The 72,089-nt window shown below is 36.1% G+C and overlaps 3 protein-coding genes and 1 non-coding gene across 4 annotated transcripts; 3 read left to right on the forward strand and 1 right to left on the reverse strand.

Moving 5' to 3' along the window:
- The first annotated feature begins 21,331 nt into the window (after positions 1–21,331).
- Positions 21,332–32,504, forward strand: LOC141677663 (protein TIC110, chloroplastic). The gene is made up of 15 exons (XM_074483674.1): positions 21,332–22,035; positions 24,489–24,548; positions 24,726–24,849; positions 24,948–25,016; positions 25,098–25,196; positions 25,621–25,687; positions 26,280–26,344; positions 26,421–26,515; positions 26,715–26,839; positions 26,936–27,036; positions 27,836–28,052; positions 29,370–29,524; positions 30,703–30,828; positions 31,016–31,981; positions 32,088–32,504. The coding sequence occupies exons 1-15, from the start codon at positions 21,467–21,469 to the stop codon at positions 32,331–32,333; spliced, it is 3,084 nt and encodes a 1,027-aa protein (XP_074339775.1). The 5' UTR covers positions 21,332–21,466; the 3' UTR covers positions 32,334–32,504.
- A 9,777-nt stretch (positions 32,505–42,281) lies between these two features.
- Positions 42,282–47,423, forward strand: LOC141678696 (importin subunit alpha-1a-like). The gene is made up of 13 exons (XM_074485056.1): positions 42,282–42,365; positions 43,310–43,380; positions 43,806–43,952; positions 44,248–44,387; positions 44,854–44,980; positions 45,262–45,391; positions 45,474–45,559; positions 45,655–45,777; positions 45,883–46,074; positions 46,167–46,330; positions 46,422–46,503; positions 46,850–46,981; positions 47,087–47,423. Exons 2-13 carry the CDS (start codon positions 43,324–43,326, stop codon positions 47,192–47,194), a joined length of 1,488 nt encoding a protein of 495 aa, XP_074341157.1. The 5' UTR covers positions 42,282–42,365; positions 43,310–43,323; the 3' UTR covers positions 47,195–47,423.
- A 4,210-nt stretch (positions 47,424–51,633) lies between these two features.
- Positions 51,634–51,740, reverse strand: LOC141681479 (small nucleolar RNA R71). Its single transcript, XR_012558910.1, has one exon. It is a non-coding gene; the product is annotated as a small nucleolar RNA R71 (small nucleolar RNA).
- A 12,943-nt stretch (positions 51,741–64,683) lies between these two features.
- On the forward strand, positions 64,684–65,160 carry LOC141677649 (uncharacterized). Its single transcript, XM_074483656.1, has one exon. It carries the CDS (start codon positions 64,684–64,686, stop codon positions 65,158–65,160), a length of 477 nt encoding a protein of 158 aa, XP_074339757.1.
- Positions 65,161–72,089: the final 6,929 nt, after the last annotated feature.

The following is a 72,089-nucleotide window of genomic DNA, read 5'->3' on the forward strand; positions in this document are numbered from 1 at the left end:
CACATCCATCAAAAGAATCTTTATTCAAAGTTCATTAATATTCATGATTGAAATATTAATATCCATTTTTATAACCCATTACATGTATACTTGAAGTAATTTTCCTCCCATTTCGTAAAATTGACATTTTTTGGATAAAATTATTCAAAAATACTCAAAAAAAAATTCCTACCATCCAAATATATTTTATATATTAGGAAATATATTTTAAGTATTTACTCAATTCAAAACTTTGGTCAAAAGATCCATATATTTATTTTGAAGGCCAATGATATTTTTACTCGGAAGAAAATGATGAGAGAACTGTTTTAAATCTAGATAAAATACTTCCACTCACTAGAATGACTTGAAATTAGGTACGGATTACTTAAATGGTATTTTCTATGCATGGTAAAAATTTCGTTAAATTTAGAAAACTTTTGTCCTTCCACAATTTTCGAGGCAGTTGGTCCCCCAGTTTACCACGTTTGACCTAGTTACCATTGACCAATATTGACCAAAACTTGCAGGAGATCATTTTATGATATTTAGGTAATTATCATATTTTTTATGATATTTGTTTAGGAGTTTTTAAGATAGTCATAATTATTGGTGTTTAATGCTTAATTAAGTGATTAAACAATGATTAAAAGAAAAGGAAAATATATTAATATATCAGCTGAGTTTTTAAATCCATACACTTGTTTGTCTCATATGACAAGTTGCAAAGAAACACAACTAACACACTTTTTTTTCCATGTCATCATTCCATGTGACTTACATTATCCACCATCCATTTTCCTTAAATCTCCACCATTCAATCCACCCAACTTCTCCTATAAATAAACCCCCACCCTAACCCATTTCAACTAAGCTAAAGAGCCATAAAATTTCTGGGATTTTTCCAAGAAGTATCTCTTCTCATCTCTTTCAAATTTGAACGCATACTTCTTCTCAAAAACCTTTTCTCTTATATATATATATACATATATACAAGATTTTTGATATACAAGCTTAACTTCACCCAACCAAGCTTGTTGCCACCAAGTGAGCTCATCCACTACCACTCTCCGGCCTTCCGAAGGGCTTCCCATGTTCTACCAAAGTGCCAAAATCCGGCTGAACCTCCGGTAAATTTTTCCGACGAACTTTTCCGACCGTTTTCCAAAAATGGTAATTTTTTAGCTTCTTATTTGAGTTTCTTTTATTTGAGATTTGTACTTAATTTCTCTACTTCATCCTACGCTATAATACAAGGTCTCCTATGAAGAAAGTTCTCAAAAGAAAATTGAACAAAGATTCGAACTCGAAATTCGAATAACTACTTGATCTTTAAAAAGAAACATATAAAGAAGAAGATCTACAAATTACAAGTTCTTACATCTCTAGAATTCCACACGAGTGAGATTTCATAAATCTCTATAACTCCTCACGAGTGAGATTTCATATTTGAAAAACCTCACGATTTGGCCAATTACTTGCGTTTTATTTATCTCGATCTTGGCCAACATATTTCGTGAATATAGAAATAATTATGAAAGGTATCGTATAATCATCACTAACATCTTTAGTGTTCTGCGGGATTATAAATCGATCAAAAGTAAGGTTCGTAATTTTTTCAAATATCAAAGACGGATTAAATCACACGAGTTGGCCAATTACTTGCACTTTATTTATCTCGATCTTGGTCAACGCATAGTTCGTGTATATAGAATCATTACGAAAAGTATCGTATAATCCCCACCAACATCTTCAGTATTCCGTGGGATTATAAATCGATAAATAGTAAACTTCGTAATCATTCGTCTAAACTTCAAAAGCACAAATCCAAAGCCAATTACTTGCATTTCCTTTATCTCGATCTTGGCTTATCTAGAACCTATAAATTGTGCACGAAGTTAAAAGTATACTTTGGCTCTATATTTGTTAAAACATAAGTATACTAAAATACTTAAGCCTACAAGCTTAAAGGATAGTTACAATTTCGAGACTGTAACTAAAGTATTCTTTGATCTATAAATACATAAGAAGAAGAATACTAAAGAAGTCATAAGTTATGTTGCATATATATATATATATAAGACTTCTTATATTACTTCGATAAACATATATTCTATAAAGACGGAGTAATCGAAAGTATACTTGATATATTATTTTATATCTCAAGTCAAGTATACATAGTTGACATTTAATATTCTTATTTGAATTTTATATTATCTTTTGGGCTAGTACCGTAACATACTAGTTCAACCCATCTTTTCTCTATATGTTTTGTTTTGTGGATTGTCTTATTAGTTTTGTAGTGAGGTGAAGTGACGTGAGGTGATTCTCGTTCTAAGACCCAAGTCTTATACGTACTAACAGGGAGTTAGTAGTATTTGCACCATGAAGAAGAGAAAAGACCCAAGACCGGATCACTAAGATCCAAGACTGACAAAAGCTAAGGAAGTCAAGTCTACACAAGGGTTCTACATCAACTTTGAAGAAATAGTGGGGAGTTATTTTCTAAGATAATTTGTGTAAGTATTACATTTATTTTAAGGTGGTAACTCGTGTGTTACGCACCAAGACAAATATTTTTAAGGGTATAAAGGTTTCTCCACCTACTAAAGGAGCGAGTTTATTATAAGGGAAAATCCCGTGGGGACTGGACGTATGGATGAACGAATCTATTAGATGTTGCGTCATCGCGAACCAGGATAAAATTACCGTGTGGTAGTTTATTTCTTTGCACTTTATTTTCCGCACATATAAACTGCATAACTACTCGGTTAAGTTTGAAAAGGGGATAAATTATTTTAAAACACTGATATGGAATAAAATAAACCCTGATTGCATAATTAATATCGCATTAATTGTAATAGTATTGGGCTGACAGTTAAGCCCATTAGAAGAGGCCCAAGACCCTTGATAGGGGCCAAAAATAGCCTAGGAATATAATTTGTGTTAAAATTAGACCAAATACAGTCCAATAACAAAGCTCAATTAGAAAGGGCCCAAAACCCTGAATATTAATTAATTTCGTAATTAATTAATAAGGGATAAATCAGCTGTCAAGATGAGTCCCAATGAGGATATAAATCCTTGAAGATTAGCCCCCAAGGGACCTGATAGGATAAGGAATTAGTTTCCTACTTCCTAGGACTCCAAAGTCCATTCTAATTCTGAGACTTGCCCACCAAGTCTCCTAACCCAAGTCCAATTCAAGGACTCCAACATCTATATAAGGGGCCTCACCCCATAAACCAGAGATACGTTTTAGACTTAGTCCTTGAAGGACATGAAAGTCACTACGTCCTTGGTGAGCCCTCGCCGCCATAGCCCCGAGGGCAAGTATCACCAAGAACTACATTTTTTGACTTGATCCTTGGCAATCAGCAAAGTACATAGGCATCTTGTTAAGGCAGATTGAGTCGTGAAACATAATAGCAGTCAAATCAAGCCTCGAAGCTCATGTTCCTTAGTAATAAATACAACAATCATATACCCTAGTTTTTAATCCATAACATTTGGCACCGTCTGTGGGAAAGCACAACAACAACCATGGCGAGAACACGGAGAACAATTAGAGCCCTTGAAGGAGGAACACCAGCGGGGACAACCCAAGTAATCTCGTCAACCGTGGAGGTACCTCCTCATTCAACATATGCAGCCACCCAAGGAGAAGCCCAGATAGGGGCAACTAAACCTCAGCCACATGAGACGATTCCCTCGGCTACTCAAGGATGCCCCTTTACCCCGAGGTTGGAGGAAGTGGACATGCTGGGCGAAGTGAAACACAAGGGCGATTGCCCCCCCTATATACAAGGTTTGGCTCATATCCCCGAGGATCAGGAATTTTCTGGTCCTTACACTGAGAGAGACTCTGAATCTTCGGATGATGAACTGGCCCCAAGAAGGAGGCGTACTGGAAAAGAGCCGATGGCTGATGGTCGCCAATGTCCTAGGAGCACCCAAAGGATGAATTCCCAAGAAGTGCAGGAAAGTATCATGGCTCATGAGGCTAAGATTCAAAGGCTGAAGCGCGACTTGGAGGCGCAACAAAATACTAGACCCCCACTACCTCTAAGGGGGAGGAATCCTCCTCCAATCATAGACCTGGATGGTCCGACACAAAGAAGGGTTGTAGCCCCAAGATCTGATCCAAGCAATCTTCTTCCCCTTGGAGATCCTGATGATCCTACTCCACCATTCACTGAAGAGATAATGAATGCCCATATCTCAAGGAAGTTTAAGATGCCCACTATCAAAGCTTATGATGGCACGGGAGATCCCACTAATCATGTCAGGACATTCTCTAATGCACTATTGCTGCAGCCCGTGAATGACACTATTAAGTGTCGGGCCTTTCTTTAAACCCTATCGGGTATGGCTGAAAGATGGTATAGTCGGTTGCCCCTGAACTCTATTGGGTCCTTCAGAGAATTAAGTCAGGCTTTTATTAAGTAGTTCATCAGCGGGAGGGTGCATGAGAAAAGTTCAGCATCCCTCATGAGCATTGTACAGGGAGCGAAGGAATCCTTGAGAGAATACCTGAATCGTGTCACAAAGGAGGCTTTAAAAGTCCCGGACCTTGATGACAAGGTAGCCATGATAGCACTGCAACAAGGAACTAGGGATGAGTTCTTCAAGATGTCCTTGGCCAAGCGCCCCCCTGAAAGCTTGTTGCAACTCCAAGCTAGGGCCGAGAAGTACATCAAGGTGGAGGAGAGCATGAGGAAGACAGTAGTAAGTAACGAGCCCACTGGAGGCAAGAAGCGGAAAACTGATCTGGAATATATCGCTAAGGACAAGTATCTTAGAACTGAGCAAAACCCTGATTCAACCCCTAAGAAGGGAGGACCTGGGCAAAAGTTCACTGAATATGCTAAGTTGAATGCTCCTAGAAGCAATATCTTGATGGAAATCGAGAAAGATCGAGATATTCGTTGGCCTAAACCCTTGAAGGCTGATCCTGCCAAGCTAGATAAGAGCAAGTATTGCAGATTTCATAAAGATGTTGGTCATGACACCGATGAATGTAGACAACTGAAAGATGAAATTGAGTTCCTCATTCGAAAAGGAAGATTGAACAAATACACTGGAGAAGGAGGGGATAAGAATAACAATGGGAGAAAGAACTTTGAAGATCGCTGAAGGGACCAAGACGATCAGGGGCGGAATCCCCAGCCTAGAGGACCGGTTATAAATGCAATTTTTGGAGGGCCGCGGCCTCGAGGGCCTGTGATAAACACGATTTTTGGAGGACCAACTGCTGCTGGATTATCCAGGAACTCCAGGAAAGCATATACTAGAGAGGTTATGCATATTGTTGGAGAAGCCCCGAAGAGGGCCAGGACAGGAGTAACAATGGCTTTTGATGATTCTAACCTAGAGGGTGTAAAATTTCCTCATGATGACCCGCTGGTCATAACACCGATAATAGGAAACAGCCCGGTGAAGAGGGTCCTCGTAGATAATGGTGCTTCAGTGGATATCTTGCTCCATGATACCTTTTTAAGGATGGGTTATAATGATTCTCAATTAACCCCGACCGATATGCCGATATATGGATTTGCTGGATTAGAGTGCCCCGTGGAAGGGATAATCAAGTTGCCAACAACCATAGGTCAGGAACCAAGGCAAGCAACACAGATGTTGGACTTTGTGGTGGTAAATGCTAGTTCAACTTATAATGCAATCATGGGAAGAACAGGGATGCATGCCTTCAAGGCAGTCCCTTCTTCCTATCATTCAGTTATGAAGTTTCCCACCTGAAATGGGATTGGAGAAGAGAGAGGAGATCATAAAATGGCTAGAAGTGATCAAAAAATGGCTAGAAGTTGATATGTGGCCTCACTTAGGGCAGATGGAGTTGGGGGCAGGTTCTACCTATTGAAGATCTGGATATTCGAGAGAATGATGAGAAAAGAGAGAAGCCAGCAGAAGACTTGGTTTCGATTCCTTTAGCTCCCTTGATAGGGGCCAAAAATAGCCTAGGAATATAATTGGTGTTAAAATTAGACCAGATACGGTCCAATAACGAAGCCCAATTAGAAAGGGCCCAAAACCCTGAATATTAATTAATTTCATAATTAATTAATAAGGGATAAATCAGCTGTCAAGATGAGTCCCAGTGAGGATATAAATCCTTGAAGATTAGCCCCCAAGAGACCTAATAGGATAAGGAATTAGTTTCCTACTTCCTAGGACTCCAAAATCTATTCTAATTCTGAGACTTGCCCACCAAGTCTCCTAACCCAAGTCCAATTCAAGGACTCCCAGCATCTATATAAGGGGCCTCACCTCACAAATCAGAGGTACGTTTTAGACTTAGTCCTTGAAGGACTTGAAAGTCACTACGTCCTTGGTGAGCCCTCGCCGCCATAGCCCCGAGGGCAAGTATCACCAAGAACTATGTTTTTTGACTTGATCCTTGGCAATCAGCAAGGTACGTAGGCATCTTGTTAAGGCAGATTGAGTCGCGAAACACAAGAGCAGTCAAATCGAGCCTCGAATCTCATGTTTCTTGATAATAAATACAACAATCATATACCCTAGTTTTTAATCCATAACAAATACCATAATAATTTTTAAATTGATAATTAAGCTATTAAACCCCCCTCTAGCTTAATATAGTCCTCATACGGGACCTTAAACGTAAATAACATATGTTATTTTGATCTTTTAAACCCACTAAATACAAATCCATTGCATAAATTATAAGTTCAAGTTTAGTCTACTTGTAAAAAACAGAGAAAAAGACAGGCCGATTGTTTTACATATATGTGCAAATACAACGGTAAATTTTACATATTTTTATATTTTATTTTAAATATAAAAATATACATCTTAAAATTAAAATGTTCACTTTGATGCAAAGAAATGTTGATGAATTTTAATACAGAGAAATTTAATAAGAAATTTGATTTCATCTGATTATGACCACTTATTATCATGGCTAAGTGCTACAAATCAGAAAGTTAAGTACTTTATATATAGTCCTGAGTTTGTAGATGTCATTTCTAAACTTTTAACAGTTTGAAAAACTTGCTAATAAGAGGATTAAATAGATAATTTTTTTTAGAACTTTGTTCACTCATATTTCTTGTAATGTGAAAAATGGAAAATTAAGTTAAATTGTTGGTTAAATATCTAGGTACGTGGTGGTTTCAGCAGAACTAGAGAATGACATTAAAATTTGTAAGATCTCACAATAATTTTTTTTTTGGATGTGAGAAACAACTAAGTAGGAATATGTCAATTTATCAGGTCATCCAGAAATTTTTATTTGACGAAATTTTAAGTGACATAAATAATATGGTCTTAATTGAAAGAAATGCTTCAAGTATATCTTGACAAGACTATGGTAGTACATATACCATTACACACCAAAGTGCAAACATCACAATCAATAGGGTCTTAATTGAAAGAACATGTTCCAGGTATCCATGTGAATAAAGAGAAATGGTATCTCCTGCTGATTTATTAAAACAACAAATCTCACTTTTGAAATGTATTCTATATAGGGAATTTCCATGTGATCTAGAAAATTTTGATTCAACTTATAATATTCTTGTACTGTTATATTTGTTAGAGGGGTTGAATAAGTCATCTTTAAAGTTACACGGAGAGGTAATTGTAGACCCTTTTATAAAGGAAATAAGTTGAGTCTAAATGATTATACTGAAATTGATGACATTTTCCCTGAAGATATATTTATCAATAATCAGCTTACTTGAAATTAGTTGGACAGTTCGATGATGCACTTACACTTCGTAATAAAAAACTTTCGTCATGTTGCAGTCAATTGACAAAAACATGTCAATTCTTGTTTTCATTTGAGATGCGGCGTCAGTAATTGTACTGAATTATTTTTCAATTTCCTCGCGTTTTATATCATTATCGTCAGCAGAGTGGTGTTAATGGTCATGACACAAAGAATAAGAAGGGGTGTAGGTTGAATCTATTGCATAAGTCGTGGAAATATATAATAATCAGAGAAAACATGTTATTAAAGTATATTCTTTTGGGAAAGTTGACACAGAATTGGAACCAACTCTAGAGTTCTACACCTTTTCAGTTCTCGAGTTATAGAAGGTTGGACTTGAAATTTGAAGATTAAATAATGCATATGTCAATTCCATGATAGAAGTCAAAGAGATAGGTGGCAAGGATAATATTGCTATGGCTTTTGATATTTTAATCCATGCACCTCGTGGGCTGTTTACAAGTTCTTGGCCTCCGGATGCAGATTTGTCGGATGATATCACATTTGAAAAAGTTGTTGATTACTTTAAATTGCTTTGTCGTGTTTTGGCAACTGCTCTTCAAGATAAAAGGCCTTTAAACATGTCCCTATCATCACCATTTTTTAAGCTTTTGCTTAGTCAAGTAAGCTGATTTTTGGTTCAAAAAATACTTGAGCTGTTTTGTTCCGTCCATGTCAAGTCAATATTTTTAACTCCACTTTATGTCTTAATTTTTTTATTGATGCAGGACCTCCGTTTACATGACATTATTCTTTTGATCTTGAATTGGATAACCGCAACTCTAAGTTTCCGGTTTCATCCTACTTAGCTTTCACATTCAACTTGCATAATTAATAATATACAAATTTCATTACAAAATAATTTTTTTTATTTAACATCTTACATCCAGATCAATATATATCAATGAGTGCTAGAGAATGGTTTGTGCCTCACACGAGTTATTGTGCCAGTTTCCCATAATAATGTGAAATATAACGGTAATCATTCATGATAAGACTAAAGTGGAATATTAGAAAATATTGCTGGCCACTTTTCTTAATTAAAAATATAAAATTATAAACTAAGATAAATATTGTTACTCATTGTTTCATAAGACATTAAATAGTCATAAAGAAATTGACACATGTTATGCTATATTTTGGCATAGCTAATATTTTCTAATAATCATGTAATTTGTCTAAATATTAATATTAATTAACAATTGTTGCTTAATATCTTAAAAATATTCTTTATCTGAAACGGGAAAATTAGCAATCTCAATAAATCAGTAACAGATTCAAATTAGGAAGATATCATGTTAATTCATATAAAATGGGTAATTACCCATATTCACGAAATTTGTTCCTAAAGTCAATCTGAGATACATACACTCAATTTCACAGAAAAACGTAGGCTTCTCATAATGTAAATTGGTAATATTATATAACTAGAGAAAGGAATCTAAGTTGAAAAAAGAGAACAGGGTATCTAGGCGATGAAATGTGTTCCGAGTTACATTTGGATCATCACACACACATGCGTATATATCGAAAATGTTTATATTTGAATTTGAGTTGGGTCAAATTCTTATATGAAATATCCTTTACATCATGCCTATTATACAGACACGATAGTGAGTTTTTGTGCCTACCGATCCTCTAACGGCGGAAAAATAAAAATTTGTAAAGGTTCAATCCTGAAGTAAAGAAAAATCATAAAAGAAAAAAAAATCAAAATCAGTATAGTAATGTTCATTAATACTCTTATGATGGACCATCAAGTTTCTTTTCAGAACTTTGATTATAGTTTATTCTAGTGATTAGTCAATAATATGATAACGATGATTGGGGAGGGGATATTCTGAATATAAATATAAATTAACCTATGTAGTTTTTTATTAAAAAAATTATTTCTCACTGTAAATAGTTGATTTTGAAGCTCAAATTAAGTTCTCAAAGTTCATAACATGACAGAGAAAAAAGTATGCATGCATGCTTATCATATAATAGTTATAACAAATTATTAATTTTTTCATTTAGTTCTAATTTATGTAACTTTATTTTACAAGATGCTACTCCCATTTTATACCTAAAGGCGGTGGAGGATCTATGAAGTTCTATTTTGGTGGGCACAAAAAATTTTCAACATAAATGTTAATACCAGGAGATGAAATCAAATATAATAGTCCATTAATAAACAAGTTGTTCATATCTTAAATTGTTATGAATATGTTGTGTATTTGATGATAAGTTAAACAAAACACTTAGTAGATTTAATTTAGAAATTTTGTAACTTTCAACGGATGATCACTTTCAACATCTTTTGAAAGGATAACTTATATATTAATAAGTATAGTAGCACATTTCTGCATATTGTAATGCCTTAGAGAACTAGATGTTGTAGAATGTTTTAAGTCATGTTGACTACTAGATTGATATGCAAAATAGGTTGGCTAATTATAAATATTAGATGCCTTGTAATCTTGTATAAATAAAATATAGTTATAAAAATAGTTTCAACGGATGTTCTACAAGGCTTCACCGGATGATCAACTAAAGCTTCAACGGATGTTCCACAATGCCTCAACGGATGATCAACCAGAGTTTCAACGGATGATCAACCACGGTTTCAACGGATGATCCAATGAAGTTTCAACGGATGTTCAAATTTAAAAGCCGTTGATAGTGACTTGACAGTCACATGCGTTGATTGTATGCAAACGGAATGTGGCAGCCTATTTACAGGTTTTGGAGAACAAAGAAGCATTTCCATTTCCATGCTAACTTGAAGATATTCAAAGATGTCGGATAGAGAAATGAAGAAGCATGGAATTAGACTAGAAACATTTTGTCTTATTTGTTTGTCTTTTTTATCATGTAACTTGGTGATATATAAACCAAGGGTAGCAAGTAGAATAAAAAAAAAGTTAGTAAGCAATTACCAGAGAAATAGATAAAGCTACATATGTAAAGAATTTCTCTGTTCTTTGTAAGTTCAACTTGTAAGTAGTTGTGTGCAAATCTTGCATCACAGAGTTCTCAAATTAATATATATCTCTGGTGGAAAAGTTCAATCCACCCGAAAGTTTTTAAATACTTGTATTTGATTACTCTATGTTTGATCTCTTCAATACTTTCATTCCGCACCTTAGCTAAATCAAACACAGTTATATATTCTAAGTAAAATAGTTCTTAAAATTCAAAAAGTAGCCAGAATTATATTCAACCCCCCTTCTGTAATTTTTTGTTAGAATGTTTGGGAATAACAATTGGTATCAGAGCCAACTCTTGAAGTACAAAGAGTTTAAAGATCACAACAACTAACAAGACGAGCAGAAAAGATGTTGAAGTAAAAATTCCATTTATGGACAAAGACAACTATCACCATTGGAAGGTGATGATGCACCTGCATCTTCTCTCTCAAGATGAAGAATATATGGACTGCATTGAGAAATGTCCTCATGTCCCTATGAGAGCTGCTACAGGAAATGATTCATCCATCCCAAAACCTAGAGCAAAATGGTCTGATCCAGATATTGAACAAGTTTATAAGTATAAGAAGGCCATGAACATTTTAATTAATGGTGTTGATGGTGATATGTTTGACAATATCATAAACTGCAAAACTGCTAAAGATGTTTGGGATACAATTCAGGTTATATGTGATGGAACTGAGCAAGTAAGGGAAAATAAAATGCATCTCTTCATTCAGCAATATGAGCATTTTCACAGTAAAAAAAGTGAGTCAATCACTGACATTTTCAGTAGATTTCAAAAGCTGTTGAATGCTCTAAAGTTGCATGGAAAAGTCTATCAGACAAAAGACTCAAACCTCAAATTCCTTAGATCTCTGCCAAAGGAATGGAATCCTATGACAGTCTCACTAAGAAACTCTCAAGATTACAAGGAATTTACCTCGGACAGACTGTATGGGATTCTAAAGACATATGAGCTTGAAATAGAGGAAGATGAGAAGCTAGAGAAAGGAAGAAATAAAGGAGGATCCATTGCATTAGTTGTTGAGCAAGAGAAAGAGAAGGAGATAAAGGTTGAAGCTGTTGAATCTGCACCAAATCCTAGAGTTTGTGAAGGCAAGGGAAAAGGGCTAGTAGCTGAACATGAAGACCATATTAGTCAAGATGACATGGAAGACATAGATGAGAATCTGGCTTTTCTATCCAGGAGGCTTTTCAAGCTCAAATTCAAGAAAAAATTTGGAGCATCCAAGTCAAACAGAAACATGGTTGACAAGTCAAAATTTAATTGTTTCAAGTATGGTTTGATGGGTCATTTTGCAAATGAATGCAGAAAGTCTGATTCTGACAGAAAGAAGTTTGAGTCTGTGGATTACAAAAAGAAATACTTTGAGATGCTGAAACAGAAGGAAAGGGCTTTTCTAACTCAAGAAAATGATTGGGTCGCTGATGGACTAGAAGAGGATGAGGATACAGGCTATTTCAATCTAGGACTTATGGCCAAATCAGATGAAACATAATTCAGTTCATCCAGTAATCAGGGAAACAGAAAGAATCTTTGGTATCTGGATAGTGGGTGCTCAAGGCACATGGCTGGAGATTCTACCCTCCTCACTGAGTTCAAGGAGATATCTGGCCGAAGTATCACTTTTGGAGATGACAGCAAGAGTTATATTGTGGAATATGGCTTCATTTCAAAGGATAATGTCATCATGGAGGAAGTTGCCCTAGTGGATGGACTCAAGCACAATTTGTTGAATATCAGCCAACTTTGTGATAAGGGCAACTCAGTAACATTTAATTCTGAAGCCTGTGTTGTGACCAATAAGAAAAACAACAAAGTGGTTCTCACTGGAGTGAGAAAAGGAAATGTGTATCTAGCTGACTTTAACTCATCAAATTCAGAATCTGTCACTTGTCTCTTCAGCAAGGCAAGTCAAGATGAAAGTTGGATATGGCACAATAAGTTGTCCCACCTTAACTTCAAGACTATGAATGAACAAGTCAGGAAAGATTTGGTAAGAGACATTTCATTTAGTTCTAGTTTATGTAACTTTATTTTACAAGATGCTACTCCCATTTTATACCTAAAGGCGGTGGAGGATCCATGAAGTTCTATTTTGGTGGGCACAAAAAATTTCAACATAAATGTTAATACTATGAGATGAAATCAAATATAATAGTCCATTAACAAACAAGTTGTTCATATCTTAAATTGTTATGAATATGTTGTTTATTTGATGATAAGTTAAATAAAACACTTAGTAGATTTAATTTAGTAATTTTGTAGCTTTCAACGGATGATCACTTTCAACATCCTTTGAAAGGGTAGCTTATATATTAATAAGTATAGTAGCACATTTCTGCATATTATAATGCCTTAGAGAACTAGATGTTGTAGAATGTTTTAAGTCATGTTGACTACTAGATTGATATGCAAAATAGGTTGGCTAATTGTAAATATTAGATGTCTTGTAATCTTATATAAATAAAATATAGTTAACCGCTATAAAGATAGTCTCAACGGATTTTCTACAAGGCTTCAACAGATGATCAACTAAAGCTTCAACGGATGTTCCACAAGGCCTCAACGGATGATCAACCAGAGTTTCAACGGATGATCAACCACGGTCTCAACGGATGATCCAATGAAGTTTCAACGGATGTTCAAATTTAAAAGCAGTTGATAGTGACTTGACAGTCACATGCGTTGACTGTATGCAAACGGAATGTGGCAGCCTATTTACAGGTTTTGGAGAACAAAGAAACATTTCCATTTCCATGTTAACTTGAAGATATTCAAATATGCTGGATAGAAAAATGAAGAAGCATGAAATTAGACTAGAAACATTTTGTCTTATTTGTTTGTCTTCTTATCATGTAACTTGGTGATATATAAACCAAGGGAAGCAAATAAAACAAAAAAAAAGTTAGTAAGCAATTACCAGAGAAATAGATAAAGCTACATCTGTAAAGAATTCCTCTGTTCTCTGTAAGTTCAACTTGTAAGCAGTTGTGTGCAAATCTTGTATCACAAAGTTCTCAAAATAATATATATCTCTGGTGGAAAAGTTCAATCCACCAGAAAGTTTTTAAATACTTGTATTTGATTACTTTGTGTTTGATTTCTTCAATACTTTCATTCCGCACATTAGCTAAATCAAACACAGTTATATATTCTAAGTAGAACAGTTCTTAAAATTCAAAAAGTAGTCAGAATTACATTCAACCCCCTTCTGTAATTCTTTGTTAGATTGTTTGGGAATAACAAAAATATACAATTATCACAATCATAATTTTCTAATATGATACCCGTGCACACTAACCTATCCTGCCATTCTCATTTTTAATAATATTTTATGAGGGTATATACACATATATTTATATTAAAAAGGTAGAAGAAAAAAATAAAAAAAAAATATTATGGGGTCATGTGCCCTACGGGGCTCTTCTTTAAATTTGTCTCTAGCTAAATGAGACAATAACAAATTCGGAGTTCAAAAGCTACTTTGAAGAATTGAGGCATTGTTTTACAGATGTAAAAGTAATGAAAGATATGAGACATGGAGTGGTGAAAAAATGTCAGGCCTTTAGGTAACCGTAGATGAGGGGGGTGAATACAGTTATAAAAATCAAATCAAATTAAGTACTCAACAATGAAGAATAATTTTTATATTAATGAATAAAAACTTGTTAGAAGAAATTGATGATATCAGAGTTTAACTATAAGAGTTGCCAATCAGCATTTGATATCAGAGTTTGACATATAAACACATAATAGGTTACCACTATTGGTGAATTACTCGAGTATCATTGAACCTAACAGCTCCTAAGAGTATTGTTTTCTTGAGAGAATTTTGTAACAGTTTATAAGAGATTAAATAAACTGTTATTTGATTATATTACTTGTACTTTACTTCTTGATAATCGAATTGTTTTAATAATTGTATCCAACACCCTTAAACAATTATTTTTTACTGGGAAACAAGTGGTATCAGAGCAGGCTAATCGACTGATAATTAAAAAAGATCAAGATGTCTGGAAGTAAGTATGAAAGCATGAAGATTCCAATTCTGAAAAAGGCTGATTAATCTAAATGGAAAGTTAAAATGCTCAAGTTTCTTGAAGCTATTGATGATGCTTATACTGATATAATCCATCATGCACCTCTTTATCCCCAAAAGGTTATGGATATGACAACCACAGTTCCTGAGCACTACATCATGAAAGAAAAATCTGAATGGTCAGATCCTGAAAAGGCTACAATGCTCAAGGATGCAAAGGTTAATTTTTTTTTCATAAAATTTATGTTATGCTTTGAAAACCCAATGTCAAGGAATAATGGCAATCAAAAAGAATAGAAGGGTTGTTCTTGTGCAAGAGTATGAACAGTTTAATGCTAAGACTGATAAAACCATAACTGACATCTATAACAAATTTCTGACACTGTTAAATAATTTATCATTGGTTGGAAAGGAGTATGACAAGGAGGACTCAAACACCAAGTTTCTGAAAGCCCTTCCTGAAGAATGAGATACATATGCATCCATTATCAGGAATCAGTATGATCATGATTTACTGCCACTGGATGAAGTATATGGGATGTTGAAAACCCGTGATTTGGAGATACAAGAAGAACATAAAAGGTCTGAAAATAAAAGTTGTTGCTCTTAATGTTGAGGCTCACAAAGGCAATGAAAGGGCTAGTGAAATTTCAAGAAGAAGAAACATGGTTGAAGGGTCAGATACTGATGAATCATTAGATCCTGACACAGATACTGATGAAGATTCTGAGATTGAACTGGATGATCCTCAAGTAGTTCAAAAGGCAACCATGCTGGTGAAAGGCTTCAAGAAGATGAGGTTTGGAAAGCCACAAAGAAAATGTGGTTTTAATAAAAAGTACTCTGGTGATGTCAAAGGGAAATTCCGGAAGAATGAAGGTCAGTATTCAAAAGGAATGGAGTTTGATAAGACCAAGGTGACTTGCTACAACTGCAATGAAAGGGGACAGTTGGCTACTGAATGTCCTAATTCAACTGGAAAAACATTATTCAACACAAGCTCAAATAAGGACTGGATGGACATATCAGGACCTGACAGTGATGATGAATGTTATGCACTAATGGCAACTCATGGAGAGGATGCGTCTTCCACTTATAAGGTACAAATGATTGTCTTTCTTATAGATACTGACAACTTCTCTGAGTTAAAAATATTCTTACATTCTCTGCATGTGAACTTTGAAAGTAAAATAACTGAAAATGATAGTTTAATTGCTGAGAATAAAGAACTAGAAAGGAGAAATGATCACTTACAAGCTGAGCTCATATGTTTGCATGAAAATGAAAAAGCATGTAAAAAGGATGTATGTTAGGAATATGTTGTAGTCTTGATAATAACTCACCAAAACACCTTAAATAGAATTATTTAGTGTCCTTTAGAAGCCTTCAACGAATAACCAGTTTATCTATCCGTTGAAGGGGTAGCTTATGTTAATAAGTAAGTAGCACATTTTGTACACTATGATAAGTGAGGGATTTAGTTGTTATAATAGTTTCTAAGTCACGTTGACTATTAGCAAGATATACAAAATAGGTGGGCTAAGTGTAAATATAAAATGCCTTGTAATTTTATATAAGTGAAAAAGTATCAACTGCTAAGGAAACATCTTCAACTGCTAAGGAAACAACTTCAACTGCTAAACTACAAGTTTCAATGAATGCCTCTATAAGTTTCAGCGGATAACTCAATTTGCCTTCAACAGATAAGCTAGTCAAGAGGTCTTCAACTAATATCAGATAAAGATTCAATGGATGTTAACAAGAAAGCTTCAACGGATGACACTAGTATAATCTCAACAAATGACTACAATAAAGCTTCAACAGATTACACCAATAAAGCTTCAATGGATGATCAACAAGATAGCAGCTGATAGTGACTTGACAGGGGTTGACAGAGTCATATGAGTTGATAATGCACAAAATGAATGTGGCAGTATGTTTACAGGTTTTAGAAGAAAATGAAGCATTTTCATTTCCATGCAAAACAAGCTCGTTCAACGATGCTATATCTTTCTTGGATTGTATTGGACAGAGGAATGAAGAAGCATGTGCATGGACCTAGCTAATGGGAATATTATTCTTGTTTTATTGCACATGTAAACTTGGTTCATATAAAAACCAGGTATAACAAGTATTTTAGAAAAACAAGTACAATAAGTAGAACAAGTAAGAACTAGAGAGTTTAGCAAGATGTATCTTTAGAATGTACTCTCAAGTTCTAAGTTGTACTAAATTACTCGTAAGCAGCCGTGTGCATTTTGCATCGCAGAGATTTCTTCAAATATACATCTATGGTGGAAAGACAAATCCATCAGAAAGTTTTTAAAATGTGTGTTTATTTACTTTGTGTCTCATGCAATATGTTTATGATATTATGAGATTATTATATTTTGTTACCGATTTGGTGTTTTTTCGAATAAACTTATTTGATATTTGATTATCATGTTCTTTATATTTTATTTTAGGTTGATAATGGGCGATTTTCGAGTTCAAGTATTATGACCTCATCAATAGAATGAGTAAGCATGATTCATTCTTATATATCTTACTGTTTTAAATTCTCGCAGTGCAAGTGTTTGATTAAGATCTAAGAGAGGGTTTCAATATTTTTTTTGGTGATGATATGAAGAATCTTATTTATGTGAGATTTGGTACGAGGATTTAGATAATGAGAATCATGATAAAATTGTGTTTATGGTATCTAATTATATCTTAATCGTATTCAGATGCTCTTTTTATCTATTATTTACGACTTACTGCACTAATTTAGAGGTTTGTATAATCTTTTATTTGTTGCCTTTATTTAAATAATGTAGTCCAAATCATCATTTTTGTGTGGTAGTGCTTTTATATTGTTATTGCTTGCATATTGAGACAGTGATTAATGGTTAGTTCACATGCACTTATTTATCGATTTTTTTTTACATTAAAATTATAATTGTATTTTAGTTCGGGTTTATCATACAGTGATTTCAAATTCTCATATTGCACCGATGTTTTTATATTTACCCGCATGAAATGATCTGTGAAAGGGCTTCCAAATTTTTGATCATAATAATAGTTAAGTAACTCACTGTCATATGTAATTATATTGAGTATTTCATGGACAGTACCTGTATCCTGTATATTATTAGTATCTCAATAATATTGTTCTTTTCTTTATCTCTTGCTTATGTTTTAATGTTTTTTAATAACTTGGACGATATAGTTAGAGACGATTTTTAGTAATATCCTATAAGGTTGTACATTTTCATTTCATTTTTCTTTATATTAACAAATGAATATTGTAAAGTATTATACTATTTGTTAATTATTTAAGACTCTGAAATTCTTTTGTTATAAAAGACCACATGTTCATCATGCGATTTCATTATTCCTCTCAAATAAGCCTTAGTTGTAAAATAGCTAATGATCGGTGTAACTTGATAATTGATCGTGGTGGTCATGTAACCACATGTAGTCCTTTGTTAATAAATACCTTTATGCAAGAATAATATGTATATGGCTTTGTGACATCTAAATTACCATTGATGTTATACATGTCAGGTTGGTTTGTGAAGCAGGAGCACTAAATACTAAAAAGGCAAATGAAAAGATATTGCAGCTTGATTCTCAAATTATATACATGCCTTACATCTTACTTTATGATCAAGTTCTCTCGCAAAATAATCACTTCTTAGTTTCGTTATATCATTTTCATATCAATGAACCATACAATAATTTGATAAACATCCAGCGGGTTATATTAAGCTCCATATTCAAAAATTCGCAAAACGTGCTTCATCCACTGCTGATTTTTCCTACAGGGGTCCAAACAACATTACACCAAATATACTTAAGGTTATGATAAATATATACATCAAATAAACATGAAAATGTTGTTCATAGTCCACGCGGGGTTCTGGTCTTGTTTGTTACTTTATGTTTCAGAATCAATTGATCCCTTGATCAAGTTTTATTTATAAATGATGCTTGCTTCTTTTAGTATGATGGTAATGTAATTAGATAACCATTTATACATTTTATTATATGATTTTCATACCAGGAGCGCATATTATAGTAGCATTCTCTCAAATAACATGCTTTAACATTTGTATCATACATTTACTTCTCTTACTTCTAAGTGTTTTTTAAAAGTTTTTAGACACATTTTTTTCTTTTTAAAGATTTTGTGTTTTGAGCAAGAGGTTTTTAAAGATTCTGCTAATGATTTTGTTAGGAAATATCACATGTCCAATTTTGTTTAAATAAGATATGATGTACAAGCCACAACCACAAATGAATTTTTGTTGTGAGCAAGACACTTCTGGTATTAATGATATTCATCATATGACTCTCCCGTATCAAGATCTAGTTGTTTAGTTTGGGTTTATTGTGATTGTGCTTTCTTTTTTTGTTTTATGGAACATCAAGGTGAGCTTGCTGGCCGTAATCTTCCACTCCCAGAACCTTGTAAATGCATTGTCCATTCATTTTATAAAATGCTTACGACCTCAACACAAGCAACCATGATGGAACAACTGTTCTTCAGAGGCAAGCAGATGAATATTTTGCCTCATGGGTAAACTTTAATATTAAATTATCAACTATATAAAAGTAATGCATTCAAACTGCCACAAGAAAATTTAATTCATGCATGTGCTTTTTAGTACTAAATCATATATTGAGTGTTTGAATATAAGTGTGAAGTTTTAATATGTAAATGGTGGCCTTTTGGAATATATATCATCGGTAAATTTTTCGGTCGATGGTAATCCAAAATTTTGATGCATTGTTTAAGTGTTGATCATTGTTTATAGTTATATGAGTTTAGTTCGTATTCTTAATTTTCATAATACATGTTACTCAAGTATAATATTTTCATGGTGTCAAAAATGGTATCATGGTGATATGCTATCATAGTTATAATGTTGTTTTATATTTTGCAATTTTCATATTTTATGTACGTAATATCAAATATTTCAAAAATAACCTGTAACTCAAAATTTTTATTATTTTTTAATACGCTTTTCATATGCCTTTATTTGGGGTTTTATAATTTGAGCTTCTGCTACAATTCTTTTTATATTCGTATAATAAACTTGACATCTAATATTATAAATGAGTATTGTATTTGCAGGTTTTTCGTGAAAGAAAGTTTATTCCAGATATAAACATGGGACTTTTTAGTGAATATACGTGTAGACTCTAAAACTTTTATATTCTAAAATTTAACCTCACATTTTGGAGGTGAAGTTAGACACCAATAATGAATGTAAAGTACATGATTTTCTAACTATATTGTATGATACAGAAAAAATATAATGTGATCTCCTAGGAGATGACATTGGCTCAGACTCTTAAGAAAATCAAGTTGATGGATTCGAATGAGTTGATTTCTCTTTGGAGTGCTCGGTCAAAAAAAGTAACAAACACTTATGTTACAAATGTTCCGTAGGAAATTCAAGCATGTAAGACATGTCATTAGTCTACCTTAGGTTTTAGTATGGCTTACAAAAAACACATTACAAGGTGGTGTCTTAGTTAATTATTTTTGTGTAGTAGATTATAACAAAACTTTATTATTAATACATTATATTATTTATTATTCAATTTTATAATTTACTTATTTTTTTTTTAAAAAATCATAAAAAATACCATGCGCCATGGGAAAAAATCCTAGTATACATAAATCTAACTACATATAATATTCCTTGTATCAATAAAATTCAGGGAATTTGTACAAAATGCAACATTCTATCATTTTAGTTTCAAAAATACGGTGTATCAGTTTTTCCTTCATTTTGTTGAATAAAAATTAGGGGTTTCGTTGGTATTTAATGCTAGGGGTTGTGAGTTTCGAGCTTTAATGACTGTTATCGCGTTCGTGGACTAACTGTCCTCGCAAGATGCCAACGTATCTCTGTGGTGTAGAGAATCAAGACAAAAACGTAGTTCTAGGTTGAGGGGTAGAGACCTTTACATAGAGATGAATCTAAGGTTAGACATGTGTAGGGAGACTTGGTGGACAAGTCTCCAACTTGTATGGTAATTAGGACTCATGTAATGAAAGGGAATCTAGATCCTTCCTTGAAGGAGTTAGTATCCATGTTGGACATCATGTCTCTGGTTTTTCAGCCGTATTGGGCCTAACACACGAACAACTTATGTTCGTGGACCGTGACGACTTCTGCTCGTGGGCCTTCTTTCTTTTTAATTGACCTAACAATTTATTCGCGTTGTATACTTTGATGCGGTGTATTTTTGTGTTTCGTGTACTTGAAGGTCAAATACAAAATTGACATGTTTAAGTTTCGTGTATTTTCGTGTTCGTATACTTTCGTTTCGTGTCATTTTGTATCGTATTTTGTAAAATTAAATATTTATATTAATTAAAATAAATAAATTAATAAATAAAAATATAAGAGTTTTAGATAATTTTTTTACGAAATATATTAAAAATATATATTTAGATCACATTTATATACATATTATAAAACTAAGTAATTTTTTTGAATAAAAATTAAGTAATTATTTTAAAAACAAGTACCTGTTCTCAGCACAGTCAAAAAGGCAAATTAAGCCGCCCCAAAACAACAAATCATTCATTTTATCTCTTTCTCCGCCCCCTTCTCCATCTTCCCCAACACCCCTATCTCTCTCTCTCTCTCTCTCTCTCTCTCTCTCTCTCTCTCTCTCTCTCTCTCTCAATCTCTCTCGCAATCTTTCTCGCCAACACAATGAACTCATCAATTCTACTAACACACACTTCACCTCACCCTCTCTTCTCTCCGTTTCTAAACCCTAGACTCCCACTCCGTTTCAAACCCCCACTTTCTCTCTCCACAAAGCCCTCCTCACTTTCTCTCTATAAAAAATACCTCAATTACAAGCTCAAACTCAAACTCATCTCCACCGTCCGATGCTCCGCCTCATCACCATCTCCCCAATTTGCACAATCTCCACCACCTCCACCTCCACTCACCGCCAATGTTTTCGGAGACAAGAGAGAGCTCACAGGACTCCAATCGGTTGTCGATTCGATGTCGTCTTCGGTTCGGTTATTCGCTTCGGTTATTGTTTTTGCTGGCGCGGTTGTTGCTGGTTATGGATTAGGTTTACGGTTTGGCGGAAGTAGAAATGCTAGTATTGCTGGCGCTGTTGCGGTTGGAGCTGCGGGTGCGGGGGTTGTGTATGCGTTGAATTCCGCTGTTCCGGAAGTTGCTGCTGTGAATTTGCATAACTATGCTGCGGAGTGTCGTGATCCGTTGGCGTTGAGGAAGGAGGATGTTCAAGCTATTGCGGATAAGTGAGTATTCACTTATAGTTAATTTACTGTGTTTAATTAGCTGCTAATCAACTTGTTTCGTATTTTGTATTTAGTATTATGTGTACTTTTTTGTTTAGCTTGTTATATTTAATTAAATGCTAATGACTGTGTTTCGAGTTATAATGAAGTTTTATCGTCTAGAGCTATATGTATTGTGTCACTGTGGAGGATTATTCGCGTGGTGCATTTGAGGATGAAATGGATCACTTGCTTTCAAAATTTGTTTTCGGTCATAGTATGAATTGGGAATATATTTTATGTTTGAAATTGGTGTAAGTCCATAATTGGATTATTATTACTTCCACTTCAAGCTATGGAATGGAACACTTGTCTACACTGACTGTCTACTTTTCTGTAAGAGTATGTGGTATGCACACTTTTGTTGTGCCATGAATCTCTATGAGCGCCACATGATTGCAGTATTTGGTATGGCTAGACTAGATCCATGTTAAGACCTAATATTATACCTAAATTAGTGCCTTTTGAAAGTTGGGATACATGGCCAACAAATACTTGTAATGGAACAGTTACATTCACAAATTGATGTATAAGGAAAATCAATGATTAAGGACTTGTTGAGACACTTCTAGAGACTAGACTAGCCAAATATTCCAGTCACCATCTCATATCATGCATGCAATAGTTACATGTGCAGGCGTAACACTGTACAACTCTGTGTTTTAATTACTTTAGGAACGAAAACAGATGGAAGTAAATCTTGCTTGTATGAGCTGTGAATTGAGAGGGACTGTAAAGTTTGAAAAAAATGGAGAAAGATGATAGATTTTCTGAAATTAAGCATACTTATAGTCAGCTTTCACTTTCTTTCCTTTAATTACGTTTATCTTACATGAGTGAAAGAGGAGGTGATTTTACCTGTGTCTTACTTCCCTTTTATTTCTACGGGAAACCAGGTAGCATGCACTGGTGCGAAAACTGATAGACTTCGCATCTTCTGCTGAAGGGTCCACAGCATCAAAGACAAGTCACACACTACAATTCCCCTCAACATAAAAGTTAGAGCCACCATAGCCTGCTAAGTATGTTTGAGTATCAAATAGCTTTACCTCAACTCCTGAAACCAGTACCCTAAACAGTTTACCCTGGGCATACTAAACCTCTGTAATAACACTTCTTCTGTTTTAATGCAGTTTTTGTAGGTACAAGTTGCCATGAAAGCAGAAACCTATTATTGTACATCTTTTGATTTTATGTAACTAGAAAGTTCAAGGGTCGGTAAAACATTGCAAGTTGCTTGCCTACCCTCCCTTGACAAATCTTTATTACAGTGACTATTATAATGAGTGATCTCTTTCTATTACGTCGTACTTAACAGGATACTATTATATTCATAGCAAGTTCAACTATTCTACATGATACATTGTGGGAAAAAATGAAGCCTAAATCATGAACAGTATAAACAATCTCTATACTATCATGAGACTGTAGATATAGAAAAAGAACCTGTTGAAGGCTAGGTACGGTGCACCCGGCCTTGGATCATTTAATAAGGGTTCAGAAGATGAGAATAGCTAGAGTCTACCACAAAAAGTGAAACCTCAGTCTTTTAAGTTAAGGAAGGATCATGGAGATGTAAAAATATCCTACCTCTTGATACAAAGGATTGTAAAAGGGGCGCCACCCCATCTTTTTAACTGTGCCTGACCACCGCTCTCGGTTTACGTCTTTGATTTCGATGCCTTAAGTTCTTACTCGCACTCTGGAGTGGCATTTGCTTTCTTTGCTGTCTAGTTTTATCTTGACAACTGAAATACAGATTTAGCTTCCAGCGATGTTGCCGTATTCCCAATACAACTCTACTAGAACTACCCTGAATATCAGCATCGCTGTGCTACATTAACTTATTAACTTTCACCTCTAAACATCAGGGGTATAACAATGGATTTTCCATTTTAAACCCCTGGCTAGCCAAATTAACAGCAATGTAAGAGAGGGAGGACCAAAAGCTTTTGTCAATCTGAAATACATTTTGTATTATCGTCCTAGTTTTTCTGCTTTGCCAACATGATCCTGCATTAATCGTGGATGTCACTTGCCACCATGATACATGTTTTTAAACATCACAAAGTTCTTCTTCAGTCCTTCACTACTATGTCAGTCCATTCATGAATCCTGCATAGTAACCGTAGATGTCACTTTCAAACATGATTCATGAAAGATTTTAGTAGTCTTGTTAGTTTAAGCAAGGAACCTTTTGCATGTACAGTCAGTCCATTCCACTCGTCAGTGGGAAAATACTGATATAATACATGTTTGATGCATGCACTCTTTAGCTTATATCCGAGTTTCTCTTTTGTCTGTTTATGTTTAATATTTTATTTGTGTTCTCGCACTAACCCCCCCTCTCTCTCACGCGCCACACACACATTACTTATGCTTATTCCTTCTATTTTTCCTGGCCAATATTCCAGATATGGTGTTAGCAAACAAGATGAGGCATTTACTGCAGAGCTATCCGACATATATTGCGGGTAAGTTGATGATGTGGAGTATTTTATTTTGACATACAAGTACACTATTTTTTTTACATGTCTTGTTACATATGTTTGTTACTGAATCACTAATTTTTAATTTTTGGGCTCTATTGTAATTTGTACATTTATATATTTCAAGTTGATATTTATAATTGGTAACCATTGATATGCAAGGTATGTTTCTTCTGTGATTCCTCCTGGAAGTGAAGAACTTAGAGGGGACGAAGCAGAAACTATTATTAAATTTAAAAATGCTTTGGGCATTGATGACCCAGATGCTGCTTCCATGCACATGGAGGTATTTTTCCAGAACTTGTGCCATAATACCGAACAAACACGTTGTAGTGCTCTAAGACTAACGATTACCTTAAACTCTCCTGCTTGTTTTCTGCTCAGATCGGCAGGCGAATTTTCAGACAAAGGCTAGAAACTGGTGACCGTGATGGTGATTTGGAGCAGCGCAGGGTAAGGTTTTCAACTTTTCTTTTTCAATCTGGTGACAATTTCTGTATATGTTGTGTGGGGCCTGAACCTTGTTTCATACAGGCATTTCAAAAGCTAATCTACGTCTCAACTCTAGTATTTGGAGAAGCATCAAGCTTCCTTCTACCTTGGAAGCGTGTATTTAAGGTCACTGACGCTCAGGTATTTGAATGTCATCATACAATTCACATTAAGTTGGTTTTTAAATCTATAGCTGTCCATGCATCATCTGAGGTTATAGAATGTTGACAATTATCATCTGCTGTTATTAAATAAATGATTATAGTTTTTTAAATTGACACTGAACGAAGTGACAATCTTTATAATAGCGAAGCAAGTTCTAGTTCATATTGATTAGCCACAACCACAAACAATAGGTTTGTTGATTTCCTATTGAGAATGTAATGGGCCTATTTTTCTATTAGAATAATTCCAATCTTTTATTTATGACTTTTATCGCACAAAAAAACTTTTTGAGTTTTCAGTATCACTTCCCTTTCCAAATATTTTTACGAATACGCTTTACATCATTATGCTTTTGTTATGTCATTGTATTATTGTGTGTAAAATTCTCTGCATCTTTCAGGTGGAGGTTGCTGTTCGTGATAATGCACAGCGCTTATATGCTTTCAGTCTTAGATCAGTTGGGAGAGGTAAATGCATGAAAAGTCTTTGCCTTATCTGGTTCAGTATTATCGTTATTTGTGCTTTGAAGTATGTTCAACCGTCTCCTGGTTGATTATTGAAGAATGTGTTATATAGGATTGGGAGAAAGAGATAGAGTACAATTTATGCCGAAAGTAAAAAAGATAACAAGGACCTTTGTAAACAATGGAGTCATGTAAATACATGTTTAGTTTGCTTGCATAATATTGAGTCTTTAAGTAGGAATTCTAGTGCTACGTATAGAGTGTCACTTCATTGTAATAATATGTTCTCAGTGATATTTTATATCTGTAGTTACGTGGTTGAATGAGAGTAAAAGGATGTGGTGTTGTCCTCTTTAGAAGTTTAGGGTAGTGGCTTACATTATTATCTAATAAAAAATTTGAAGCGGGGGGTTTTATGGATTCTTTAACTCCAGAGGCCCTGCTCTTGAGTGGGATATACAAGGCTTTCTTGGTAAGTTTCGGTATATTATAATGGTCCTTGATGTACATTTCTTTTTGGCAAAATTCATTTTTCCGTCACCCAAGTTTTTGATTCCCTGGTTCTTTCCTAACAAAGAAGTTGATTTATGGCTAGATGTTGATGTGGACACGCTTATTAGCCTGAGAGAGAAGCAAAAGCTCTATAAACTTTCTGATGAGGTAATACTTGAAGCTATATGATACTGTCCTACTGATGTTCTTTAGTTGTCTAAAATGATTTGTTCAATTTTTGCAGCTTGCTGAAGAACTATTTAGGAATCATACACGAAAGCTTGTCGAGGAAAACATATCAGCCGCCCTAAGTACACTCAAGTCTAGGACACGAGCAGTGTATGAATATCTATATACCCCCAAAACAAAACCCCTAAACCGCTAGAAAAAAGTATCTATTGACTAAAGTTTATCATCACTTTATTGAGCTCATTTTTGAGTGACTTTCCAGAATAACCAGTCACACAGTCCAAATTAGTCTCCTCATTATCGCCATATGATGTTTTGAGAAGCTAAAATGTTGACTTCTTAATATCAGGCAAACCAGACAACCCATTGAGGAGCTTGATAAGATATTGGAGTTCAATTCTCTATTAATCTCATTGAAGAAACATCCTGATGTCAGCAGCTTTGCACGAGGTCTTGGCACAGTTTCTCTTCTAGGTTAGAATGCCGACGTGGTGTTATACCTATCTTCATGCACTCTAGTTAAAAATTGCAAATCAACCTTGATTAGAATTAATCTTAAATTCTGATCAGGTGGTGAATATGATGGTGACAGAAAGATGGATGACTTGAAGCTTCTGTACAGAACATATATAACAGATTCCTTGTCAAGTGGTCGAATGGAAGAAGATAAGGTTATGAAGTCGTTCGTCTTTAGTTGAATGAATTTAATTTTTATTGATTGTGTTAAATAGTGCCTGATCTTATTTTGTCAACATATTTTCATCTTTTTGCGTGATCTTATTTATTGAACATTTTTTCTTATTTACTTCTTTAATCTGTTTTTCTTGATATCTCCCTATGCTTGAATTTTTCCTTCTGTAAGAATGCGGCCTACTAAATTAAAGAAATGTATCACAAATTGCAAGACATTCTAATCATAAATCTATGGTTGCATCTTTTTCTTAAATTTACATTATCTTCTTTGTTTGTTTGATTAATCAAGGATAGCAAATCCTCTCTCATTTTTTCGTTATCCCATATTTGCTAGTGGAGAAAGACTCTTTAACGTTTAACCTATCAACTGACTTTAAAATGACCGAATAACTTTATCTGTATGGTAAGCCGGCTAATTTTGGGGACTCTATTATGCTTGTAAATGATTAACCAACAATAGATATACATTACATGTGAAGTCCTAGACTCTCCCTCGCCCCCCCCTCCCGCACACAGAAAAAAGAGAAATGTAGAAAGTGCCATCTATCCAGTATCCGTAAATCTCTGCAGAAGGTATATTGTGTTTCTATAATCCTGTTTTGCAAAGTGATAAAATATGGTGTGATATCTGTATCTAACAGTATTCACTTTTTCGGGTTACTACAAATAAACTCCTGTAAATTCATCATTGAATGGAGTACTAATATTACTTATTGTGAGTTATAGCTTTTGGACTATCCTTTAATTTTATTTATTTTTTTGTTTTTTTAATTGTAGATGGCTGCATTGAATCAACTGAGAAACATATTTGGTTTAGGTAAAAGAGAGGCTGAATCCATCACATTGGACGTTACCTCAAAAGTATATCGTAAACGACTTGCTCAGTCTGTAACTGCTGGTCATTTAGAAGCTGCTGAAAGCAAAGCAGCCTTCCTTCAAAATCTCTGCGAAGAATTGTACTTTGATGCCCAGAAGGCTGTCGAAATCCATGAAGGTATCTATGCTTAAAAGTGTCAGAGCTATAAATTTTAAATAAGGTTACTGCTTCCCCTCCCTCCTCCAGAAATTGGGCTCCCAATATTTTTCCAAGGAGGTTTTTTAGGGCCTCCGATTTTCTTAAACAAAATAAAAATTAATACATTTATTAATTGTTTTTAGGGGGAAAGTGTGTAAAACAAAAGATGTTTTAACAAAATTTCGTAACATGTGGGATTTGTTGTATACTTGTATTATGTATAGATCACCATCATATGTATATCTGACAAAGAAAATAGATCATCTCTTTTGTAATGAGTGAAATATATATGGGTGACAAGCTTTTAAATTTGTGAACTACAATGACCATCTGCAAAAAAAGACGGGGAACCTTGGTACCCTTTCTTCACTTTCCTACGTCCATGTCAAGGTCTAGTATACATGCCATCTCTGCTGTTTTGTTTGTTTTATTGAAAATTGTACAAATAGATCAAAATTTGCCACAAGTTTTCAGAATTTGCAATATGTTTTGTTTGTTCCTTTGAGAAATGTACATATAGATTAAAATTTCCCGTAGCTCTTAAGATTATGCCATCTGTATGGAAATTACAATTTCAATTTAGAGTGTCATCACATCACTGACATTTTAAAACAGGTCCCTTGGAGAAATGTGTGTGTGTATATATATATAGGACCAAAAATGTAATTTTGAAACGTTAATGTACTATAGATGTCATGAAATGTGGACATATTAGTGTGTTGTTAGAGTGTGTGATACATATATAAATGTATATATATAGGACCAAAAATGTAAATTATATATATATATGACCAAAAATGTAAATTTGAAACGTAAATGTACTATAAATGTCATGAATTGTGGATATATTAGTGTGTTGTTAGAGTGTCTGATACTTACTCACCCGAGTTAAATGTCTCGAGTCATGATAACTAAATCTAGGTCAAGGCAAACCCATATACAAAGTAAGAATAAAGTCATAACCAGGAAAGTTAGTTAAGAGGTGGCAAGTTAGTTAGCCTGCTGTAGGCAGCAAGTCTAGTCATTCAGGGTAGTGGTAATTCAGCTGTATATTCAAGTCACTAGAATCATTTGGGTTAACAAATTTCATTTTATTTCCAGATTATTATATACAGTCTATAGATACAATTCATATTCATAGCTCCATCTTCTGCTTGGAGCTTGATACAAACGTATGGAAGAAAAAACCAAATTATATTTTAGCTTGATATCTTTTTGAAACTTTCTCGTGATTATGCCTTGTTTTTTTAGTAATATTTAGATGAGTCTGACTGTGTCATGCTTCAATATTTTTAGAAATATACAGACAAAAACTAAAGCAGTCCGTATCTAATGGAGAGCTCTCTGATGAGGATGTCAAGTCATTGGAGCGGACTCAGATTATGCTCTGTATTCCTAAACAAACAGTGGAATCAGCTCATGCAGATATATGCGGCAGTTTATTTGAAAAGGTAACTATTAGTCTACACAGCACCTTTTTTGGGTAAATTTTTCATGAGCACTTGAATGTTATCATATATCTATGTAAGCACTGAAATATCGAATACACAATAATAACCATGGATTTCAAATACTAGGAACCCGAGTTTTAAACAGCCACCCTCAACTACTTGTGGTTTCATCTTTTTTCCGTATATGGTTCAAAACCTCATTTATCCCTAATGTGACTATGAAGGTTGATTGTTGCCTGGAGCTGGTTCCGGACTAGAGTGGAGATAATAAATATACTTATTTATATATAAAATAAGTAAAATATACCTGTAATTTTAGTAACAGTAAGAGGTTCTACGTTTTATTTACAAATTTAGTCATTAGTAATTTATTGCTATATTATTTTCAAAGAAAATGTAGGATATATGATTGAACAGTTATTTGATTATCTATCCCCTACTGCATCACAAAATATAACTTTGTTAATGTATTGGATGATTAGATGAAATATCTTTTCCAGCTTATTTTCGATGCCACAATCTGTTAAGATGCGGCCTGTGATTTTTGAGTGAGATTGATAGTATATAGTTGTATTATGAATGAAATATCAGGCAGGGTCCTCCGTCCTTGGTTGTCTGGCATAGCTCTGCCACTGTCTTGTAGATCTGTGAAACATTTGGGATTTAATTGTTTATTTTAAAGTTAAGGTTAATGCAAGAAATCGATGATATTTGTGGTGACTAAAGTATACAAGTATCATTTATGTGATTGTAAGTGATATTGTCAAGTGATTTAGTGAGAAATTCCTGCTCGGTATTTGCTATTTTTTTTCATTAAGTTCTCTTTATCCTTTAGTATGATGTAAGACAGAAGAAGGTAGCCTTGTGCTTCTTGTGGATAGAAAGAACAGTTGGTAAATTAATGAAAAGGTTATTACATGGATTTGTTTTTAATAACTGTGTCCGTGTACTACTATATTTTGTGATAGAATCTACCTTGTATTGTATGTGCTATATTTACAAGAAGAGATGATGGTCTGTGGTCCCCCAATTTAGGTGGAAGTGGAACTGGTCCAACTAGACAACTGTTCTGCAGTAATTTTATTCAGTTAGGATTATTAGTTGTACATTTTTGTCTGTTTACTTTGACCTGCACACCTTCTGGCAATATGAACTAATTTTTTTTTTCTTTTTTTCAGGTTGTGAAGGATGCAATTGCTTCAGGAGTGGATGGATATGATGCTGATGTCAAGCAAGCTGTGAGGAAGGCTGCTTATGGTTTACGTTTAACTAGGGATGTTGCTATGTCTATCGCCAGTAAGGCGGTAAGTACCTGGGTCTAACTTGATTATTTTTCTACGTTCCATTACATTATATTATTGCATTGTGATTGGTCGAAATCTCACTAGCCACCTTGCAACCAATTTAAAATATTTGGTTGCTTGATATTCCATTTATGTTTCTGAAATTAAAACTCGCTTTGTTCCATGTGTTTCTTTTCTGTGGATGCAGGTCCGCAAAATATTTATTAGCTACATACAACGATCACGAGCCACTGGGAGTCGTATTGAGGCTGCCAAAGAACTTAAGAAAATGATAGCATTCAATAATTTGGTTGTGACTTCGTTAGTAGCAGATATTAAAGGAGAGTCGACCGATTCAGATACTACGTTGGAAGATCCTGTAACAGAGGTAGTAGAAAGTGAAGAAGAAGAAGAATGGGAGTCCATACAGTCACTTAGAAAAGTAAGACCTAACAAGGAAAAGTTGGGAAAACAAAGTCAAACTGACATTACTCTTGAACATGACCTCCCGGAAAGAGATAGAACTGACCTTTACAAAACATACTTGCTCTATTGTCTTACTGGAGAAGTGGTCAGAATTCCTTTTGGTGCACAAATCACCACGAAGAAAGACGATTCAGAATATGTTTTCCTAAACCAGCTTGGAGGGATCCTAGGTTTGACAGACAAGGAGATTGTGGAAGTTCATAGAAGCTTAGCCGAGCAGGCTTTTAGGCAAGAAGCTGAGGTGATCTTAGCAGACGGACAACTGACAAAAAATAAGATTGAGCAGCTCAATGAGTTGCAGACCAAAGTGGGTTTGCCTTCCGAGTATTCCCAAAAGATAATAAAGAGCATAACAACTACCAAAATGTCAGCTGCACTGGAGACTGCTGTCAGTCGTGGAAGGCTTAGTATAAAGGAGATACGAGAACTTAAGGAAGCTGGAGTTGAATTAGATACCATGATATCCTTGAGCCTGAGAGAGAACCTTTTCAAGAAAACTGTAGATGATATATTTTCATCTGGAACTGGGGAGTTTGATGAAGAAGAAGTCTTTAACAAGATACCGCAAGATCTCAGCATCAATTCTGTGAAGGCAAGAAGTGTTGTTCATGAACTTGCACGAAGTAGGTTGTCAAACTCACTAATTCAGGCTGTTTCTCTACTTAGACAGAGAAACCATTCGGGGGTGGTATGACCTTAACTTTAGCATCTTGTGAAATTTGCTTATTTATTTTCTAAATGAAACATTGCAATACATTATGTAGTACTAAGCTTTTTCATTCTTGTATGAACAGGTCTCCTCTCTCAATGATATGTTAGCCTGTGACAAGGCTGTACCATCTAAACCACTGTCATGGGAGGTGCCGGAGGAACTTGCTGATCTCTTCCTCGTTTACTTGAAGAGTGATGCGGTGTCTGAAAAATTATCGCGGTTACAATATCTGCTGGACATAAGTGATTCAACTGCAGAAGCTTTGCGAGGGATGAGGGATAGAGCACTTCCAGATGGAGTAGCAGGGGAAGAAGAATTTGTATTTTAAATTGTGGTGCTAGATAGGTATATTAATATTTAGAACTTCAAAATCTATTCCGAATAATAATGCATTAAAATCCTATGTATTGGCTTTTTCTCTTTGAGAAAGGAGGGCAAAACCATTGAAAATTTTGATAGAGGTATAATTTGAGGGAATACATCCCTGTTTTTATATTTATTTGGAACATCGTGTGGATATAGATAAGCGTCGGCAGGTTTTGGAGGGCTGAACCACTGGCTTATATGTGAAACAAGCCTGCTCAAGTCGTCTAACCAAGTGTCATCAAAGACTGCCAGATTGATGTGAGAGTAGTAGGTAGATGTTCAAGTTCTTGTAATATGTACCTTCGTATTTGTAAGGCATGAATTGAAGATCTGCGATCTTTAGAAAAGACATTCATGGTATATCCATACGGCAATAGTGGCATACTAGAGAAGAAAAAAGAACATAAACTCAATGTTCATTTTAGTTTTTTTAATTAACAAAACAAAGCATCCAAACAAATATTCCTATAGACAATCATCTTGCTTCTGTTTTAAACAATTTTAGTCTTGTCGGAGATGTCTGAATACGCTGCCATATTTTTTGGCAAATCACACATGCTGTTGGATTCAATAGAACAGGGAGACTGGGAGATGAGACTGGGAGATGTTTCTACACATTATCTATTGAAATCTTGTTATGTAGTCTCTCATCTTACCCTTGACAGCCAAAATTGATGAAGAAGATATTAGTAATAGCCTAACAGTTTATGATCTTACCCTTTTAGTATTAAAATAGTTTCAAGGCTACCTGTACTTCCATCATAGCAATGCAACGATGTAGTTGAACTTCGCAATTGCGAAGAATTTGCATTAACTTCTTCAGTGGGTTGAGAAATGGAAAGGTAAAATTATATATGACATGTTCTGACAAATTTAATAATCTGAATTGCAAAATTCTGTATGTAATTGGTCTCTCCAACATTAAAACGAATGTGAACCTATTGGTTGCTGGCTGATGAATGAAAGAGGGAGAAGAACATTTCATGTCATGCGACGAAGGAAGATATACTCGGGGCCGTTTGAAATTACTTAAAAAAATGTAACTTATTACTTAAAATTGAAAAATATGATATGAATATTTTATGAATTATTTAAATATTTGAATAATTTTATGTATAAATTATTTATAAGTTAGATAATGTGTTTGTTAAATCTCAACTTAAAAAAATATAAAAATAAAATATAAATTACAAATTAAACAAGTTAATAATTTTTATATGAGTAACAAATTTGAATATATAAATTCTTGGATTCAATAATTAAATTTTATGGATTGTTATTTAAATTCTTTTTTTTTGCCAATATTTAATTTCTAAATGACTTGTAAATGAGACAATTACTCAATAATAAAAACAAAATCAATGAACTTAGCATAATTGAATAATCCAAGTGTTTAGGCTTATTCCCGAACATGATCTTATACTCTTTACTCTTTAACATTCCCTCTCAATCATATGATACTTTTCGCTACGATTGACAACGACAAATATAACAAAAAACAATATCAACAACAAATATTTAAATTAAATAAATAGGGGTAGGAGGACTCGAACTCCTTAAACCGAGCTCTGATACCATGTTAATTAACCAATCCGTCTAAAACCTTAAGGTGGTAGAGGAAGACCCGAATAAGATCTTATACTGTTTAACAAATAAAATCTTTAAAAAGCAAAGTTCAAATTTAAATCATTAAAATGGGGAGTTTTTCTTGCCAATTCTCAAAAAAATTTAAATTAAAAAATATTCAGGAAATAACAAAATATTGGATACAAAATTTTAAGATAAATAGTAAGAAATTGAACAGTTTTTATTAATTTATTACTAGTTTAAATTATTTTTTCTTAGTAATTTATTTATATAACAGGTTAACAGTTGGGATGATATGTCTTGTTTTATTAATTTATTACTAGTTTATTATTTTATCAAAAATAAATATATATTATATCTATTATATTAAAATCGGAGAAAAAAATTATTATATCGAGATTATTGTCCGAGGTTCAACCGTAAATTATTAAAAATTTGTAAAATGTAAGTTGATTAATTTATACTATATAAATATATAATACAAAATACCAATGTAAAAAAAAAATTAGTTAATGTCAATATATATCATACCAAATATTTACTTTTTCAAGACTCAAGCATACCAAATATGTGTATTATAAACAACATATATTGTTGAGTGGGTTAATGATATGATATTTGGTAGAGTAAGTGCAAAACTCGTATAAATTAGTCATTTTAACTCATGAATAAATTGTCTCCCACTCACTTCTCCAATGTTGATATAAGATGGGGTCACTTGTGATGACTTTTTGACTATATGTTGGAGCCTGCAGGCCGGGGATGATGGTTTGTTTGAAAAAAATGATCAATTTTAGTTGGGCGTTTCAATTTATGTAAGATACTTTACTGGTTAGTATTTTATATTAAGTACTGACAGTTGGTATTGGTATTCCATTAGCTAAAATTGATCAACTTTTCAAAAATTGATTATTTTTAATTATTTTTTATATAAAAATAGACTAAATTTATCGATCATTCCAAATAAAATAAGTTCAAAAGCATTAAAAAGCAATTCTAGTTCAAAAAGCATAGGAAAATAATTAAAAATTTGTAAAAAGTCAAAGACGGAAAATATAAATGTTACATGTTGGTTAATAGCCAACAAGCAGGAGCACACTTAGGGTGTGTTTTATATTATTGTTATTGACAGCAACAATTTTTAAATTTTTTTTGGTAAATTTAAAAGCTGATTTTCAAAAAAATATTTTTGGCTTAAAATCTGCTGTTAGAGAAAATAAGTCTCCTCGTATTTTTAAAAAAAGTTGTTTTTTCAGTTTTTGCGGGAAACATATGATAATTTCACCATTAAATCTTACAAAAAACATTTTATTCTTAATTTTTTGCATCAAAACATATACATATTAAAAAAATTTACTAAACATTCATCTCATTTTTATAACATCACTTTTTTCAACGACACTTATTCTATTAACACAACAATTTTTAATAGAAATTCTAAACAGAGCCTTAATTGAGCGAAAACACACACCTAGTGTCCTTAAGCTCCATAAATAAATACAACGCGATGCTCGTCCTTGTCAGATTCTCCATCCGAAGCATATATATCTTCATCCGAATTAAAAACATTACAAATCTTGAATATCCACCTTCTTATAAATCCATGAACGTTTCTACCACAAGATCGATCATTACATCGGTAGGTAATTTTCATCTGCACGTATTCTACAGAGTTGAATTTAACTGTCACCTTGACGAGTATCGGATTCACAGTCATGTATTTACCCGATAGTAAACATGTGTGCCGTGTAGCATCTTGTCGGACAACTTCACTCCCCTGAAAAGCAACATATATATAGATTGAGGTTTATGTCACTACTTTGCATATATATAGCATCTTATGGAAGTTTTTTTTTGAACAAGGAAGAAACAACACGTTCTGATACCTCGCAAGAATGCATGCCGAAAATATTGGTTACACCCTTCATGAAGCTGGATAAGTTGTTGTATGGACTTGAGCTCAAGAAAGTATACATGTCTATGCGCTCATACTTTTGGCTTATCTCTTTCCACTCTTCCCCGAATCTAATGTGAAACTTCTGAATGAAATCAGTTGCATGAAACTCCAGATCTTTTAGCTTGTATTCAACATTCTTCTCGGCAACAGTGTCATCCTAGCAATTAGATTAGGCACAAAAATAACTACATTAGAGCATCTGGTATTGGCTATATATAATTTTTTTGCTAAGAAGTATTGTGCATCGGAGTGGTACAAATTTGCATTTTATCTATGACATGGGATTTTAGCTCAGGATGATAGTTAAAAAAATTCCTATTTTTGGGATGAAATTATTCAAAATACCCATTTTCAGAATGCATGGCTGAAAATACCGTATTGGTTACGTATTTTGTAATTGGGTAAATGTAATACGGGAGGAGAATGAGAATTTATGATTATGTCTCCTGAGTCAGAGCCTGTCGTTTAAATGCGGTTTACCTTGATTCACGTGGTTTGCAGGCTATTGTGTGAGCACGTAGGGTTTACCCAGTGCGCACCCAAAGGTACGGCTGCGGGTTACCTACGATTACAAAAAAATTACCCATTTGAGAATTGGGTATGTAAGAAAATTTCTAAAGATACGCATTTGTAGTTTGGGTATGACCCGTATCTTAAAAAAAAATTGGATACCCATTTGACAAATGCGTATCTAATACAGAACATGATACCCAAATTGCAAATGCGTATTCCAAACGGTATTTTCAGCTATCCACTCTCAGAATGAATATTTTCAGCCATTTTTACCAAAAAAATTGTTATTTTTAACTTTATTTCTTTTACCTTATAAGGGCTTGCAGATGCTAACCGGCAGTACAATTAGACAAGTAGTAATAGTATATAATGATGACCTAGCTAACACACATTCCCATTGCAGTTAACATCATATATTGAAACAGAACATGCAGAAATAGAAGAAGAAGAAACTAGAATTAATACCTTTTCAACAGTGAAGCTCAAAGTATTGAAGAATTGTACATGAGTAACATGTACTGCTGGTTTTTCAAATGCCACAAATATTTGCCTCTCGAGATTATGTTGGAGAGACGGGATAGATGTTGTTGTTACTGGTAAGTGTTTCTCATCTCCCGAACTCTTCACATTAACGCAAACCTGGAAAAAAACAGCAACATTAGAAAAATCTAAAGAGTTTCATATATATATATTTCCTAGTGAAAATATCAATGACATGACATGCAAGCCCTACATTGTTCCAAGTTACTCCAGGAAATTTATGGCTGCAAGTGTACTCAATCACCACGTATGCATCAAAAACATGCTTGACAGCTTTGACACTATACTCCTCTTCATGACTCGTGAGCTCCACAGGAATAGTTGACTTCATATTAACATCATAACATGGATTAGAGAATTGAAACATAGTAATTAACAATTATGAAGTCATATATAAAAACTAATTACCTTGTAATACTTTGTGAGAAATGAAAACTCATGGAAAGACCACAAATATTTTGATTTCATATTCTGCGGGTGTGGGAAATAATGAGGAGGAAACTTTAACTCATCAAATAAGTAGCACTTGAGTACGCCATAATACTCCCTTAACTGACCAGTTGACAAGGGTAGCTCATTATCAGCATAAAAGACATCCAAATTAGGATAGTCATGCCGATATCGTATAAGGCTCTCAGAAGCCGATCCCCACCCATGTTGTAAGATTATGTAGATTAGAGGTATATCAAACCCCTCTCCATCATAGGCTAAAAAATTGTTGCACAAATACTCTGCATATGCCTTTATTCGTAAGGGCTCACTGAAAAACTGAGCAATAACTAGGAGAGAATGGGCTATCCCAGCACGGTCACTCCAGTCAGACTTAGATAGAAAAGCATGAGCACGAATCAATGCATTTTTTCCTAGTTTCATGGTTGCCCGTGTAACATTGGCGAGTTGCTGCAAACCAGTATAGGAATCTTTTATAGAACTCACACTCTTGATTGTGATACCATAGAGAGTCATGCACTCCTTAAATGTTTCATATCCTTTCGCGCCCCATCCCTTTTTTTCATCATTTTCATAAAAAACACTACATTCAGAATCCGAAGTTAGCGCACCAACTACATACAAATTTGTCGATCGCAGTAGAGCACATACTCTCTCCCCATCAAATATCATAGGGACAAAAATAATATAATTTTTGTAATGAACAGTACTTTCAAGCCATCTGAGAACCCTTAGTTCTACACCTTTTTTTGTAATCACTTTTTCACTCACTTTTTCTATAAGGTTCTCGAAATACTCTCGTAACTTTTTTTCACTACTGAGAGTTTCCCGCGTCAAATCTGCCGCTGTCATCTAAAAAAGAAGAAAAAAACTAGCTAGTTACAAGATAATCTATATATAAAAAAGATAGAAAAAAATGCCAGAGAGAATAAATTAACAACACATTATCGTTCCAAAACCAAGTAAATTAGGTGAGTACTTCATCAAACTTTAAAAAGATATAATTTCTTTGTCCATTATTTCAAAAGAAAAGAATCTCACAATATACACACAACAATAACCTCCATTTATTTATTGAATCTATACTATACAAACATGGTATAATTTATAGTTTGGTTTACCCCTCATTTTGATTTCCCCTTTCTATCACCACCGTCGGATTTTTTCATAAAATAATCAGAGTCGTTAGATCTAAATATTAAAAAAATACACTCCACAAGTTCGTTCGAATCATGTCATGAACAACAAACATTTATATTATTTATTATAAATATACTTATTTATAAAGTTATCACGTTCGAATCCAATTAATAACAAACATTTTCATATTCGAATCTCACTTATCAACAATAAATATTTACATTATTATATATGAATAAGATCTCATCAATCATATACTATTTATACTATTTGAACATAACTTGAAATTATAATTATATAGTTATTATATAATATTTAATTATTTATATCGAATTTTAATAAAATTATATAAAAGAAAAAATATATAAATATTATCTAAGACCCGTGCGATGCACGGGCCGTAAACTAGTAGTATATAATTTTTAACTTTTAGCTAAACTATAAACTACAAAAATCATTAATTTTTATTGGTAATAAAATACTAAATAAATAAAGGCTCTTGTGGGATAAAAATTAGGATTGTGATTATAATTAAATTAATATTAGGGTTGTTGAGTTTAGATTTTTTTTAGTCGTTCTCGCTAGTACTACTTGTATGTCTATGTACGTGTATTATAAAGAATCAAAGAAAAAAACATGTGTGAGTCTAGGTTAAATTAAGAGAGATTTGATGTACACAAGTGAGACTCTACTTATACAGGACTCCCTCCGTTCCGGCCAATTGTGGTTAAGAAATATGTATAAAGTAGTGAAAAATAGAAAGAAAAGTGAGTGAAATAGTGGGATTCATTGATTTTTAATGTATAAAAATGAGATAGTGGAGTAAAATTAGTGTGAAAAGGAAAAAAAAGTGGGAAACTATTTACAATTTTTGATAAATTTTGAAATATAAAGAATTGGATGGGATATTCAAAAAGAAAAGTGTAAAAAAATGATTGAGAGAAAGGGTATACGGTAAACAGGACTCTCCTTGACGATAGATTCAGGATACTAGGATAATTCTGTTTTCATACGGCCACATGGCTGATTTTGTGATGGTATGAAGGGATTATCAAAACTGGTATCACCCATGTATCTCTCTTCTAATTTACTTTTTTTTTTGTTTTTTTTAAGTTACCAGCTTTGTACCGCAGACGGGGGAGCATTCATATTATTTATGATTTTTTTATATTAAAATTATATGTACAAAAAATTATTTGAAAAAATTGTAAAATAAATTTTACACACAGTTTTTAATATTTTTTCTTTTTTTGATATTTTCATAATTTTTATATTTTTAAAATTTAAAATCTTTAAATTTCATATATTTTATTTAAGTCGCTCTAACGGTATAATACTATATGTTAAAAAGAATTCATTTTTTTAAATTTGTAAAATAATATATTCTTCCTATTCACAAACTGTCAAATTTTGCTAAATAATTTCCGAATTAATAGCATTCTAAAAACTTAATTTTTATACAATATAAAGAATAATTGCTAATTATACTTTAAAAGGACGACCAAAGCATAGGATATTAAATCTTTTATACCAATTTTAAAAATTATAAAATAATTTATTCGAATCACGTTAAATTTTATTAAGTGATTTTCAAATTAATAATATTCTTGAATCCCATTTTATTTTGCAAAGTAATTTTTAAATTAATAATATTTTTGAATTGTATTTGATATAATAAAAAAGAATAATAATTATTCATACATTTAAAAAAGAATATATTACTATTACTTATTCCCAAATTATTAATTTTCGTAAATAGATAGGATATATATATATATATATATTTTATAATTTTACTACCTTTTTTTTCCTCCGGGGATTTTATCATAAATTAATGTATTGTTGTCTTGATATGCATATCACCCCTCCTAGACTTATATTTTTTATTTTCAAAATAAATTACTAACTTAGCATGACACCAAACAAATCACAAAAATTATCTTACTCTCTTATTATATATAGAATATAATATAATATATATAAGCCTAAACAACTATACTTAAAACTATTATATATATATATATCACAATAGCAACAGCCAACAAGCAGGTATATGTACAACAGTAACAACAATAAACCGTAAAACTGGCTGTATTTCAATTTGCATGGCATTCACAAGACAGAAGAAGCAATGAATTAATATGAAATACTTGTACTACTTGACATTAAGCCTGTGTTATATATAAGATTTAGATCAGTTTTCAATACTGTTAGCAGCTATTGGGCAGATTTTATTTTTTCTGTAGCTAGGCATTCTACAATATACATGTTCTTGAAATACGTAGCCATGATATACATGCATGAAAAACAAAATAACAAAAAACGGGATTGAGTACCAAATAATGGTACTACAAGAAGTTATAGAGATGACTGCATCACTTACTTTAGCTTTTGTTTTACGAATATATTCTGGCTTAGACAACTTCCTTATAATTTTTTCAACATTAGGTCTCCTCTGGCTTTTGATTTTATCATCATCAGATTTCTTCTGGCTTGAAATCTTTTTTCCATGTTGATTAGCCTCAGCAGTCAGACCAGCATCAGATTTTTTGTTTGAAGAACCTCGTTTCATGTTGAGAATACACGAACTTTATGATAACTTTAGCTACGCAGGCATAAACTGTGCAAGAAATCTGAGCTCCTCCTCCTTGTATATATATCTATACAGTGGATGGAGCTAATTTAAAAACCAAACTGAAAAAGATTTTATTTTAGGCTAGTGGTTTCTTACATAAAATATTACTCTCGTCAAAAAATTGGCTTGTCCCGTATGTGGCCCCCAACTTAATGTTCACTGGATCAGACATGGAAAGAGCATATATAGTAAATAATTAATTAACACAGTATACAACATAATTCCCAATAATAAGAAAAAAATTATTATGGTCATTAACGTGATGTTTCTTTTTTGCATGTAATACTCTTTTTATCTTTTCCGATCCTTGGTGTGGTATTGTTGTTATGAAAGTCTGCTCTATTTCCTAATCAAGAATTTAACCATAAAAATAAAATAATTTTTTTACATTCATTCAATAAAAATAATAATTATTAGAAAAATCAAATTTAATTTGAATTTTTTTTGAATTTTTAAAAATATTTATATTCAAGTTAGAATTTTATAAAATCGGACTACCGTCACCTCTAACTGGTTTTTGATAATTTATACCCAAGAGTTTAAGTCAAATTTGAACTAGGATTTTAAGGGATTTTTTTTCATTAGTGAAAAGCAGGTATATTTAACTGGGATTTTAAAAAATGTATCAAAATTTTATAGTATTCAACTATGATTTTAAATTATGCTATAAAATCTGGTGGTATTCAATCGGGATTTTAAATTATGAGTAAAAATCTGAAGGTATTCAACTCGGATTATTTAAAATCCATTAAAATCTGATCCTATTCACATGTTAGCATTTTTTCGGACTTCATAAAAAGATAGATTTTGTGACATTATTCAATGTATTTTACGGTTTTTGAAATCCCACCATAATTTACGAGATTTTGGAGGATTGTGTTTAAATCTAAAGACTCTTTATCAACTTTACGACAGAATCCGCGTAAAATCAAGATATGATATAATCCATTAAAATTCAATAAAATTCATGGACTTTATATAATACAATAAAATCTTATACACCCCCTAAGATTAAGTTCAATATTATAATTGAATAAATTTATATATCCAAACTGAAAACAATTTATTATATATATAAACACGAGAGCCAAACGCACCTACGAGGGTTTTGATATTATTACACTCTCTCCCTCTCTCTTCTCTCTCTATCGAATCCTCCTTCTCGTTTCAAGGTAATCATTCGATTATACATATCTATATTTTGCGATTGTATGTATAGGTGATATACATGTTTTTCAGATTTTTGCATATATGCAGAGATGTATATTTAATGGTGGTGATCATATGTTTGTAAGTGTTGCAAGTAAACTATCTGTGCGTGTATTTGAGTGTGTATAAAATCAATATCTTTGTTTGAAATCTACAATTCGTTTTTCAGTTTACATTGAATTGGGTTTTGCTTTTTCTTGACCTAGAGTTGTGTCTATATTTGTATGAATGTTTGGATTATGATCTACGATTTGCTGCTTGTCAATTGATCAGCTGCTGCTTATTAATTTATTCTGTGTGGCATATGTAGATCCGCAGTTTGTTTGTAATGGACTTCAGTTTATAATGATCATTGGCTATATGTTCTCGATCTTTTTATGTTTTGGCATAGGCTTTAATAATAATTTGCCAGGCTTTTCGCAATCCAAGCATTTTCCTTTTTGAGTAGTGTTAGGTATATAAAAATGTGAACGAAAATTTGCACAAAATGACTTGGCAATTGATGTGAGATGTTTTAATTGAGACCGTTGATGTATTCATGTGAATAATGAGGGCGCATTTCAATTAAAATCTAACACATGTCATTTTGTACAAAATTTTGTATACAATTTTATGCACCAAGCATTTTCCTTTATTGACTTTATGTACTTTGAATCTTGTCTTTACATATTAACAAACTGTGAACTGTGTTTATCTATAAAAAAACCTGTGAACTGTTTCTCAGCCTTAATTGATTGTGTATTTGCCTGATAAATTAGTTATGTGACATAGCTTTTTACCTTTGAACTGATTGTATTTGTTATTTTAATGTCAACTACACATGCATCTATGGTTTTTGGTTTTTGAATTTAACTTTTATTGTTAGAAGTTTATTTCTTTTTAAATTTTAAAATTAATCCTCTTACAGCAAGGATAGAGATAATGGGTATTAATGTAGATGTTCAATCTCGTCAACATGATGGAGCTGCCACGCTTAAGGTTAGTAGATTGAATTACAAGATATACTCTTAAAATAAATTTCTCTACTATTAGAAATAAATTGTTAATAAGTATTAGAAAGTTTGACCAAAATACATATCCTTCACGTTGGAGTAGCCAAATTACAGTTTTTCATTAAGCATTTGAGACGTTCCTATATATGAATAAAATATATTTGTAAATTTTATCGGGGTTATGAACTAAAAGATGGATCGTGTATTAAGAGTTTCACTTTCGGTCATTTGTAAAGTTGTACAATCCTACAGAAAGTGTTCTTAATTCTAGCACTTTTCAATTTCTGATTGGTTCTCAGCTTTCTTGGTTTAAAAGGTTTTACCGAAAAATCTGTTTATTGGTTCTCTTGTACTTGTCACTTGGGAAAACTATCTTTTAGATTATTCAACCAAACATGCCTATGTCTGCAGAGCGCCCATGAATATAGCTTGATAATGAACTTAATCAATGACGATATCGAGAACGTAGAAGAGAACGTCAATTTCCATCTTCCTAAGGTCATGAACAAGATTTTGTCAAAGGCTTTTGATGCTGATGTTGCCGAACAAGCTGATCAGGTGACCCTCCTTAATCTCATCGAGGTTTTTGATCCCGTGTACTCACAAATGCTTCTGTTTTATTTTACTTTCCATATTAGTAGTTGCTCTTTTGGCGGATCCACGATTCTTCTGCGTAAATTAGTTGGAAAAATAAAATAATATCAATTTATAAATATGTATGTTTAAGCTATACTTTTTTATTTAGAAGTGGTGTAAAAGATGCGGCAATTGATGGTTTTGGTTGCATATTCGTAAAGTATTGGTTACTTTTATGTTCCGTGATGATGTTTAATATTTTTTTTTGTGATTTTAGATAATGCACAACAAAAAGATGAAGAGTCCGATGGATTTGACATGTCAGACATCCTTGAACAAAGTTGAGACAAGAAAGTCTCTGGAGTTTTACACCGAACAAGAATATGGTGACAGAGTTGTTGCAAAATGTTTAAAGAGGTATGCTGGTAAATCTGAATCAATTGATATATATATTCATAATTGTAGTGGCAGGAGTGCTCTCTAATATAGTAATAAGTAATATGTTTATGATATATAAATTTGTAGTCCCCATTCCAATTTCTGTTTTTTAGCATACAAAATTACGAATGCTTAACAATTTATTATAGTTTAGATCTTCGACTATTCATAAAAGTATATTTGTTTCATATCTTGCATATGCTACCTATTATTTAATTCTTATCAGTACAGTTTCTTAATTTCCAAATTAATTTTGAGTGGATCTCGAAATTTAGTTTTATACTTCTGAGTTTGGCCAAATCTCATGTTTACTTCTCTTTCTTTTTTCACATGTAAAACAAATATGAACTAATCCTTTTTTTTTCTAAATGATCTTGAATTGTGTATATTGGTTGATAATGCATAGACTTCCTTTTTTAAGATTCTTTCCTGACGTTCATGACAGTGGAAGATTGAGAAGTCACAAAAAAGAAACATTCATTAAATCATGGGATGTCACGGATCTGCATCGTTCTCCTACTCTTTTTCTTTCTGGTGAGGTGATGAAAAAGATGGTTGTCAGCAAGAAAAAGGTCTGTATATATGTATACAAAATATGTGTTATTAGCTATGTCTGTCAAAAGTTGGCCTCTATATTTTGTTTTTTGTATGCAACTGTAGTTTTTGTTTCCTTTTTCAAATGTCTTTCAGTTTTAATAGTCTGGGCCTATTGGTTCTTACTCATAGATTTTTTTTATCTTACATAGATTATCGATTAACAAATGGAAATATCCTTCAGTTTTATAGTTTTTGGTGTTAAGTGAAAGAATATGTTTTGATGACGTCTTACATATTTATTTATGCTGGATTCCAGACATTGGAATTTGATGATTGTGTTAGAAAGTTCATGGAGTCCAGCAAGTTCGTGGTGTCTGAAAACTTGTGTGGGGACATTGAGAAGCTGGATGAGGCCACCGAGCAGTTAAAAAATTTGATTTACAGAGGTAATAAATGTTTACTTTCTTGTTTCTTTATCTTTGAATTGGACGATAAAAAGTTGGATACTGATGAAATTTATATGTACAGACCTAAGGTTAGCTGATTGTGTACAAAGTGATGTTGTTGAGCGCCTTGTTCAAATACTCGAAAATATCGAGTACAGAGGCATGCAGGTTTGTTGAGTTGATGCATTGTGAACTTTCTGAATGCTTTTTAGATTATTTATTTAAGGTCACGTCTCTTTAAAACTTTTGCATATTTATCACAGTATCAGGCTGTTCGTATCCTTTCGACCGTAAGCTATGATAAATGCAGAGAAGTAATAAACGAGCAGGCAGTTCCAGTCCTAGTGAAACTTATGACTATTCCCTTCAATCAATTAGCTGACGCGGTAATCTTATATATATTTTTTATTTATATTAGCTGGTCAGTTTCCCTATATTGGTTTTAATTGAATACAGATGTAACTAGATCGAGATACTATGTAAATGTGTAGGCTGTGATTACATTGACCCATTTAGCTTGTGCATCCTCCAATTGTGTAAAGGTTATCGTTGATAACTTTGCGTTGGGAAGTGCTTGGGAAATTGTTAAAATTTTTAAAGAATATGAAGGAAATCATGTTATACACAACATATCCATGCTTTTGGTAGCTGTTTGTCGCGCAAACATTTTTTCTGCTGATCAGGTTATTTGCCAGTCTCTTTCTATTTCTCTTTTCCCTGTGGAGGTATTTTATAAAATTCTCATTTGAATTTGAAACAACTCTATCTTTGGCAGGAGAAAAGTGCTATTATAATTTTGCAAAACCTCCTTCAAAAAGAGATGTATAATTCTTCTACCTTGCATATAAAACGAGCCTGCTACGCACTTTCATATCTTTCTTATGAGAGACATGTGGAAGTTACAAAAGAAGTGTGTAAAAATCTTGTTGAGCTACTCTTGTAAGTCATTTTGGTCTTTTTTTCATTTGTGCATATATCTTTCGTAATTTATTTTTTAATTTAATAGTCATTATGTTTACAATTGTGCAAGTCATGATGAGATGTCGGTTGTGGGTTCTGCACTTGGAGTTGCTGGAAATATTGTCAGATGGGGATCTCTTATTCAGATTCAGGTATGATTGAGCGACAAACCATTTTATTTAATGTCTTATTTTTCTTGACCCCAATCCTTTAAAAGAACAAGTAGAAGCTTGCTGAGCTGTTCGCCGGGGCTGTTTATCTTGCAATTTTTTTGGGAAAGGATACTGGCTTCTTTTACTTGCCCTGTCTAATATTTTCCTATTGTGTATACTTAAGTTTTATAAACTACGCATATTATTCAAATATGCAGATTGTATAAGAATATGGTTTAATTAACTTCTTTTTAGCATGGGTGTGTACTGTTGATCTCTGGCAGCGTTCCTCGTGATTTTATTGAGTAGTCTGCATTGTCTAAATAACTTACATATATTCTTCCAGTATATGACCAAAGATTGTCAGCTTCTGAAATGCCTTGGGAAGAGCGTGTTGTGTTCTGAAATTAAGAAGTTTCGCAAGGAAGCTTGCCAGATAATCTCAAACGTAGCTGCTCGAAGCGAGATACAGATAAAAGTTGGTTTTAATATATATCATTGAATTCACTAAATTATGTTAGTCCATGAAATAAATTGTATTTGATAATTTGTAGCCATCTAATCTTGTTACCGGTATTAATAGGATGAAGCTGGCTTAATAGAGCGTCTCCGCAAACTGCTTGAAAATGATGAACCTGATGTGAAGATGGAGGCAGCTTGGGCAATTTATAATACCATCTATGGCTTTTAAATTTGGTTCTATCGACTTTTAAATTGGGTTCTATCGATGAGTACAATATGAGTATATATTAAAAATAAACATCTTTTGATTTTATGTAACTAGAAAATTTAAGGGTCGGTAAAACAGTGCAAGTTGCTTGCCTACCCTCCCTTGGCAAATCCTTCTTATGGTGATTCTCTGTCTATAGTATGTCATATTTTAACACATTGTGGAAATAAATGAAACCTAATTCTGAACAGCAGAATCATTCTCTATACTATAATGACACTGTACATATAGAAAAAGAGCCGGCTGAAGGCTACGCATGGCGCAAAAGGTGAGAATAGCTAGTGTCTACCGCAAAAGGTGAAGCCTTGCACGGGCTGTAAAGCTAGTTAGGGAGAAACGGGGTTATGAACCATACACAAAAAATGATGAAACCACAACTAGTCTAACGCGGCAATTTGAAACTAGGGTGCCTAGTATTTAAAATCCCAGGTTATTACTGTGTATTCGATATTTCAGTGGTTACATTGATAGATGATGACATTTGAAGTGCTCAGGGGAGAGAGTTACATTTTTAAAAAAACTGCCGCATATATCTCCATAGCATAATTTGTATATTTCTAAAAATATTGAAGCAAGGCATAATCACGAGAAAGTTTCAAAAAGATATTAAGTAAGAAAAATGAACGTCCACTGTGATAGATTATGCGTCTCTTTTACCAAAACCAATATGTTTCTCAGTTGATTCACTGCAGCCAGCTACAATTAGAAAAACAAAAAAAATGAAAAAAAGAAGTAAAATTAAAAGGATAGTCAAAAAACTTTAACTCACCCGGTGGGCTTGGCAATTCCGATAAGCCAACTTATTGGCTTATAAGGCCGTAACAACTTATTGACGAGTGTTTGTCGACCCAAATTATAAGTTGAATTTTCAACATATAAGCTTATAAGCTGATAAGTTGAATGTTAGTAACAACGTACTTTTTCTCAACTTATTTTTTATTTTTAATTTTTTTATCAATTTTAGTTTTAAAATATACTTTTAAAATGTTAATCAAACTTAAATTATATAAATTAAGATAATTATATTTAAAAATTATTTATTTTAGTTCATTTTAATAAAAAAAAATCTGACTTGTAAGTTAAATTATCCAAACACTTATATAACTTATAAGCATTTATTAACTTATCACTTATCAATTACTTATTCGATTTAAGTCATAAGTTACTTATTTTAAGATTTCCCAAACGGGCACATTACCTCATCACAAAGTTTATAGCCCTATTGCTTCTCTCCCAGGCTAATAAGCGTTTCTCCGTCATGACATCTAGCCATAAATACAAAAATGCAAGCCCTTACCCTAAACTTCAAAAGAGGCCTCCATAAGCATGGATGCGGCATCTGGGTCATCAATGCCCAAATAATTTTTAAATTTAAATACAGTTTCAATTTCATCACCCTAAACTTCAATAGAGGTCTCTAAGTTCTTCACTTCCAGCAGGAATCACAGAAGAAACATACCTAGAAATCCATGCATACTAATTCAATAGAAACACTACAAACAAGAAAAACGGCTAAATGCGACCGGTGAACCGGTCGTATAGAAGTGATATTTAGTAGGTCGGTTGTATTTATATTAAATTCGATTGATTTTTTCGGTTGTATTTATATCTATGAAAATTCAAAAATCCCTCCAAAACTATTCAAAAAAAAATCAAAATCTCACCAAAATTTTCAAAAAATTTAAAAATTCCACCTAAATACTAAATTAAACCGAATCTTGTCAAAATAACTTTACTAAATTCAACTGAATATAGATGAAGCATTATACCTAATTCGACTGAATGCGGTCAATTTTAACTAACACCAGATTTTTACTGCTTAATTTCATTTTATAATTTCAAAACAATTAAAGTAGAACATCTTTGGAAGGAATCGTATCAACATTCATAATTCTACGCAATATCATCTATAACTTACACAGCACAAATATATAAAATGTATAAAAAGAGTATCAACACAAACAACTTTGTTATGCCCAAAAATTGGTATAAACCATATTCAGATTGAGATTGATAAAATAGACAAAATTGAAGAAGAAACGCCTAAAATTGAGGAACGGATAAGATTATCTTTCCATAAAAGGAAAGAGGGCGCGCCCTATGTGTAATCAGGACGCGCCCTATGTTGACGATGGTTGATGGACAATTGCAATTGTCCATGCATGGGAGGCGCGCCCTCAAACATAGTGAGGAGGCGCGCCCAATTACTGAAGAAGGGGTGAGGAATTCCTTGGCTGAATTCTTTACTATGGTGAGCCTTAGGGCGCGCTGATAAGTGGCATTTTATACCACTTAGAACGTCTTAAAGTGGCTTAAATTGGTGTCTTGAAATCAAGTATTTTGTGTATTTGATGCGTTTTTCTAGTGTTTATGCATTTCAGGGTATTAGTTGCATTTCGGGGGAGTAATCATCAAGAATAAGCCTTGGCATGTGTTCACCATTGCGAGAGGAAAGGAACGGGCAGATTACGGCGAAGAAACGGAGCAAACTTGGATTTTTTTCCAGTAGAGGCCTGCGCGCCCGCGCAGCTATGTTGAGCGGCCGCGCAGCAACCTGCGCGCCCGCGCAGCTATGCTGAGCGGCCGCGCAGGGTCGGGAATTTTGCTGAATTATTTTAGACTTCTACTTCTGTTTGGCTTCCAACTTCTATGTAATCTGAGTTTTATGGGACTATTATATAGGTAGATTTGAGACGTTTTCACAGAGAGTATTAAGGGGATTATGTTTTAGATTGTATTTTTACGCAAGAAGCGAAGGAGATAAGGAAGAAGACCGATTTAGCACACCGCAACGAAGAGGGAGCATATATTCTTGTGATTCTTGTTTCGTTGTAACGTTGGATGCTAGTTTTCTTGCTTTGACTTATTTACTCTTGTGACGTACTCTGTTTTAATATAATTAGTTTAGTTATTATTTTCTTGTGTTTGTTTGTCATGATTTCATATGAACCCATGATGGCGATAAGTTCTATTATGGGCTAATCGTGATCATGGGGTTGCAATGGATTTATTATGGAATTCTTTAGTTAATTGTTTAATACTTTAGTGTGTGATGATTGCATGATATCTAGTATTGGTTGTGCGTATTCGTCTTATGTGCGTCGCGAACATATAAGATAGGGTGTTAATCTCTTGTGAAGCGACGGTGGATCTTGAGATTTAGAACTTGCCATGCTAGCATAGGTTCATGTACGTTGTGCATGATTAGTGGGCAACTCTAACAGTTTTATTTGCCCTATGTAATCAAAAGGAATAACTTGAGCTTAAATCGTTGTGTTGTCAATTTCTGTAGACATATAGGAACTCAACATAATTGATGACTATTCGACTTCTATCTTAATTGTGGATGCTTGGTAGAATGCTATTAGTACAATGAAAGTTGGCTTTTATCAGTTTCGTGTTATTCGATTAATATCATCACTGTCACATGCTAAAGGTAATAACAATGGCTATAGAAGGAAGTAATAATGAAGTTGTGATCTCATGAGTGTTTTATTATTGATAAATTGAAGTGTTAGTTAAGTGGTTAATTAAGTAGTTAATTATAGTTAATATTTAATCAACAATTTTAAGTGTTATTATCTTAACATTGAGAAGTAATCATACACTGGTGAGTGAGTTTAATTAGACAATAATTTAGTCTGAGTCTCTGAGGGAACGAACTAGAAAGTATTCTATATTACTTGCGAACGCGTATACTTGCGTGAATATTAGCGCGTGTTTTCGCCCTAACAAGTTTTTGGCGCCGCTGCCGGGGACTCGGCGTATTTGTTTAGTTTATGTACTTACCATCATTGGTCATTAGGACTCAGTGATTAGGACGTAGTAGTTACTTACTCTTTTCGGTTGTGTTTCAGGTACTTTAGCAAGCGTTTATGCAAACTCGTTCTCGTGCTCGCAAGAGGACTTTAGATACAGCTGAGGAGACAGATGAAGTTCTTGATATTCCGGAGAAGTTAGATTTTGAGGATTCGGATTCAGGAACTGAGCAGAAAGAACCAGTAAACATGGGAGATCGTATTGTTCAAGCTGATCCAGCTCTTATGGATTTTTCTCGGCCTAAAATTGATGACATTCAGTCAAGCATCCTTCATCCGGCTATTCAAGCTAACACCTTTGAAATCAAGCCGGGCACTATTCAGATGGTGCAGAATTCTGTTTCTTTTGGAGGAGCGGCAACTGAAGACCCCAACATGCATATAAGGAATTTTGTCGAGATCTGCAGCACTTTTAAGTATAATGGCGTGACTGATGAGGCTATCAAGTTGAGGCTTTTCCCATTCTCACTGAGGGATAAGGCTAAAGACTGGTTACATTCTGAACCAGCTGGGTCCATCACTACGTGGCAAGATCTTGCGCAAAAGTTTCTGGTGAAGTTTTATCCAATGGCAAAGACTGCTGCTATGAGGAGTGCTCTTACTCAGTTTGCGCAGCAACCTACAGAATCTATGTGCGAGGCTTGGGAACGCTACAAGGAAATGTTGAGAAAATGTCCACATCATGGAATGCCGGATTGTATGGTGATCACTGGTTTCTATAATGGTTTGGGGGCCCAATCTCGGCCCATGCTCGATGCAGCAGCTGGAGGCGCCTTATGGGCTAAAAGCTATACTGAGGCGTATAATCTTATAGAGACGATGGCTGCAAATGAGCATCAAAACCCAACTCAGAGGATGACGTCAGGCAAGGTAGCAGGTATTCTGGAAGTTGATGCAGCCACCGCTATTGCAGCCTAGCTCCAAGCGCTATCAATGAAGGTTGATTCTCTGGCTACGTATGTAGTTAATCAAATAGCTATGGTTTGTGAGCTTTGTGCAGGTTCTCATGCTACGGATCAGTGTTCTCTTGTAAACGAATCTGTTCAGTATGTGAATAATTATCAGCGACAACAGCAGCCTGTGCCAGCGACCTATCATCCTAACAACAGAAATCATCCAAATTTCAGCTGGGGGAATAATCAGAATGCTATTCAGCCACCATATCAGCAAGGAGTGAGTAAACAGTTTAACCCACCTGGATTCCAGCAACCACAGCAGTATGCTACAAGGCAATCATATCCTCAACAGGGAAGTGCAGCTGCACCTACTAGTGCTGATTTTGAGGAACTTAAGTTGTTGTGCAAGAGTCAGGCGGTTTCTATCAAGACCTTGGAAAATCAAATTGGTCAATTAGCCAATGCAGTGCTCAATCGTCAACCTGGCACTCTTCCCAGTGACACGGAAGTACCAGGCAGGAAGGAAGCTAAAGAGCAAGTCAAGGCTATTACCTTAAGGTCTGGAAAAGTAGCTGATGCTGAAAAGGCAAAAGAAGTAGAAGCTGAAATTAGAGGTGAAGAATCTAAGCAAAAGGAGAAAGTGGCGGAACCAAGGAAGACTACTGTTGAACACACTCTGCCTGAGGCTAATACAGGGGAGAAACAGCTCTATCCTCCACCACCTTTTCCTAAGAGATTGCAGCAACAAAAGCTGGATAGATAGTTCGGGAAGTTTCTGGAGGTGTTCAAGAAACTTCACATCAATATACCTTTCGCTGAGGCTCTGGAACAAATGCCTAGTTATGCGAAGTTTATGAAGACTATTCTTTCAAGAAAGGTGAAACTGGATGACCTTGAAACCGTTGCTCTCACGGAAGAATGCAGCGCTATTCTGCAACAAAAGTTACCACCAAAACTGAAAGATCCAGGAAGCTTCACCATTCCTTGCACAATTGGCAATCTGACGTTTGACAAGTGCCTTTGTGATTTGGGAGCAAGCATTAATCTGATGCCGTTGTCGATCTTTAAAAAACTGGATCTGCCTGATCCAAAACCCACGTACATGTCACTACAATTGGCTGACCGTTCCATTACTTATCCAAGGGGCATAGTTGAGGATGTGCTCGTCAAAGTGGATAAGCTCTTCTTTCCAGCAGATTTTGTTATTCTGGATTTTGAGGAAGATAAGAAGATTCCCATAATCTTGGGGAGGCCTTTCTTGGCTACTGGCCGTACCTTGATAGATGTGCAAAAAGGTGAACTTACTATGCGGGTCCAAGATCAGGATGTGACCTTCAACATATTCAAGGCAATGAAATTCCCTACAGAAGATGAGGAGTGCTTAAAAGTGGATGTGATTGATTCTGCGGTTACTTCGAAACTCGATCACATGCTAATGTCTGATGCATTGGAAAAGGCCTTAGTGGGGGATTTTGACAGCGATGATGAAGATAGCAACGAGCAATTACAATATCTGAACGCTTCTCCCTGGAAGCGAAAGCTAGACATACCATTTGAATCTCTTGGTACTTCTGACCTCAAGAACGCTGATGGGAAGCTCAAACCATCAATAGAGGAAGCACCTACCTTGGAGCTCAAGCCATTACCTGAACACTTGAGGTATGATTTTTTAGGTGATTCATCTACGTTACCTGTTATTATTTCATCTGACCTTTCAGGTAGTGAGGAAGACAAGCTCTTAAGGATTTTGAGAGAATTCAAATCGGCTATAGGATGGACCATAGCAGACATCAAGGGGATAAGTCTTCATATTGTATGCATAAAATTCTGCTAGAGGAAGGTAGTAAGCCAACTGTGGAACAGCAGCGAAGACTGAATCCCATCATGAAGGAGGTGGTGAAGAAAGAAATTCTGAAATGGCTAGATGCATGCATCATTTATCCTATTTCTGACAGCTCGTGGGTGAGCCCCGTATAATGTGTACCTAAGAAGAGAGGTATCACTGTGGTCGCAAATGAAAAGAATGAGCTCATCCCTACTCGAACAGTTACAGGATGGAGAGTATGCATGGATTATAGAAAATTGAACAAAGCCACAAGGAAGGATCACTTCCCTCTTCCATTTATTGATCAGATGCTTGACAGATTGGCGGGTCATGAGTATTTTTGTCTTCTGGATGGTTATTCCGGGTATAATCAGATTTGTATTGCACCAGAGGATCAGGAAAAGACTACCTTCACTTGTCCATTTGGCACATTTGCTTTTCGCAGAGTTTCGTTTGGGTTATGTGGTGCACCGGCCACCTTTCAGAGATGTATGATGGCTATATTCTCTGACATGATTGGAAATAACGTCGAAGTGTTCATGGATGACTTCTCCGTCTTTGGACACTCATATGATGAATGTTTGAATAATCTGCGCGCCGTACTCAAAAGATGCGTGGAAACTAATTTGGTGCTTAATTGGGAGAAATGTCATTTTATGGTGCGTGAAGGCATTATCCTTGGGCATAAGGTCTCTAGCAAGGGTCTGGAGGTGGACAAGGCCAAGGTAAGAGTCATTGAAAATCTTCCCCCACCTAATTCTGTGAAAGGAATCCGTAGTTTTCTTGGTCATGCGGGTTTTTATCGGCGATTCATCAAGGACTTTTCAAAGATATCTAAGCCGTTGTGCAATTTGCTTGAGAAAGATGTGCCTTTCAAATTTGATGATGAATGTTTGGCAGCATTCGAGACTCTCAAGGAGAGTTTGATCACGGCACCAGTTATTACAGCACCAGATTGGACAGAACCGTTTGAGATGATGTGTGATGCGAGTGATTATGCGGTAGGTGCAGTTCTGGGACAGCGCAAGAAAAATCTCTTCCATGTGGTCTACTATGCGAGTAAGACTTTAAATGGTGCCCAATTGAACTACACCACTACTGAGAAGGAGCTTTTGGCTATAGTCTTTGGTTTTGAGAAATTTCGATCGTATCTACTTGGTACGAAAGTAACAGTATTCACTGATCATGCAGCTATTCGCTATCTAGTTTCCAAGAAGGATTCGAAGCCGAGACTCATTCGTTGGGTGCTTTTACTTCAGGAATTTGAGTTAGAGATCAAAGATAGAAAAGGTACTGAGAATCAAGTAGCTGACCATCTCTCTAGGTTGGAGAATCCCGTTTCTACTTCACAAGATAGGACGTTAATCAATGAATCTTTTCCGGATGAGCAGTTGTTTGCAATTCAGGAGGAAGAACCATGGTTTGCAGATATTGTAAACTATCTCGTCAACAACATAATGCCTCCTAATTTAACATCCGCCCAAAAGAAGAAGTTTCTGCATGAGGTGAAGTGGTATATGTGGGATGAACCATATTTGTTTAGACAGGGAGCTGACCAGATCATCAGGAGATGTATCCCGTTCTGTGAGACGGAGGGGATATTACGAGACTGCCATTCCACGGTTTATGGTGGACACTATGGAGGTGAGAAGACGGCAGCTCGTATTCTGCAAGCAGGTTTTTTCTGGCCTACTTTGTTCAAGGATGCTCATCAGTTTGTTTTAAGGTGTGATCGTTGCCAAAGAGTGGGAAATTTGTCAAGGAAGGATGAGATGCCATTAAATGTGATGCTTGAAGTCGAGGTCTTTGATGTGTGGGGAATCGATTTCATGGGGCCTTTTATCGCGTCTTGCAATAATCAGTACATCTTGCTGGCAGTCGATTATGTCTCAAAATGGGTCGAAGTTAAAGCTTTACCGACAAATGATGCAAAGGCAGTGCTAAATTTTCTTCATAAGCAAATTTTCACAAGGTTTGGAACACCTCGGGTAATCATAAGTGATGAAGGATCGCATTTTTGCAACCGTAAGTTCACTTCTATGATGCAGCGTTATAATGTGAATCATCGAGTAGCTACTGCCTATCATCCGCAAACAAATGGTCAAGCGGAAGTGTCTAACAGAGAGATAAAGCGTATTCTAGAGAAGGTTGTTTGTCCGTCAAGGAAGGATTGGTCTTTAAAGCTCGATGAAGCTGTTTGGGCTTACAGAACAACATACAAAACTCCACTTGGGATGTCACCGTTTCAGTTGGTGTACGGTAAGGGATGTCATCTACCGGCGGAGCTTGAGCATAAGGCCTACTGGGCATTGAAGCAATTGAACCTGGATTTAGATGCAGCTGGTAAGAAAAGAATGCTTCAGCTTAATGAACTTGATGAATTTCGACTTCAAGCGTACGAGAATAACAAAATGTATAAGGAAAAGGTGAAGAGGTGGCACGATAGGAAGCTACATCCTAAGTTATTTGTGCCAGGGCAACAAGTTCTTTTATTTAACTCTCGGCTCCGAATTTTTCCCGGGAAGCTGAAATCAAGGTGGTCTGGACCTTTTATTGTCAAAACTGTGTTTCCACATGGAGCGGTGGAAATTTTTGAGAATAATTCGGACCAAGCATTCAAGGTTAACGGTTAGCGGTTGAAGCACTACTATGGGGACATGGCAAACCGAGAGGTGGTTAGTGCCATTTTGTTGACTACTTGAGAAAGGTACAGAACGTCAAGCTAATGACTAAAAAGAAGAGCTGCGTGGGAGGCAACCCATGAATTGTTGTTACAGGAACCCTTAGAAGTTAATAACCTATCCAAAAACACAAAAAAATCAGAAAACAGGGGCTGAAAATTTTTTTTCCAGAGACCCTCTGCGCGCCCGCGCAGCTATGCTGAGCGGCCGTGCAGGGGTCGAGTTCCAGAAAATTTTTTATAGTTCAGAAAAAAAAAACAAACAAAAACACAAAAACAGTTTTAGCCCATAAACCCACGAATTGTTCCCACTACCCCATCATTTTATCCCTTAATTCCCAAACCCTAATCTAATCCACACCCTATATATACATACACCTATCCTACATATCTCCCACAAAACTTCCTACACTTAAACCCTCTCACAAACATCAAAAATCAGTTCTTACACACTTTTGTTCACGAATCAATGGCACCCAAGAGAGCACGCACTATTGACAGCAGCAGCACAGTTCCTACTGCTGATTCATCGAGGGGTACTGCAGCAAGGCCTCGGTTAACTGACAGAGCTGCGGAGGAGGAGTACACTAGGCTGTTGGGGAAGCCGATTCTGAAGGAGAGGGGGTTTTTACCATCAGGGAGGGATGGTGAGTTGTTGCCCATGATTGTAGAGAAGGGGTGGATAGCTTTTTGTGAGTCACCCGAAGCAGTACCGATGAGCGTTGTTCGCGAGTTCTACGCGAACGCGAAGGCTGAAAAGAATGGGTTTTCTATGGTCCGTGGGCTGACGGTTGATTATCATCCTGCGGCGATTCGCCGTGTGATTGGACAGCGAGAGAGGAAGCCCGAGGAGGAGAACTGGAATGAAAAGACTGCTGAGGATTTTGACTTGGATTTGATTTGTGCGACTCTCTGTCGACCGGGCACAGTTTGGACCCGCAGTACAGGCAATAATGAGTATCGTCACTTTCCGGCGATCATCATGAACAGGTATGCCCATGCATGAAATGCATTTATTTGTGCTAATATTTTGCCTTCTTCGCATGCACACGAGGTCACAGTTGAGAGAGCACAGCTGTTGTGGGGAATTCTGAATGAGGAGTACTATGTGGACCTTGGTGAGTTTATCTACCAAGGAATTCTGAAGTTTTTGAGGGGAGCAAAGCATATGAACATCCCTTATGCATCTACGGTTACGAAGCTATGCCGAGCAGTGGGAGTGAACTGGCCGGCTCATGAGCAGTTGCAGTTGCCAGCCGCTTCGATTGATTCTGGCACTCTGAATGGGATGCAGGAGTGGACCGGTGGTGAGCCTGAGGAGCATGGGCTGGGTTATCGTCTTCCAGGAAGGCGTCCAGCACGAGGTGCTACTATGGCTAGGCCAGGGCGTGATGAGGCTGGTTCTTCGAGAGCTCAGGAGGGTGCTGGGATGGTTGATGCCCAGTATAGGAGGCTTTCACGGCGGATGGATGCCATGTATGAGACACAGAGCAGGTTTGTTCAGGAACTCACCCTTGCGTTAGGGACTGCTTTTCGAGGCCTTGGAGCTAATATCCAGTGGCCAGTTTTTGGTGAGGACTCTGCATACCCGCCGCCTGATACTCCACTCACTGAGGGTGATGATGATGATGACTCCGAGTAGGTATACCCTGTGTTCCTTTCTACTACTTTCACTGAGGACAGTGAAGATTTTTAGTTTGGGGGTGGTAGTTAAGGAATATTGTGTGTGTGTCATTTAGTTGCATACTCATGATAGTTTAGTTCATATAGTTGCATAATTTATGCCATATAGTTTTTTTTATGAATGTCATGTAGCTCATGCATTTACCATGATCCCTTTTGTAATAATTTATCGACTGAATTGTGATATTGATGTGAGTGTAGTGATAGCATTAAAGTGATATTAAGTTGTGTAGGTTGATATGCATGCTAGAAATAATTGTAAGTCCACTAAGTCTTAGAGAATGCGAAAGGGCTAGATTGTGTTATGATTTGGTTGTTTTCAAGGTCAATCTACTTATTATGCTTAGAATTCGATTATAGGTTCTTAGTGATAAAGACATGAAAAAGAAAAATTTTGGAGAAAAAAATATGGAAGTTGTTGCTAGTTGTGGCTAGGCGTCAAATGGCTAGTAGCCGGCTCGCGTATGTTGCGAGTAGTCTAGGGTTGAGCAAGATGGAGCGAACGCACTTGCTCAGAAATTAAAAAAAAAAAAAAATTTGGCATAATTGATCAAGAGTGGGCTCTTTGGTATTCGAGTTATTAAGTTCTTAGGGGACTTTGTGCCTAGCGACCTAAGGCTTTTAGAGTCTGGGATCCGCTAACCTAACGCTCGTTACATGGATATCATTATACAAGTCTTTTGTGGACCTCACTCATCGCACGGTCAAATAAGCATTTGAGTTGTAAATAAAAAGCACGATTCCGTAGTAAGCTCCAGAGTTCTTGTAGTGTTGTATATCACTTTGTGCCTGAAATTTTTATTCTTTGTATAATCGTAGGATTGCCTTGAGGATAGTCTAGTCATAGTAATTGGTCTAGTTCCGAAGCATATATGTTAAGCATTTGCACACACCACGTTTCTGGCTGTATGTCCGTTTGCATGAGTTTATTGATCTTGAGTTGTCTAACTGCATTCGTTGAGATGTGGCAATTTGGTTGATTAATTGTAGTAAGGGGGATCGCTGCATTTTCATATAGATTGTATTCATGCATATTTTTATTTGTTTTTGAGTCTGTGACGCTTGAGGGCAAGCATCGATTTAAGTTTGGGGGTGTGATAAGTGGCATTTTATACCACTTAGAATGTCTTAAAATGGCTTAAATTGGTGTCTTGAAATCAAGTATTTTGTGTATTTGATGCGTTTTTCTAGTGTTTATGCATTTCAGGGTATTAGTTACATTTCGGGGGAGGAATCATCAAGAATAAGCCTTGGCATGTGTTCACCATTGCGAGAGGAAAGGAACGGGCAGATTACGGCGAAGAAACGGAGCAAACTTGGATTTTTTTCCAGTAGAGGCCTGCGCGCCCGCGCAGCTATGCTGAGCGGCCGCGCAGCAACCTGCGCGCCCGCGCAGCGCGCAGCTATGCTGAGCGGCCGCGCAGGGTCGGGAATTTTGCTGAATTATTTTAGACTTCTACTTCTGTTTGGCTTCCAACTTCTATGTAATCTGAGTTTTATGGGACTATTATATAGGTAGATTTGAGACGTTTTCACAGAGAGTATTAAGGGGATTATGTTTTAGATTGTATTTTTACGCAAGAAGCGAAGGAGATAAGGAAGAAGACCGATTTAGCACACCGCAACGAAGAGGGAGCATATATTCTTGTGATTCTTGTTTCGTTATAACGTTGGATGCTATTTTTCTTGCTTTGACTTATTTACTCTTGTGACGTACTCTGTTTTAATATAATTAGTTTAGTTATTATTTTCTTGTGTTTGTTTGTCATGATTTCATATGAACCCATGATGGCGATAAGTTCTATTATGGGCTAATCGTGATCATGGGGTTGCAATGGATTTATTATGGAATTCTTTAGTTAATTGTTTAATACTTTAGTGTGTGATGATTGCATGATATCTAGTATTGGTTGTGCGTATTCGTCTTATGTGCGTCGCGAACATATAAGATAGGGTGTTAATCTCTTATGAAGCGATGGTGGATCTTGAGATTTAGAACTTGCCATGCTAGCATAGGTTCATGTACGTTGTGCATGATTAGTGGGTAACTCTAACAGTTTTATTTGCCCTATGTAATCAAAAGGAATAACTTGAGCTTAAATCGTTGTGTTGTCAATTTCTGTAGACATATAGGAACTCAACATAATTGATGACTATTCGACTTCTATCTTAATTGTGGATGCTTGGTAGAATGGTATTAGTACAATGAAAGTTGGCTTTTATCAGTTTCGTGTTATTCGATTAATATCATCACTGTCACATGCTAAAGGTAATAACAATGGCTATAGAAGGAAGTAATAATGAAGTTGTGATCTCATCAGTGTTTTATTATTGATAAATTGAAGTGTTAGTTAAGTGGTTAATTAAGTAGTTAATTATAGTTAATATTTAATCAACAATTTTAAGTGTTATTATCTTAACATTGAGAAGTAATCATACATTGGTGAGTGAGTTTAATTAGACAATAATTTAGTCTGAGTCTCTGAGGGAACGAACTAGAAAGTATTCTATATTACTTGTGAACGCGTATACTTGCGTGAATATTAGCGCGTGTTTTTGCCCTAACACGCGCCCTAAGTGAGAGGGATAACTTGGATGGTCCCAAATAACATAAAGAAATGTAACCAACGTTTATTGGAAAAAGCAACCCCAAAGATTTGGGACCAAAAGCGGTTCGCGGTGACCATTGAATAAGTTTCTTCGGCTTGAGTCGGGTTAAAAGCACGGAATGTATTTGCACCATCACCATCTTCAAATAAAGTATTTTCCACCCTACAATATGGAGTAAAAAAGCCAAAATAAGTGATTTTAGCCCTTATAAAAAAATAAAACGGATTCTTGAACCCCCTTCACGCTCATGTCACGTCGAGGTACTGCAGAAGAAAAAACTGCAAAATCCGATCCAATTTATCGTAATCGATTAGTTAACATGTTGGTTAACCGTATTCCTGTAGCATATCTACAGGAAAGGCGGGGTCCGTGGTCAGAGACCTCCAGGGATATGCTGGACTGAAGGCCTCCTCCTGTAGTCAATGGGTGTCCTTATTGGAGATGTGGGGTGAAATCTGGTGTGTGCTTTAGGAGCTCTGTCTCTGTAGTCAACGGGTGTCCTCGTTGGGAGACTTTGGAGTATCCTGCACTTTGCACCCAAAAGCTTGGGATCACTTGTTCTGTAATCTGGTAGGGGTTCCTTATCGGGGGACAAGAATGCGTCCAACATTTGGGGTGAACCACGACTATACCTGCGTCCACGGACTAGAGAAACAGCTGGTAGCGGAGGGTTATGCTTGGCCAGGGAGATGCCTTATCCGTGAAGTCTCGAAGCCGCGGACGAGCCTTGGGCCTTTGTGGTCGGGCCTCATCGGTGGACATTCCTAAAGCTAGTAGAAGACGGTTTCCAGTGGGTTTCCCATTGGGCCTCGGGACAAGAAATCTAAGCCCGTTAGGTTTCTTGTTCCCCAAGAACTACGTTGGCTTGATTCCCTATAAATAGGGATACGTAGGCACATTGCAAGGGGTCGAAAGCGAGAGCCTTAAGGAGCCACCATCAACCCTAAGCAATCTCAACCACCAATAATAACCACCACCAAACACTGTTCATCTTTTCCAATGAATACTGTTCATCAGATCCACTGATTACTGTTCACGTTTCCGACGAAGAACCGCCATCATAGATCTTGATTCCTGCTACGAACCTCAAAATTTGTTGTTACCAAATTCCTCCGTCAACAAATTGGCGCTAGAAGGAGGGGCTAATCAAGATATGCATCTAGGTTGAGAGATGTCTTAATATAATGATGGAAGTTTTTATGAAGGAAACTCTGAAGAAGAATTTGATCATGACTATGATCACCATGAATCTTATGTTCAGCCTATGACTGATCACCCCGCCACAGATATTGGAGGACAGCCACCTGTGCTGATCAGTAACGCCGACTTGTTGGTACAACTTTATCGCATGGGAGATGCTCTGAACGGGTTCGACTCAAGACTGAGCACCGTGGAATGACGAAAGATCAGGAGGGGCCTTCGCCACAACCGTGCTGCCCACGCACCTGAAAGAGCTCCCATGACTGAGGGAGATGATTTGGTCGGCCGCTGCCAAACTGAAGGAGGGCGCTTGCCAATAACCCCACTGCGTCTCAATTATTCTGATGATGTAACCCCAATCATTGAACTGGTTGATGAAGACGCGGGTGGTCGAGAGATGCCTCGGACAGATAATCAAGTGATTCCCATCCTCATCGTTCCGGGCGTAGTGTCGAGGAACGATGACAAGCAACGGGGGTTCGCTGCTCTGAAAGATTGTTTGGGAATCCGCCTGGTAGATGATGACCTAAGGATGCTATTGTTGGAATGGCAGAAAGAAGCCGACCGCGAAGATGTGACTCCCTATGATACAACGCGTGTACCCCTGACTTCCCTCAGAAATCAGGAGCGGCACCGCGATCATGAGAGAGCTCCTTCTCGCGGGTCGTTGGATCGGTATGGCCGAGGATACGGAAGTGATCGCTGGCGAAGACCCCAATGGAGGGGAAGAGGCGGAGGACGAAACCGATACTTGGATGGCTACCGTCACGACAATTATCGGGGTTATAGGGGCACTCGCACCCACGACTTCGCTGAAAGAGACAACAACGCGGAGAATCAGGATCGGAGGGAAAATCAGAATCACAATCATGAAGCGCCTCACGACAATGGCCAAGGCCAGGGAGGAACCCAAGGAGGAAATAGAGGGCACAATCAGGAAGGGCAGACTAATGCCCATGGCGCTGACCAACAACAGGCTCCTCCTTTGGGCAACCAAGCAGTGATGCCTCCACCTCAGCCCCAAAGTTCACAACCTCACATACAAGTTATCCCAGGCGTGGGAACGTTTAACGTGGATGACCTAAAGAGGCTGCTTAATCACTTGGAAGGAAGGGTAACGACCACGACCGAAATCCACTCTCCGTTCTCTGCTGTGGTAAGAGAAGCTCAGTTGCTAGCAGGTTATCGCAACACCACTAGTGATCTCCGTTTCCACGGAAGCTCTGATCCTGTAGAGTTCTTAGGCCGATTTAATATAGAGGTGGATGTGTATCAAGATCCAGACTTGGATCGATGCCGACTTTTGGCGGCAACTTTCAGGGAAAGTGCTCAACATTGGTTTCAAAAATTCGGGCCGGGAGTAATCACCTCTTGGGAATACCATGAGTCATCTGGACATAGCACACATGAGTGCCGACAGCTCAAGGATGAAATTGAAGCTTTAATCAAAGAAGGATACCTCGGAGAATGGGTAGTAAAAGAAGTGCAAAGGCATAAAAATAATGCCGACAGAGGAAAAGAGGTAGGGGTCACACGCCCCGTGGGCCAAATAGTGAAACCCTGGAAGAAAACAAATTTGTTAGAGATGGAAGCATCCGAGCAATATACGGAGGAGATCCTGGGATGGAATATAGCAAATGAGCCTTGGCAAGGTACGTAAGAGAAGCCCGGTTCAGACCTTTGACTGACATTCATAGGGTGGGGACTCGGCCACCCAAAATATTCAAGGGCGAATCCATGGACATCACCTTCAGAGAAGTAGATGCTCGGTGGATGCACCATCCCCATAATGATGCTTTGGTTATCTCCATCCAGATCGGAACAAAGAACGTCTATAGAACTTTTGTAGACAACGGAAGCTCGGCAAACATCCTTTACTACAACACATTTAAAAAAATAGGGCTACCAGAACGAGATATATCGGGAGAAGATTCTTGGGTCTATGGTTTTTCTGGAGAAGAAGTCCGCGTCATGGGATCGATCCGATTTCCATGCACTCTAGGAGAAAGTCCGTTGGCTGTAACACAAATGCTCGAGATTCAAGTTTCTAAATCAATAATCATCCCATAATGTACTTCTAGGGCGTCCCTTCCTTAGGGAGATGAGAGTGATCACCTCGATCCACCATCTTACCATCAAGTTTCCAACTCCAAACGGAGTCGGCAGCATAAAAGGCTCACAGTATAATTCCAGGGAATGTTACAGACAAGCCATGAGAGGCTTCAGGAGAAAAGATGGAGAAATTGGGGATGCGTCGGATGATGAACGAGAAAGAAGCATCGAACAAACAATCGAAGAAATTCGAGTCCATTACTATGTCGAACAGGAAGGTGAATGCTCCTCTAAATTGCTTTCGGTGACACAATTCTTGGAAGATACTATCAGAATTGAGATGCTAGATGATGAAGGATCTCCGGGCCAAGTAGTCCAAGTAGATTTTAATGAGGAAAAGCTTGAAGGAAGACTCAACATCTTGCAGAGTCTTGGGCTGAACACACATAAGGTAGATGCCTCTCTCCCTGAGAGCGCGCCCTTATCATCAAGAAATGTAAAAGAGGTTGATGCCCCTAATGTACAGGGGGCACCCTCCATAAATGAAAAGGTTGATGCCCCTGTTGTACAGGGCGCGCCCTCAAGAAATGGGAGTTGTGAACCTGATCGTTTGAAGTGACTCAGAATTGGTAGTAAACCAAGTCAACGGGGGTTTTCGAGCTCGAGGACCTCGAACGGAGCTATATATGAGATGTGCGCGGTGTCTGCTAGAGAAATTTGGAAGTGCTAAACTAGAAGGTGTGCCTCGGGAAGATAATAGTAATGTTGATGGCTTGGCTAAAATGGGATCACAAATGGATAGCGTGCTGCTTGGACAAATCCCTTTGGGGATCCAAGAAATCCCGAGTATCCCGGAAATAGGGGTGTTCCAGACTCAAGTGATCTCACAAGAGACTTGGATGACTCCGATTCAGAATTACATTCGAAATGGAGCAGTGCTGGAAGACAAATCACAAGTTCGGTGCCTTCGCTATCAGGCTGCGAGGTATGTCGAATATGATGGAGTATTGTGCAAAAAAAGGGGTTTTAACCTACCACTGTTACGGTGTGTGGACTTGGAGGAAGGAAACTACATCCTTAGGGAGGTGCACGAAGGCATTTGTGGCAATCACTCAGGGGGTGGTTCGTTGGCATTAAAAGTCCTCAGACAAGGATATTACTGACCAACAATGAAAGAGGATGCCTTCAAGTTTGTTAAAGCATGCGATCGTTGCCAACGATATGCCAACTATTTTAATGCATCAACAACGTTTATCACTTCGCTGACCAGCCCTTGACCTTCCGCGTTATGAGGAATTGATCTCATTGGAGAATTACCCAAGGCCAAGAGGGGTGTTAAATATTCTGTGGAAGACCCTTCGAGGTAGAGGCTCCTCTTACAGAGGACGCGCCCTCCAAGGATGAATAGCCTTGTCGAGGTAGACGCGCCTCTTAGAGAGGAAGCACCCTCCAAGGATGAATACCCTTGTCGAGGTAGAAGCGTCTCTGACAGGGGACGCGCCCTCCAAGGATGAATATCCTTGTCGAGTTAGATACGTCTCTGACAGAGGATGCACCCTCCAGGGATGAATACCCTTGTCGAGGTAGATGCGGCTCTGACAGAGGACACACACTCCAAGGATGAATACCCTTGTCGAGGTAGATGCGTCTCTGACAGAGGACGCGCCCTTCAAGGATGATTTCCCTTGTCGAGGTGGATGCGTCTCTGACAGAGGACGCGCCCTCCAGGGATGAATACCCTTGTCGAGGTAGATGTGTCTCTGACAGAGGACGCGCCCTCCATGGATGATTACCCTTGTCGAGGTGGATGCGTCTCTGACAGAGGACGCACCCTCCAAGGATGAATACCCTTGTCGAGGTAGATGCGTCTCTGACAGAGGACGCGCCCTACAAGGATGAATTTCCCTTGTCGAGGTGGATGCATTTCTGACAGAGGACGCGCCCTCCAAGGATGGTTTCCCTTGTCTAGGTAGATGCTCTTTTGTAAGGAAACTCCCTTCAAGGATGAATTTCCCTTGTCAAGGATGCGCCCTCCAAAGAAAAAATACCTTGTCGAGGTAGATACTCTTCTTGCAGAAGACGCGCCCTCCAAGGATGAATACGTTGTCGAGGTAGAAGCTCCTCTTACAGAGGACGCGCCCTCCAAGAAAAAAAATACCTTGTCGAGGTAGATACTCTTCTTGCAGAAGACGCGCCCTCCAAGAATGAATACGTTGTCGAGGTAAATGCTCCTCTAAGAGAGGGTGCACCCTCCAAGTTTAAAGACTTTGTCGAGTTAGATGCATTTCTTACAGAGGAATTTCCCTCAAAGGGGTGGGAAAGATGCCAAGACCGAGGACACACCTTCATAGATGAAGATGCGGAGGGCGCGCCCTCATGATTAAGGATAACAAAATTTTTTGCTTGGGTTTAAAGATAATGGAGACGAATGTCTTCCATGATTGACTTATTAATCAGTTAAAATTCTTTGGCTGCGCCCTGAAAGCTACACCAACATAGGTGCACCTTATTAAGAGAACGATGCGTACAAATTTTTGAAGCCAAGAAAGTTAAAAATTCCAATCCCATTTTCAATAGCATATGGAATTTGGGGGGTAGTTGTTATGCCCAAAAATTGGTATAAACCATATTCAGATTGAGATTGATAAAATAGACAAAATTGAAGAAGAAACGCCTAAAATTGAGGAACAAATAAGATTATCTTTCCATAAAAGGAAAGAGGGCGCGTCTTATGTGTAATCAGGACGCGCCCTATGTTGACGATGGTTGATGGACAGTTACAATTGTCCATGCATGGGAGACGCACCCTTAAACATAGTGAGGAGGCGCGCCCAATTACTGAAGAAGGGGTGAGGAATTCCTTGGCTGAATTCTTTCCTATGGTGAGCCTTAGGGCGCACCCTAAGTGAGAGGGATAACTTGGATGAGATTTTAATATGACTACTTGGACGGGCCCTGTGGAAGATTCAAGGAAGATGGAGATTATTATTACTAACCTATTTGATGCAGGTACTCTATTGAAGAACTCCTTCCTGTAGCATATCTACAGAAAAGGCGGTGTCCGTGGTCAGAGACCTCCAGGGGTATGCCTGGACTGAAGGCCTCCTCCTGTAGTCAATGGGTGTCCTCATTGGGATGTGGGGTGAAATCTGGTGTGTGCTTTGGGAGCTCTGTCTCTGTAGTCAACGGGTGTCCTCGTTGGGAGACTTTGGAGTATCCTGCACTTTGCACCCAAAAGCTTGGGATCTGTTATTTCTAATGAACTAACAATGAGATTTACAGAAGGGGGGTTGAATATAAATCTCAAAACTTTTTCAAGTTTTGAGCAGTTTTAAGGCTAAGTGAATAAAAGACAATTGTGTGTGAATTGCTTTAAGCAGGTGCAGACAGATGTATATTCAGAAACACAAATGTAAATAACACAAAGACCTTAAAAACTTTTCTGGTGGATTTGTTGTTCCACCAGAGATGGTATTTCGAAAAATCTGTGATACAAAGAATTGATCACAACTGCGTCCTAGTATAAACTAGATGATTTTCTCTCAAGGTTTTTCTAAACAGCTCTGGAAAATTCACATTTAATTACTAGCTGCAACTTGGTTTATATATCACCAAGTTTTACAAGTGAAGACAAAGATAAAGTATAATAATAAAATAGTTCTCCACTTGTTTCTACTCCATTTCTATTCAGTACAATATTGGATTATCCGTTGACTATTTCCCTTTTATACCAGAATGAAACGGCTGCTTTTTCTTCTGTCTCTCAAAGGGGCTACCGCATTCCAGTTGTCTCTTTCAACCCATGTGCCTCTGTCAGCTTTAGAAACTGTCACTGTCAACTGCTATGCAACTGAGCATCCATTGAAGCTTTCATCCGTTGATGGCTTTATTGACACTCTTATCCATTGATGCTTTATCCGTTGATGCTTTAGAAGTTGAAGCTTTATCCATTGATGCACTCATCCGTTGATGGATGTTATCCATTGAAGCTTTAGAGACATCCGTTGAAGCTTTGTTTCTCATCTGTTGAAGGCCTTTAAGTTATCAGTTGATACCACTTCATTTATACAAAATTACAAGGCATCAAATATTTACAATTAGCCCTCCTATTTGCATATCCTCTAGTAGTCAACATGACTTATAATTTCCCACAACTTCTAAGAATTATAACTCAAATACAGAGACTGAAATGTGCTACAATACTAAACTTATTTCTAAGTAAAGCTACTCCATCAACGGATAGCCAAGGTGGTCTTATCCGTTGAGGCTACAAACACTAGATTTCTACTTAAGTGTTTTGTTTAACATATCATCAAACTAATGCACATATATCCTAACAATCTCCCCCTATTTATGTCTATAAGAATTGTAGGCATAAATTCAGGGTTAACTTGATGATAACAAAACACTTAACAATTATATGAGTTGAAACTAAGTAGAAATTCAAAAGTGCTGCAAAAATGTGTGTACTGAGATAGAATTGAAGATTTACAGTGTTTCCAAGGGTGCTCCTTTAGCCTGAGCAAATCATCTTCTTTTCCTTTGTTCCCTTGTTTTCTTTCCTAGCCCCCTGTCATTTTCCTCAACTTGGAGTTGGAGTTGTCTGTAGAATTCAACTTCATCTTCATCACTGATATCCAACTTAGATTGCAAATCCTTGAGAGTTTCATTGTTGGCAATCTTAAGCTGGTCTTCAAGTCTGAAAAATCTTCTGACTCCTTTATCATCTTTGAACTCCATCAACTAATGAGGTGATTTATGAATTGTAATTCCATGCTCTGGGATGAATAATGTTCTAGGCAATGAATTTGGCTCCGTCCAAGTCTTCATTATACTGGCAACCTTGTTGAGAATCTCAGTCTTGGCAATTCTGGTAAAACCAGTGTCCCTTTTTATAGCTGAGTAAACTCTAATCAAAGTAAAATAGCCCTCATTTAGAACTCTATGAAGTGGCCAAGTCCTTTCATTTCTTGTGCCTTTATATTTGAACACTAGCCTTTCTGGTAGGTGTCTGTAAGCATCTATTCCCCTCACTTCCTCCAGATCATCCAGGTAGAGTTTAATATATGTGCATTCTTTTATGTCACAAATGTGAACATAATCATCCTTAGAGGTTGGTGGCTTGGGCTTAAGTTTGTGTTTCTGAGTGAATTTCATTGAGGTTGGGGGAGGTGTGGATTTGGATTTCCTTTTCAGTTTCTTTGGTGGTGGAGGAGTAGTTAAGAAGGTAGGCAATTTGATGGTGTCCCAGTCAATAGGTTCCTCTTTAGGGATGATTGGTTCAGCATGGATATTTATATTGGGGTCAGCAATAAAAGGTTCAGGAATGGAAGGTAGTGGTTTAGATTTTGATTGGGTTGCCTCAGTGTTATCTTCACTCTTCCTTTGTGCCTTGGCCTTCTTTCTGTTCCCCTTCTGCCATTCATTTCTTTCCTCACTTCTTTCCTCCACACTTTCACAAAGCAGATACCCAAAAACCTCATTTATGTTTTCAGTCTTGTCTTCACTCCTGTCTTCAATCCCTTTCTTCTCTTCTTCAAGTTGGTTTGACTTTAGCTGTTTTTCAGCCTTTGTTTGTGCTCTTTTGTCAGCTTCCAACTTTTTAGCTTCTTCTTTTAACCTCATGATCTCTTCCTTCTTGGCTATTGAGAATTTGGGATGACCTTGAATCACACAGATTCTCTTTCCCTCTCTATAAATAATAGCCATATTCATTCTTTCCACTGCATCCTTGGTCTCCTTGTGCTTTATGATATTACCACCCAAAACTTTGTCCTCATCAGGCTTTGGAAGAGGAAAATCCACTTCTTTTAGTTGAGCAAAGTTTAGAGGGTTCTTTGTAGAGTCCTTGTTGAATTTGGTGGTTGGCTTGAGTATCATGGGTTTTAGGTTCCTTAAAGAAGTTTCTCCAACCTTATTCCTCCTTACTGGCTTTTGCTCCATAATGATTGGCTCAACTTTTGTGCTGTATTTCACAGATAAAGATTTTGAAGTTGTAGAGCCAAACACTTGTTTTATCCTTCCATTAAGTTTCTTCCATTGCTCTTTCACCTGAATCTCAGCTGCTGCTATCTGGATTAGGTCAATTCCATCAAGCTTTCCTTTGAGTTGAAGTGCTGGAGAAGTAGTGATGGCAGGAACTAGTACTTTGGATATTTGAACTTGTGTAGATGGCTCCCCCTCACTTTCCTTTTTATTCTCCCCCTTTTTGTTATCATCAAGGAGAGGGGTTAAGCCCTGTGCTTTAGCCAGCTGCATTTGAAGATTAGTCTGAGACTGTTGATTTTGAAGAATGGTGATCAAGGAGGTTTTAATAACTTGAACTCTTTCCTCTAATTTTGCCATCTTCTTATCAGCATCTGATTCTTTTCTCAGTCTCAGTACCAATTCCTGCATGGTACCAAATGGCATGATTGAGTCCAGCTTCTTAGAATTGTAGAACTTCAAGTCAGATATTTCTTGTTTGAGTTCATCCACACTTAGATTATGTCTCAGTTGTTGTAGCTTCATGAGATGTAGAGAGTCCAAGTGGGCTTGAAGAATAGCCTTGGTACCAGCATGTGAGGTTTTCTGAATGGCCTGTTGGATAGACCTGATTTGTTTGACTAAGGATACTGTTATGGATTAAAAACTAGAATATATTAATTGCTGTATTTATTACTAAGGTTCGGGAGCTCAAGGCCTTTAATGGCTGCTCTCGTGTTTCGTAGCTTAGATCTGCCTTTACGAGATGCCTACGTATCTCTGTGAATTATAGAATCAAGCCAAAAAACGTAGTTCTAATCTGTGGGGTGAGACCCCTTATATAGATGTTTGGGAGTCCTTGAATTGGACTTGGGTTAGGAGACTTGGTGGGCAAGTCTCAGAATTAGAATAGACTTTGGAGTCCTAAGAGGTAGGAAGTTGATTCCTTATCCTTCCAGGTTCCTTGGAGTCCTAAGAGGTAGGAAGTGTGGAGCAACCTACACATTTACAACGATTTACTTTTATTCCTTTTATTCAGGAATTATCTTAATTTTCAGGAATATTTCCCTTAACTCTGGGATTTTTCCTTTAATTTCTGGGATTTATCCTTATTTTTCTGGATTTTTCCCTTAAATTCTGGATTTTCCCCTAATTTCTGGGATTTATCCTTTAATTTTCTGGATTTATTCCTTATTTCTGAAAATATTAACATTTTTCAGAAAATATTTAAGGAATTTCCTTATTTTTCTAGATTTTTCCCTAATGTCTGGGATTTATCCTTTAATTTTCTGGATTTATTCCTTATTTCTGAAAATATTAACATTTTTCAGAAAATATTTAAGGAATTTCCTTATTTTCTGTAATTTTTCAGATTTTTTTTTATATAAAAATTTCGACCAGGAATCCTGTTCGACCAGGATCCTGGTCGAATTAGCCTCTGTTGTGCCTTGGTCGAAGGCTTTTCGAGGAGGATGCATTCGATCAGGAATCCTGGTCGAATTTCGGCCAGGATTTTTTCCTTTTTTTTTGGCGACTATGAATTTTTTGACTAGGATTTTCATCCCTTTCGGTCAGGATTCTTGTTTTTCTGACCGAATTAACCATCTTTTCGTTGCCCAGGTCGATGAAAATTCGGGCAGGGCTCGTTCGACCATGATTTTCTGTTGATTTTTAGTCGAATGAGTCTAAATTTTGGTCGAATTAAGCTTAGTTTTCAGCCTTGATCGACAAAACTTTGACCTCAGGAGCTTCGATTAGGATTCCTTCGTGTTTTTTGGTCGAATGGATCTTCTTTCTGGTCGAATTAAGGCTGTCTTTTAGCCTTGATCGACAGGGTTTCGACCTCAAGTTATTCGACCAAGATTTCTTCACGTTTTCTGGTCGAATGGGTCAGGAATAATTATTTTTATATTTTTTTATACTTGGATTTGGGCCTTTATATCTGGGCTAAATTCCTTTTACCCTGAAGTTGGGCCATACGTCTGGGCTGGACTCTTTTGGGTCCTTGATTTGGGCCTGGATTTCTTGGGCCACCCTCTTAGTGGGTCTTAATCCTGGGCCCATTTCTTAAATCTGGGTTTTGTTTGTCAACTAATTGGGCCCCCTTTTTTTGGGCAGGTTTTATTGG

Source organism: Apium graveolens, chromosome 8 (assembly GCF_009905375.1).
Source record: "Apium graveolens cultivar Ventura chromosome 8, ASM990537v1, whole genome shotgun sequence".
In the NCBI taxonomy this organism is placed as follows: domain Eukaryota; kingdom Viridiplantae; phylum Streptophyta; class Magnoliopsida; order Apiales; family Apiaceae; genus Apium; species Apium graveolens.

Coding starts and splice junctions, on each gene's coding strand:
- LOC141677649 (XM_074483656.1), top strand. CDS start 64,684: ATGAGATGTGCGCGGTGTCTGCTAGAGAAATTTGGAAGTGCTAAACTA.
- LOC141678696 (XM_074485056.1), top strand. CDS start 43,324: ATGGGTATTAATGTAGATGTTCAATCTCGTCAACATGATGGAGCTGCC. Junction 44,388..44,853: donor GTTGCAAAATGTTTAAAGAG/GTATGCTGGTAA, acceptor CGTTCATGACAG/TGGAAGATTGAGAAGTCACA. Junction 46,075..46,166: donor ACATTTTTTCTGCTGATCAG/GTTATTTGCCAG, acceptor TATCTTTGGCAG/GAGAAAAGTGCTATTATAAT.
- LOC141677663 (XM_074483674.1), top strand. CDS start 21,467: ATGAACTCATCAATTCTACTAACACACACTTCACCTCACCCTCTCTTC. Junction 24,850..24,947: donor CTGCTTCCATGCACATGGAG/GTATTTTTCCAG, acceptor TTTTCTGCTCAG/ATCGGCAGGCGAATTTTCAG. Junction 25,017..25,097: donor GTGATTTGGAGCAGCGCAGG/GTAAGGTTTTCA, acceptor TGTTTCATACAG/GCATTTCAAAAGCTAATCTA.